Genomic DNA, 72,089 nt, shown 5'->3' on the forward strand with positions numbered 1-72,089 from the left:
TTTCATGATATCTAATTTATTTTAATTTTTAAGAACTTTTGTCTTTCATTCTCAGAATAGTTTATAGGTTAAATTGCCCTTTCTTTTAGAAAATGGCTTTGATAGTTGATGATTGGTGGAGTGTGTGTGTGCATGCATGTGAGTGTGCTTGGCCAACTAGAATATTACACACATGCACACGTTTTATTATAAATAAAATTAGTAAACCATGAAATCCAAAATTCTAGGGAATGCTGCTCTATTTTGCCCAATGATAATCTGTTAAAGGAATCAGAGGTTTTTTTCTTTAATTTTTATATTCTGTAGTGAGAAAGGAAGACCAGCACTTAGAAAGTTGATTAATATCTAAATAATTTCTATGATCACCTGTGATTTGGAAATAGTTGAACTGAACAAGAAGTTAAGTTCAGTTTTAAAATTATGACATTAAGAAACCACAGTCGTAGGAGAAATTCTAAGGATTTTAATATTTTATGCTATAAAAATAAAGAAGAAAATATTTGAGTATCATGAAAATGGTACAAAAATACTGCCAATTTTTATGTTTGTTGCAAGTAATAATAACAACAATTGTGGGCTGCCCTTTATTTAGGAAGATTGGGGAAGTGTCTTGCAGTCATTGTCTCAGTGCTCACAGTAGCTCCTGAGAAGAAGAAAAGGTGGGAATTTCTTGCTAAGCCTGCTGTACAAAGAGGGGAATCAAGGTGAAGACAGTTGAAGAGACTTTGCCCAGGGCACAGACCAAGACCAGAGCTCAGAATTGGGTCATCTGTCTCCAAGTCCCATCCTGAGGTAAGTCTATTAATTCAATAAAAATCAATGTGGGAGAGCTATGAAAATCATTTCAACCTGTATTTTACTTAAATTTAAAGATTTACTTTTCATTTCTGTTAAGGCATTGGCATTAATTTTATCATGAAATTCAATAGAAAGTTTAAGTCTTCTTTACAATTAAGTATAGCGTGTTTGCAGCCCTTTGATTCTTTCCTTCCTTTTAAGCCACTTCTCCAAAATGTGGTGTTTACCTTCAAAACAGGGGGCTTTGGAAGGGTACAGCTATGGATTGTGATCACAGCTCTGGAATGTATTATATTTGAAGTTGGGTGAATTATATAACTTCTCTGACTCTCAGTTGTCTCTTTGGTGAAAATTAGTGTAATTGTGTGAAAGATGCTGAGCACAGGTGCTCAAAAAGGTGGCTCATGACCTTCACTGATCATGTTAAAATAAGGCAATCTCAGAATTGCAGGTCAGAATTGATGAAAGAAGAGAAGAAAGGGAGACAAATCAAAGGTTCTCTCCTTTTTAATTGGGGAAACAAGTGCTGAATGGAGAAAACAATCATCTATCTTGAAGAAACGAAATATGAGACAAAAAATAAATCAGGAAAGATGAGAAATTCAACTTCAGAATCCAGGGTGTATCTACTAATTTGAGCTTCAGTCCACTTCAGTCCATGGCAGAAATTTCACAGGTAGGAATTTTAGTGAAATTGATAGTATGGAAATGTTCTATTTTCTTCTATCTTATTTTCATTTTCAGTCTCCTATCCTACTTCCAACCTCCCAATTTCTGGTTCCAATACACTTCTTATTTTACCTCATAGTTCTCTAATATCATCTTCCTCACCTCCATAAATACTGCTCCCATTCTTTTTGCTCAATGAAAAACGAGTATTAATGGCATCAACCATTAGCTGACAACATCAATGATTTCAAAATAAACTCATCAGGTGTGAGATTTCATTATTTAAAATAACTATTTATTTTGAAACTTTTAAATCTACAGAAAGGTTGCACAAGTGATGAAATGCATCACCAACTTTTGCCACATTTGATTTACACCTTTCTATTTCTTTCTCTCTCTCTTTCTGTCTCTTTCTCTCTCTTTCTATTAGAGTCTATTTCTCATGTTAAAAATATTCAGTGAATCCTGATCAGAGAGAAACTGTGATTTTATTTTTATTCTTTCATGTTAATGATGATAATACTCCCTGCAATAGATTTAGGAATGAAGCGTACCCCTCACCTTCTCCCTCCACACTCCAATTTCCTGTGACTCCCAGGTTCTCAGAAAGAGAAGCTTAAATCTCATTGAAATACTTCATAATGAAATGTGAAAGAAGTCTAATCACCTGAGAGAGTATTTGCACTTAATAAGATTAGACTCTTAATCAACTTAAACCTGTAATTGCGGATAAGATGTGGGTTTTGTTAGATGACATATTTGAGTGACAAACTCCTGGTGATCCTTGCCTTCTCCAGTCCAAAATTATGTCCTCTGGGTCTTTCCCACATGGAATATCCATTTTAACTGCACACTAATATTCCCCGAATCCCCAACTTATCCTTGAGAGTAGCTTTTTGTCTTCATGTGGCAAATCAAAAATGGAACATGGACTTTAAAAATCAGAACTGACACAGGAAATCCATTTTGTGTGTGGTTCTTGTGTCTAAATGCCTACGTAATACAGTCATCTTTTTGGGATAAATTATGGTTTGGAGAGATAGGCAAATATTTGCAATAGCAAGTCACTAATCTAGGTATGAAGAGGGCCCCGTGTATTTCATTAAAGGAAGGCATGCCCGTGTTCCCATTTCCCACAAGCAGTTTGGTTAAATGACCCTTCATGTGAACCAGAGTTTGGGCTTCCTCTCAGACATGCCGACTTGGGCCTCCTAGCCCAGCTGTAAACATCTAAAGAGGTTGCACTGCAGAATGATCCTACATATCTGATGAACCACAGGATGTCAACAAGGCACACCCATTGTCCCACATTTGGCAGGCTCTAAAAAAAGAATGCAGCAAGAGCTTGTAGCAAGCCAAACCAACCCTGACCAGAGTAATAGGCTCTTCCAAATGGGTGCGGCCAAGTGGATCACATTGAAAAAGAACAGGCCCTAGGTTAAATCTGTATTAAAGAAAAGCAAGGGCTTAACTGTCACAAAGAATGAAAAAGGAGCTGTGGACCCTTTCATCCTCACCAGGGTTTGAGAGGGTGTTGACGGAACAATATTGTTCCAGCCTCAATCTTTCTCCTTGAATTGAGAATCTTAAGAGTAAAGGGAGGTGGTTTAAACTCATGCTGGTCATACCACACCTCCACATTCAGGATAGGGCGAGGTTCTTAAGTTGTAGCTTCATGAGAAAGGCCCCAATGACTTTTTAATTTGGACTCAGAAAAAAGGAAAGGTCATGTCTCTTAACTACCATTCACTGTAATATAAAAGGGAAATAGAAATACATTCATCTTCTATTTTTATTCTCTTTATCTGTGGCTGTTTATCCTCTTGTCACACACACATGCACACACATTCAACACACAGACTGATACGAAGGAATGGGTGTAAGATTATATGAGCATTATAGATACAAGTTAACACACAGGTAAACATCATGTTATTCCACCTCACATATGCAGAGTAAAGAAGAAACACATATCACACAGTAATTAAGAAAAAAGTTCTTGCTCCAAAAGTTTTGTCTAATCTGAATGTGGACTGGGAGCAAAAGAAGTGTATGTATCCATGGTCTTGAAGAGTTTTCTGAACCATCAAAAAAGATTTGAATTTGTGTTCTTATAGTTTGAGCTCTGAATCTAATTAATTGTGTCCTGAAAACTTAAAATTGATAAATCTAGGCGAGTACTTCTGCTAAAGTACTTCTGCTAAATCCGAGCTAAATTGTCCATCTTTGTCAGTGGTCTTACCCTGTTCTTTGTCATGCCCGACCTACATCAAAAGGCAATCTTGCATTATTCCCTATCATCATATTTCCCATTTCATTAATCAGGAAATTTTGATACTTGTTTCTATCAAATATCCTTCGAGCCATTTCTCTTTCCATTTAAAGTCCCATCAGCCAGTTCAGACACACAACTTCAACCTTGACAGAAGCATTTAGCTGGGCTTCTCTTCCTCAGTTTCCCAAAGTTCAGATCCTTACTCATTTCTCAGATCACAATAATTGTGTTTAATCCACTTATTTGAAATATGTTAATGATGTATTGAGAAATCATTTGTCACTGAATATTTTACATGACACCTAGTCCAACACCTTTTGCCTGGTGTGTTAGACCATTCTTGCATTGCTGTAAAGAAATACCTTAGGCTGGGTAATTTATAAAGAAAAGAGGTTTAATTGGTTTACAGTGCTATGGGCTGTACAGGAAGCATGGTGCCAGCACCTGCTCTACTTCCAAGGAGGCCACAGGGAGCTTTTACTCAAGGCAGAAGGCAAAGTGGGAGTGGATATGTCACATGGTGAGAGTGGGAGAAAGAGAGAAAAGGAGGAAGGGATGCCACACATTTTTAAACAACCAGATCTCATGAGAATTCCCTCACTATCTAAGGACAGCACCAAGGGGATGGTGCTAAACCATTCATGGGAAATCTACACTCCTGATCCAATCACCTCCCATCAGGCCTCACCTCAAACATTGGGGATTACATTTCAACATGACATTTGCGGGGACAAACATCCAAATTACACCCCTGGTTTTCAAGGCCCTTCTTGTTCGTTTGCAGCATAATAATGCAAACACTTCCCCCACTAGTGTGTGGCACATACAACACGCATTGTGGTTGTAGTCTAGGTTTGTTCAACAACTCCTAGGCATAAAATGGTCATTTCTGCCTAACAGCCTATGGTCCACTTTTCTTGCAACAATATGTAATCTCCCACTGCCTTCATAAATGCTTGCCAGTTTTTCAGCCCAGATAAAATCTGTGTTCTGGAAAGCCTTCTAAGACTTCACCAGCTCTCATTTATGTGCTTCTCTGCTAACATTTTTACCAATAGTAATCTCAGTCAAACAAATTACACACAGACAAACATGCACATATTACCTTCAAATGTTCACTGTAGTTTCAGAATGGGTTTGTCTGACCATTAGAGATGGGAAATTATTTCAGAGAAATAACAATGTCATATAAACATATTTCCCTGCAAACACTCTAAAGCAGTAAGCACAATATATACAGCACGCAGCATTTAGTGAATGCTTATTTTGGAATGAATTAGGATTGATTATAAACAATAATATTTATTTTTAAAAAATCACATCACCTTAACCAAACTATGTCAAACCTAACTTTGCTCTGGACAAATATGGTTTTTATTTATATATGTAATAATACTGAAAAAATAATATCAGTTTTCATTGCAATTTGGAGTTTTCTAAGAGCTTTCTTGTGGAGTAGAATACTTTTTCCACATAAGAGCACTGTAAGGTGAATGTTATTGATGTCAGTGATGGCCTATCTGGAGCAGCCACTGCCATGATGCCACTTGCAGTGGGGAAGGCATGGTCAGGGCTGCGGGAGCTGGGATCAGGCAGGAGCCTCACCCTTCTAGGCGCAGTTGCAGCCACTCAGCTGCAGCTGCAGATCTGGGAATCTCTGCACTCTCAGGGGCCTGGAAGACCCCCTTCCCTGCCAGCTTGGAAGTGCCTGCTCCCACTGCCTGGCCTCTCCCCACTCCTGATGCCTCCTCCTATTGTGAAGCAAAGTTGAAGCTGAACCTGGGTGCTGTTGCAACTCGGCTGTGTGTATGCATGTTTGGGGCAGCTCTGACATGCCAGCCCCCTGCCACCTTGGCCCCCTCTGAACTTTGGGTACAAATGGGCATGGAAGGTAGGCCGAGCAGGGGGGTAAGGGCAGCTTGGCATGGGCCTGCAGGCACCTGGGTGCTGTGGACTGCAGGTTGATGGCAGCAGGAGGCAGACAGTCTTCTGGGCAGAAAGGGGTGGGTCCCCAGGAAAGACCCACCTTCAGGCCTAGGATGGCCTGAAGCCTAGGGGTCAGGCTGCCAGTTCTGCTGATGGAGTGAGAATTTATGGTGCTCTTTCCGGGCCCACCCATGGTCACCCATGGACCAATCAGCACACATGTCCTCCTCTCTGAAGCCCATTAAAACCTTGGACTCAGCCAGACTCCAGCAGATGTCTGGACAACCTGCCTGTGGAAAGGAGCTACCTGCTTCCAGTTTCGTGAGAGCTGTGCTGCTGCTCAATAAAGCACCTCTTTGCCTTGATCACCCTCCAGTTGTCTATGTACCTCATTCTTCCTGGATGCAGACCCACTGAATGGTGGGACTGAAAGAGCTGTAACACAAACGGAGCTGAAACATGCCCCCTTGCTTGCCACATTGTGGGTAATGAGATGGAGAGAAGAGAGAAGGAGTGAAGAGCTGTTGCCCTTTGGGGAGCTCAGACCTAGAAGCTCCCTGAGCTAGGGCTGTGACACCCTCTTTGGGGCCCTGCAGTTCCTTATGTTTCCAAGCTTCCGGGCACCACCATGTTCCCCAATGCCCACAGTGGAAGATGCTAGTAGTATGCCTGGTCCAGCCACAGCCTCTCAGGGAGCCAGCACCCATGCCAGCACCTGGAGCTGCCCACACCACTGCAGCTGGCATGCCTGGCTTTGCTCAGTGGCTGGACCCCATGCTTGCTCACTCACACACCCCTCACTGCTCCATGCCTGGCTCATTCTTGGCAGGTGTGGAATCGGGGCTGGTAGTGTGAGCGGAGTTCAGCCTGCCAGGCCAAGTTGCCGGAATGAGCCCAGCAAGCCCAACCAAAACTCAGGCAAAGGTGCCACTAGCCACAGAGGTTTCTGGCTGGTGAAGCAACACCCAAGAATCCTGTGACATTGTCATCATTTTAGAGAAGAGGAAACTGTTTCAGAGAATGTGATTTGGTCAAGATCACACTCTAACTCTCACCTAACCCTTACCCTAGTCTTGACACTGTTCCTGATATAACCCAAGCTCAAATCGTAACATTAGGTTTAAATCTCACCCTGACCTAATGCCAGATCTCATCCCCAATTTAACTCAGATCCTAGCTTAACTCTAAACTTAACCCTAAACCTAGCCCTAGCTCTGGCCCTAACCCTAAACATAGCTCTAGTTTCAGTTCTAACCTAACTTTAACCCTAACAGTAATCCTATCCTAGTTCTAAACATACCCTTAACCCTTAATTACAGTCCTAATCCTAGTCCTGGCCTTAACACCACTCATATGCCTAACCCATGGCCCTAAGCTTACCCTCAAAGTCACATAACTAATGTATAACTTAAATCAAGAAAGTCTGCAAAGAGAAACATGGACAAAAGAGGGGAGCTGGTTCACATATTTCAGTGCCAGAAATATTTGAAAAGTAAGCATCACTCTTTTCTCAATAGATGTCTGACTTGCAAAAAGAGAAAATTCAAGTGGAGAATTCTTTTTCGTAAGTAAATATGTTTATATATGTTCTCAATAGGTTTTCTGGGTGTCTGTGACACAAATTAAAATTAACTTTTTCTCACATTTAGGGGTCTGAGGTTTGACTGCAACTAAATTGGGCAAAGTGAATTTAGAATCAGCAGTTCCTACTCGCTGTGAAAAAGATTAATGAAAAATTGACCAGAAACTTCAGATGGACATTGTAGTAGGTTGAATGGTGACTCCCAAAATATATGTCCATGTCAAAATCTGGAATTTGTGAATGTTACCTTATTTTGAAAAAATAATCTTTGTAAATGTAATTAAGTTAACAATCTTGAGATGAGATCATCCCAAATCCAATGACAGTTCTCCTAATAAGAAATAATAGGAGAAGGCAATGTGACCACATGAATAGAGATTGGAGTGAAGCAGCCAGAGGAGGTGAGAAACAGAATCCTCCCTGAAGCTTCTGGAGAGAGGCATTAAAAACAGAAAGCATAAAATATGATGGTGAACCTAAGAAAATACATTTAACTTAGCAATGAATACATAGAAAATAAACATACTTGTAAAAAGAAAACTATTCTCAGGTTACATTAAAAATCAGAATTGTATCAAAGCACTTTAAATAAAAGGCATTTAAAATAGTGTGACAGATAAATTAATAGTAAAATGATGGACAAAGACATAGTAGAAAAGGACAAGGAAAAAGAAAAGCAAGAGTAATAGTATCCAAGAAGGTTGAATTCATGTGACAAGGATAGCCATTCAAAAATGAAAGTGGCATAAATTACAATGAATATATGCCATGAATTTTTTTTTAGCCAAATCACATAGCCCAAAAAATCTGAAGGAAAAACTACTCCCCAAAAAAGGAAAATACATTCTTAGAAAATACTGGCTGAGGTTTTTACCTACCTCATTCAGAGCAAAACATATCAACTGTGCAAAAATAGTACAGATATTTAAGATATAAGGATATTAATAACAAGTTCAATGAAGTATATGCAATTATATAACCAGAAAATCAAAAAGACATCTTCTTTTCATGTGTCCATAAATTACTTACAAAATTCTACCTTGTATTAAGCCACAACAATTCTCAGTGACATTCTGTGCTCCTAATGTAATAAATCTAGAAATTTATTTAAATAAAGAGAAAACAACCTTACCAGAAAAATGTTAAGAAAATTTTCTCCTTAACTTTTGGGTCAAAATTAATATCAGAAATTAAACTACAACACACTTAGAAAAATAAGGGTTGGAAAAATCTATGCATCAAAACGAAATGGGTATGGTTAAAGCAGTCTTCAGGAAAGGAAAACTATTAGTCTTAATTCCTAAAGATTACCTAGTACTTTGGGAGGTCGAGGCAGGTAAATCACCTGAGGTCAGGGGTTTGAGACCAGCCTGGCCAACATGGCGAAACCCCGTCTCTACTAAAAATACAAAAATTAGCCGGACATGGTGGCACATGCCTGTAATCCCAGCTATTAGGGGGACTGTGGGAGGATCACTCGAACCTGGGAGGTGGAGTTTGCAGTGAGCTGAGATTGTGCCACTACACTCCAGCCTGGGCAACAGAGCAAGACTCTGTCAAAAAAAAAAAAAAAAAAGATTACCTAGTTCTGTACAAATTTAGCTCACTAAACCAGAAAGAATAAAAATGAAATACTCAATAACTCAGCATCGAACCCAAGAAACTAAGAAACAAAAAAGGAGAGCAAAGAAACAAAACAAAACAAAACACAAATTTACCAATATGAAGAAATCTAAGATTGGATTCCTTGAAAAAACTAGTTAAGTAAACTATTAACCAAATGTATTAGAAAAAAAGAAGTATAAATATGTAAAATTAGGAAAAGACTGAGAAATAACCATGGATATAGAAAAAAATCACAAGCACACTAGAGAATACTTTTCTCAATTTTATGGGAATACATTTAAAACATGGGTGAAATGCATGATTTTCTAGAAAAAATAATGATAACTTTGGAAAAGAGGGCCAATTTCTTTGGAAGAAATTGACATACTTGACAAAAAACTTACTACCTACTCTTCTTTTCTTCTCCTCAAAAGTACTACGCTCATATGATTTTACTTATAAACATATAAATTCTCTTAAACCTTTCAGAAATATGATTTCAAAGATAATTAAACAGTTTTAGACCTTAGAGAGAAAAACTTTCAAATTACTATTATGACACCAAATGTAACATAGAGAAAGCTAGTGTCACATTAAAGAAACTACAAAAACTGTGCACAATGAATTTATAAATATCAATGTTGACAATGTTGATATACCAATATACTATTAGCAAGTAAAATCCAGTAGCACTTTAAAAGAATGATAAAATTCTAGTAAGATGGCACATTAAAGTCACAGATATTTACTAGAAACGTTATTCAGAATTTTCCTGCATGCATAATAATACATGTAATGTTGAGTTTTGAATTGTGAATCATATATGTTCTCATTTTGTTTGTATAATTGCATATGCATGAGAAATGGAGAAGTATACACAAGAAATAGTTATCACTGGAGTATATGCTAAAGCTGAGGTTTGAAAGGAAGAATTGGCTATCATATTTTATTAAATTTAATTACCAACTACTATAAGATATATTAGTATTCAGTGTAGTCCTAAGAATAAATATTTATATTATAATGCACCATGAATTTCTACATCTTCATTATTATTATTATTCTTTTATTTCAGAAATAATAAAATATGAAAAAAGTTTATTAGGATTGGTGAAAATTAGTATTATTTTATCCTTTTGTTATTTCTTGAAGTTTTTACAAATATATTTATTTCATCAATAAATAACTAAACAGCAATTTCACTAATACTACGGGAAGAACAGTAAATCGTTATAGGGCCTCCTCAAATTGTATACCTTAGGAGTAAGTACTTTTATTTCCTCAAATATGGTTTTGAAGAAGAAACTGGTAAAAAGATCTTGAACCTCCCTTATATTTATATTAGTTCTGAAGCATTTTAAAATCTGGTGACCTCTTACAGGAGTCTCCTGTTCTTCTGTACTTTTCAGGACTGTATGAAACTCTCTTCCTTCCATATCAACTAAACCTCAGTTCAGAATGACAGAACAGGGAGATTGAAAATTAGAAGAATCGGGTAGGCAGTAGCCAAATCCTGCTAAAGGTCATCAGAAGAATTGAGCTTTCTCTCAGAAGAAGGTTTTAAGTAGTGACTGTCATGATTGGATTTTCATTACAAAATCCATATTAGTGGGTAGATAGCATTTTGGTTTTTGTGTAAAAAATCAATTAGAAGAAAGGAAAATAGAGGTAAGGGACTTGAAATCAAGTTTCCAGTCTCAATTTGCGTATGTTCAGATTATCTCTTGAGCAGGACAAATTTTACAAAAAGTTCAAGTAGGAAATCCACTCTTTCTTATTCTCATAAATTTAAGGGATTCTGAGAAGCGAGGGCCCTAAACTTGGCTTCCATTTCTAACAGTGCTGGGCTTTGATATTCTGACATCAAAGCATTTTGTAACCTTAAGGATTCACGTTATATGAAAATTAAAATAACACTAAGATCTTTTGCCTTGGGAAAGTGGATTAATCAAATATTTCCTAAATTTCTTAAGAGATTATCTAAAAGAGCATTAAGACACTCAAGTTATGATGCAAAGTAGGTGTTCAATTAATCGTTAAATGAATGAATAAAGGAAAAAATGAAGAAAATAAAAGGATAAATTAAAAGTAATATTTTGGAGTTGGGTGGTGTTGGCAGTACAGCAGTTGCCTCTGACAGAGAGAGAAAGTGAGAACATCTGAGCTTAAATGCCTATCTTGTCACAGATTTGCTCTGGACAAGTCTTGCTGAATAAGAATACCTTCTATCCAGCACATATCAGGAGTATCCCAAAAAATAAAAATAAATTAACTAAATAAAAAAATGAAGCAGAAGAGTTTAGTGGATATTGGTGTAGATATACAATGGGAAAGCTGTTCAATTCAAAAATAGGGCAGTCACAGATGAAACCCTAGATTTTCTACTTCTCCCCTTTTGCAACACCTCTCCCAACTCTTGCTCCTGTAATTTTTATTTTTGTATTACTTTGCCCTAGATTTGCCTTCAGGGTCTGGGTTTAACCTGGAGGAAAGCGGGAGAAGAAATAAAGCCTTAAGAAATATTCCTTACTAAACACAGGAACTGCTCCACATTGCCTAGGACGCAAGGCTCCCCATGAATTCAGGCTCTATTTTTGAAAGTCAAAAGGATTGCAGGCAGGCAGGTTTACTTTAGATAAGCATCTGGATTTGGGGATGGTTATCTGAAGCCCTGCCTGTCATTACATTTCACAGCAATGAAAGAACATCCACTCATAGGTTCTAAATCAATGAAGAAGATTCAATGAAGCTTTCGACCTGTTTTCTTGCCCAAGTCACTGTAATATTTTCTAGATTTTCACTTTGCCTGTCCAAGGGTGTGGGTATCAGTGTGTGATCAGTACTTCCCATCCTGTTTGTAGATACATTGCTTCATACCCAGACAAGGACCTCTTAATTAATCCTTAAAATATAGGTCAGGATGAAAAGGTGTCTTTGCTGTTTCTCACAAAGGGGGTTTTAATGGTGAGAGTTCTAGATGCTGAGAAGCTAAAATAACAAAAGGAATTATTTGGAAAAGAAGGTGAGAATCACGAGGTATCATTGCAAGACTGGCACATCTCTTAAATTGAAGGATAACTACCAGGAAAAGCATTCAGAGATAATAAGATAGCATTAGAATGAATATAGTCAGAATAAATTAGCTACAAATGTAAATGGCTTCTGAATTAATTCCAGTTCAGTTGTGCCTTCAGAAAGGTGTTAGATAAAACTGTGACCATAAAATGGGGCTTCAGAGTAGCTTCTAAGAGGCAGGTAAAGTTTGGTTTCCCAGGTATTCTCAGTTAGAGAAAATTAATCAAGTTTATGACATATATACACCTTTAAGTATGAATGCTATATATGTCAATAAAGAGTCAAAATCTGTAAAATATTTAAAGTGTATTAATATGAGTGACCAATGGCCTATGACAAAGCCCTCAGGAGATCCTGGGAACATGTGTACAAGGTAGTAGGGGAACAGCCTAGTTTTATACATTTTATGGAGACATGAGACATCAAAGAAATACATGTAAGATATACAGTGGTTTGGTCCAGAAAGGCAGGACAACTCAAAGTGGTAGTGGTTGGGGGCGGGGGCAGTGGGCTCCCAGGTTATAGGTAGATTTAAAAATTTTCTGATTGGAAATTGGTTGAAAGAGTTATTATCAATGGAAAGGAATGTCTGGGTTATAATAAGGGGTTATGGAGCCCAAAGTTTTATCATGCAGATGAAGCTTCCAGGTAACAGGCTTCAAAAAGAATGATTGTAAATGTTCCTTATCAGACCTAAGGTCTGTATAGATGTTAAATGCTGGTTGGCTTTTCCTGAATTCCAAAAGTGAGTAGAGTATAATGAGGTAGGTCTGACCCTCCCTTCCTGTCACAGCCTGAACCAGTATTTTAGGTTAAATTTGGAGTGCCCTGGGTGAGAGGAGGCATCTGCTCAGATGGTTGGGGGACCTTAGAATCTTACTTTTAGTTTACATATGTCAATAAAAATAAACAAAACCTGCAATGTATTTATTTGGGGCACCTATAGAAAGTCATCACTACACTTCTCCAAACAGCATTCCATTTTACTTACCACTCAATGCCTACTGCTCGTATTGCACTCCTGAATATTTTCTCCCCTAAAATTAGGTTTTAGAGTATCCTCTGGGTAATGTACATTCATAGAATTATGGCAAGAATCTTTGTGCAAGATCAGTGAAGAAAGAAAGGTGGGTCGTGGAACACTGTTAGACTTCATTGTTGTTACATATTGAGGAGCCAGGGCATGATGAAAAAGCTACCGCCAATATAATAAATATGAAGACAATGATATATTATGCTTGCTTGCAGTGGGTGCCTGCAGAGCTGTTGAGAACTGATATTATCTCTTTTGCTAGAAGGGTGGGGATATTATGCCCATTATGTGTGGGTAGGATACGGACAGCTATAGAAAAACACTCTGCAGCAGATAAGATCTAGAAATCCTTTTTTCATTGCTCCTGAAATCCTTTTACCCACCCCATGTGTCCCTGGAGATATCTAGTTTGGTGGATTTCTCCTTGTGAGTTATGACTAATTTCTTTCAACAGTTGTCTCTCCATTGTCCTGGTAATATGAAACCATATCTTGCTTCTTCACTGTTTTCTTTGTTCTTCTAGACTCTAATCACGTTTCCAATACTAGTATAAAGGCCAAATCAAGGCCAGATGGTCCAGAGCAGAATTTTTTAATTCAAATGGATCTGCGAGTGAGTTTCATCAACTCATTCTAAGAACCTCTGAAATTCTATGCAAATATTCTGTGTATACACGCTTGTGCATTTTCTTGAAAGCAGTTCTCTAGTATTTATCATCACTTTTCAGATGTTTATCCCTCACCCTGACCCATAGTTTAAGGACTACAAGCACAGATTCTCTTTGGCAGAATTTAGGCAATGTATTACATTGCCTTTTTATACATATAAACATGCCTCCTATCTCTAAAGCCAATACATTCTTCAAAGAGACAGAGTTTTTTGTGGTTCCAAATAAGAATACCCATTTCCCTTACTGATCCTCGTCCTCTTTAGCGGCAAGTATACCCAACCCCTAGCTGTAATGAGTAGCTAAATTGGTAACTATCAATTTAGGGCTGTGCCTTATCCAGATAATTATCCTTCATCTAACTGTGAGACATTTTTTTGCACAGGGACGGGAGTATCCCATAGCTAATGACTACTGACCAGAAGTACCAGAAGCTTGCTTCAATTCTTAAAGGAGGCATCGAGTCTATGGAGTAATACCTCAGAGCTTCCTTTCAGATCAGATTGAAGCTCAGTTTTAGCTGAGACCACATACTGGCTTAGCAGCTTCTTCTGCCCCCTCCACTTTCTTCATTTCCCTTTTCCTGAGAGCACTTGAATGTCTGTCTCAGGCTCTATTTTTGTGGAACCCAATCTAAAACAATAGTCCGCACTTATAAGCCCTTCAGCTAGTTTATGGTGTGTTTGTCTGACAGAGTTAATGGTCTCATTAAGGTCATAATGTGAGATCATTAATTTCAAATTAGCTCTATAATTAAAGTAAAAACTTTAATACTCAAATGTTTTATTGGCCTATTAAAAAATATAAATAACATTTTGGACTTATATAAGACATTTTTCATAAATGGTGAGTGACAATTGCTATTATGACCAATGTTAAATGAAAATAATTTATTTGACTTGTCTTATAAACCAAAAATGGAGTTATGATCTATCTACTTTTTGTCTATCACATTTACTACTTGACCTTTCCTCTTTCTGCCATTTTTCACTGATACAAGTATTTCAAACCACGTTCTTGGATGAAAGTTCAGCTTTCAAATTTGTAGGGCAATCTAGTTTCTGGAAGTGCACTACAATTTTGAAAACAGGCAAATTATCTTGTCAATGTCATGGCTTGGTTTATTCCTTAGGTGTGAGCCAACATGTAATGTATTTCCTAATCACTTGTTCATGTGGCATAGGTTCTTGACAATAATAAAATAACTATCATTTCATGAGTTCTTCAACTATGCCAGGCCCTGTGCATGAATTATCTCATTTAGCGATAAAAACATCCCTGTACTATAGGTACAAGTATCTCCATTCTACAAATGAGGACCTAAGATATGTTAATAAATTTGCATATGTGTATGTGATAATTGAAACAAAAATTGTAATATCATCTAGTATGCAACAGTTATATTTAAAAATGAGGAGGAGAATGGGATCTAAATAGAAGTTAGTTTCAAAACTTCACAGAAAATGGTAAAGCTTTGATATCAGTAGCATTTGATAAGTTATATACACATATTGTAACACTGAGAGAAATCCCTGATAAGACACACAAAACTCAAAACCACTATATATAATTTGTGATAAAATCCTAAAAACAGTTCAAGTAAATCAAAGGAAGGCAAGAAAAGAGAAACAGAAACAACAAACATGTAATGCCAGCACTTTGGGATACTGAGGCAGGTGGATTGCTTGAGCCCAGGAGTTCAAGACCAACCTGGACAACATGGGGAAACCCTCTTTCTACAAAAAAATACAAAAATTAGCCAGGCATGTTGGCATGCAAGTGTAGTCCCAACTACTTAGGAGGCTGAGGTGGGAAGATCGCTTCAGCCTGGGAGGCAGAAGTGGCAGGGAGCCAAGATCACGCCACTGCACTCCAGCCAGGGTGACAGAATGAAGCTCTGTCTCAAAACAAAAGCCTGGATGCAGTGGATCATGTCTGTAATTGCAGCAATTTGGGAGGCTGAGGTGGGCAGATTACTTGAGATCAGGAGTTCGAGACCAGCCTGGCCAACATGGTGAAACCCCCATCTCTACCCCAAAATACAAAAATTAACCAGTCTTTGTGGCATGACCTGCAATCCCAGCTTCTCAGGGAGGCTGAGATGGGAGAATCCCTTGAACCCAGAAGGTGGAGGTTGCAGTGAGTGGAGAACCACTGCACTCCAGCCTGGATGACAGAGCGAGACCTTGTCAAATAAAACCAAAAAACAAAAAACCATCATACAGAAGAAATAGACAGAAAACAAATTATAAAGCAAAATAATAGGCTTAAGCTTAGCATTAAGTATAAGTGGTCTTAATATAATTATGAGGCAGAGATTGGCTGATTAGATAAAAAACATGAACCAACTATATGATGTTTATAAGAAACTCTCTTAAACTTCAACAACATAAGTGTACTTAAGATAAAAGCATGGGAACGTTATATCATGATGATAATCATTTTTAAAAGAGAAAGTGGCTATATTAATATCAGATAAGGTAGATTTTAGAACAAAGAAAGATTTCAAGTCAGTAGTTGAATCCTATCTCAGAAACTAGAAAAAGAAGAGCAAAATAAACCCAAGTAGGCATAAGGAAGAGAATAACGCAGATAAGAGCAGAACACATAGAAATAGAAAACAAAACAAAAAAATAGGAAAAAAATCAATAAAACAAAAGGCTGTTTGTTTTTAAAAAAATTATAAAATTGGTAAACTTCAGCAACAGTGACAAAAGTAAAAAGAGGGAACACACAAACCACCAAAATTAAAAATAAAACGGAGGATGCCACTACAGATCCTGCAGCCAGCAACAGGATATTACGGACTTCACACTCAAAGTCAACAGCATGGAATAAATAGACAAACTTCTCAAAAACCACAAACTACTGAAGCCTAATTAAGAAGAAATGGATAATGGGAATGATACCATAATGATTCAAGAAATTAAAGTTGTAGTTTAAAAGCTTCTGAATAATATCTCTTGGCCTAGATCGTCTCACTGGAGAACTACACCAAACATTTAAAGAAGAATTCATGTACCAAGTGTATACAATCTCTTCCAGAAAATTGAATATACTCCACCTGATTTTATGAAGCCAATATTACTTGAACATGAAAACAAGAAAAAAATGATCAAATGAAAAAAAGAAAACTACAGACAAATATCCCTCAATGAATTTAAACAAAAATCCTCAATCGAATTAATATGCGATTCTACAGGGCAGTTCTACAGGGCAAGGTTGCATGCCTATATTCTCAACTTCTTGGGAGGCTGAGGCAGGGGAATTGCTTGAGCCAATGATTTCTAAGATGTAGTGTGCCATGCCAGTCAGATGTCCACACTGTTTTTCATCAGTGTGGTGACCTCCCATGAGCAGGAGACCACCAGGTTGCTCAAAGAGGGGTGAACCATCCCAGGTCAGAAATGAAGCAGGTCAAAACACTCATACTGATCCATAGTGGGATCACACCTGTGAATAGTCACTGCATTCCAGCCTGGACAACATAATGATAACCTGTGTCAAAAAAAAAAAAAGTAAAGAAAGTCTAATCTAACAGTACATAAAAGACTTATAAATCATGACTAAGTGTGATTTATTATTTGAAATTCAATCACTGTATCCACCACATAACCACACTAAATGTTTTAAAGTCACATGATTATAACAACTGATGCAGAAGAAACATTTGAATACACTTGAAATCTCATTTGCATTAAAACCAAAAATTCTCAGTATATTAGGTCGACCACTATGTAGGTCGAGTGTGGTGGCTCAAGCCTGTAATCTCAGCATTTTGGGAGGCCAAGGCAGGAAGATCACTTGAGTCCAGGGGTTTGAGACAAGCCTGGGCAACATGGCGATACCCTGTCTCTCAATAAACACAAAAATTAGCTGGTTGTGCTGGCACATGCCTGTAGTCCTAGCTACTTGAGAAGCTGAGGTGGGAGGATCACTTTAGCCCAGGAGGTCAAAGCTGCAGTGAGCTGAGATAGCGCCACTGCACTCCAGCCTGGATGACAGAGCTAGACCATCTCAATAAATAAATAAATAAATAAATAAATAAATATCACTATGTAGATATAGTAATCAATACAATATGCTATTGGTAAAGAGGTACACACATAGACAAGTAAAAGGAGATTCCAGAAATATAACCACATAAATATGACAAACTGATTTTTGACAGAGGAGGAAAAGAAATTCTTTGGAGAAAAGAGTTTTTTTTCCGTAAAATGTACTGTAGCAATTGAACATACATAAGCATTTAAAAAAATCTCAATTTAAACCTCACACTTTATACAACAATCAAAAATAAACTTAAAGTGTGCTAAACACTTAAATTTAAAACCAAAAACTATAAATCTTCTGGGAAAAAACCGATGAGAAAATCTTTAGATTTAGGACTGGGATAGAGTTCTTAGAATGGACATAAAAATAATGACTTATAAAAGGAAAAATTAATAAATTGGATCTCATCAAATTCAAGATTTTTCTTCTGTGAAAGACTGTCTTTGAAAAACTAGAGATGAAGAGAACATATTTGCAAATTATGTATTCAACAAAGGGCTACTATCTGGAATATATAATGAATGCTCAAAATCAGCCTCAAAAACAGAATATCTTGAACAGACATTTCACCAAAAAGAATATACAGATGTCAAAGAAGCACATGAAAAGATGTGGAACATTATTAGCCATTAGAGAAATGCAAACTGGAACCACAGTGAAGATACCACTACACACCTATTCGAATGAATAAAACGTTTAAAACAGTGATAATACCAACAGATGGTAAGCATGTAGGGAAACTGGATCACTCATATTGCCATCAGGAATGTAAAATGGTATGGCTGCTCTTGCAAAGGTCATGGCAGGTGCTTACAAAACTAAACATGCACTTACCATACGATCCAGCAATTGTGTTCTTGGTCACTTATCTCAGAGAAATTAAAACTCATGTTGACACAAAGACCCGTATATAAATATTCATAGTAGTTTTATTTATAACAGCCCAAAATGAAAACAGCACAAGTATTTTTCAACTAATGAACAGCTGGGAAAATCTATGCTGCATACATAGCAGGGAATACTGCCCAAGAAAAAAATATCAAACTACTGATATACACAATGGTTTGGATAGATGACCAGTGAATTATACTGAATGAAAAAGCTGATCTCAAAATGTTACATACTGACTGTATTATTCCATTGATATAGCATTCTTGTAATTACAAAATTATAAAAATGAAGAACACATTAGCAAAAGCTAGGCTTTAGAGACAGGAGGGTTTGATGAGAGGGAGGTGGATGTGACTCTCAATGGTTAATAAGAGAGATTCTTCTGGTAATGGGATTTTTTCTTTCTTTCTTTCTTTTCTTTCTTTGTCTTCCTTTCTTCCTTCCTTCCTTTCTTTCCTTTCTCTTCTTTCTTTCTTTCTTTTCTTTCTTTCTTTCTCTTTCTTTCTTTCTTTCTTTCTTTCTTTCTTTCTTTCTTTCTTTCTGTCCGTCTTTCTTTCTGTCTTCCTTTCTTCCTTCCTTCCTTTCTTTCTTTCTCTCCCTTCTTTTTTTTTGCATCTTGCTCTGCCACCCAGGCTAGAGTGCAGTGGTGTGATCTTGGCTCACTGCAGCCTCTGCCCCACCAGGTTCAAGCAACCTTCACGCCTCAGCCTCCTGAGTAGCTGGGATTACAGGCATGTGTCACCATGCCCAGCTAATTTTTGTATTTTTAGTAGAGACGGGGTTTCGTCATGATGACCAGGCTGGTCTCAAACTCCTGGTCTCAACCGATCTACCTGCCTCAGTCTCCCAAAGTGCTGGGATTAGAGGGTGAGCCACCATGCCTGGCCAGATCTCTGGATTATTTCCTTTCTTTCTTCTTTTTTTTTTTTTTTCTGAGATGGAGTTTCGCTCTTGTCGCCCATGCTGGAGTGCAATGGCGCAATCTCAGCTCACCGCAACCTCCACCTCCCGGGTTAAAGCAATTCTCCTGCCTCAGCCTCCCAAGTAAGTGGGATTACAGGCACCTGCCACCACATCTGGCTAATTCTCTGTATTATTTCTTACAACTACATGTCAATCTAAAATTATCTCCAAGAAAAAAGTTAACTTAAAATAGTGAAATGCATAATTCTCAAATATATATTTAACTTGCATCAAATATTTTATACAATTCATTATAATGAAGGAACCAGTAAGATATTAGATGGATTCAAAGAAGAATTTGAAGAACACACATATGAGTCATACAGGCAGTTATGAATGACTAAGTTTTCTACTGAATATTACCCTCTTATAGGTCAATAACATGTAATTTTTGGTGTAATCTTTATTACAGGACCAAAAATCAGAAATCAATTATATCCCAATGGGGAGAAACTTCGTATGTTCAAGAATAATTTGCTTTCTTATTATTTTTCTGCAGGCTGTCTTCTACTCCTATATAATTGTGAAATATTAGGTTGGTGCAAAAGTAATTGCAGTTTTGGGGATTACTTTGTTGGCAAAAACTGCAATTACTTTTCCAACCTAATAGCTTGGTCCATAGAGAGCTACAGTCAGAGTGTTCCCACAGAGTTTGCTAGTCAACACTCAGCATTGTGTGGAAAGTACACCCTATTACTGCTATTGCTTATTTTCAAATTTGGGGAAAATTTTCTTACACATGTATAGAGCACTTCTGGCATGCTGTCAGAGAAAGAGTCATAATAGTGAAATGACTTAATGGAAGCAAAAAAGATGCTATTTCTTACAGATTCATGATTAAGTTTTCCTCAGTAATTACCTCATTTCTTTGCTGATCTTAGATATCATGAAAGAGGACTCTAAGAATTATCAAAAGAAGGACAGTGTACCTTGCCATTTCCTATAAGAATGAGGAAATGGCAAAGTTATACTATTGTCTCTTCATCTCACTGTTGTTTTGGTGATATCTTATTATAAAAAGTCACAATATCAGTTTAGATGGTTTAGTGGGAGCCTGCAACATATTTTTTCAAAAGTAATAATAGAGAAAGAACATTCACTACTTACTTTTTTAAGCACTATTCTGAATGTTTCACATTTATTAACCCTCATGTTAGGTGCTATGATTAACCCCATTTTCAAATCAGGAAACCTAGACAGAGAGACACTAAATACTTTCCTAAGGTAATACAGCTAGTAAGTGGTAGAGTGAGAATTTTAATCTAGGAAGTTCGAATCTATATTCTGTGCGTACAAATGCTGTGCTACAGCTTCAAGTTCTCAAGAGATTGTACCTCATTTATCTCTCCCACTCTTAGTAAAGTTTTCTTGAAATAGAAATCCACAAATCTGACCCATGGTTGTTCCCCTGAAAATACTTTTACTAGGTTCATTCAGCCATAGGTACGTTACACTAGTATTTAAGAATCTTAATATGAAATGACAATTCGAATGAGTTAATACAGGACACATTAAACAAAAATCCATAATTTGCACCTATATTATTATTTCTTTTAGATGGTGCAAAATATACTATATATACACATAGCAATGTAGCTACTACACTGGAGATTTTTCAGTAACATGCAAATTATGAATATAAAGTGGACTTGTTTGAAATGTGTTTCACAATGTCGAGTGAATAAAATGTAAACCAGAAAAAAAATACCTGCAAATTAAAGTCAAATGCTTTTGGCACTTAATGAGTGTTAATCAGCAATGGTAGTAATTTCCGTACATTATTTCATGTCACATAACTTGTGCATGGAATATTGGCTTTTTGCCCTCATTGTCTTTGGAATGTGGAAACTATCAGAAATCACTGCTCGTGCAGGGAAAACCTACCATGATGTTTTAGGAATTTCAGGAGGCTATGAATAACATAGGTTGAGTAAGGAAATGAATAACCATGTGACTCTTTATAGTTTTTGTTTTTCTGAGTTTGAAGTTACAGGCTTGGCATGTTATCACTCTCATAGCATTTTTTTTTGTGACTAAAAACTGTTTACTTAGTAGTCACAGGCAGGTGGGGGATACTTCTAGTTGTTTTTTCTTGCTGAAAGGAAATATAGGAATGCTATAATATAGTGATCTCTTAATGATAGAGAAGTTCACCAAACACTTATCTGATGCACACATCTTTTGAAGTCCAGATTCAAAATATTTGGATAACATAGTCCATCAATCAGAACTTTTTATTTCAGCTTACTTGGCTGGCAATGCCTTAATACCTCAAGTCACACAACTGAGATCTACTGGAAATGAATTTCTACCCAACTTTGTCTGGTTACAGACCTCTGCTTACCAGTGTCTGTCTTCATTACCAAAGTAAAGACTTTGTCATATGTGAAATAGCCCAAAAAGCAGGACTCAGACTTCCTCTCTACGGTAATTCTTAGCTCAGTCTTGGAGAGTCCTGAGCTGAGACTAGGTTTTGCAATGTGACCTACCTTGACCTAGCAGGAGGCCAGGCCATAGCTGCTTCTGTCATTGCCACATAAGCCCTTTCTACCTTCTTAGCCATAGTCCCAGTTACTTCTAGTAAATATCAAATGCAGGAAAACCAAAGAAGCAGAAATACAGGAGTAATTAAGTAAACATATGCCTTTAAAATACATTTTTAAAAATGTTATCTAAGCATTGAGAATTCTGAGTTCTCAACTTGGAGCAAAGCCCAAAGAAAGGAATCAAACCCTTGGCTTTATTATATCTTAATTCTTACTGCCTTGAGGTGACAAAAAGATGAATCGTAATGTAGTAGACTCTGTTAGTGTCTTATCAAGATTCCATTTACCTTCCAGTGCACCCATCTCCCAGCTCTTCTACGAGTTCACTGTTCATGGCTCACAGCTGCCTTCTCTTCTCAAAACCTCCCCTTGGTCAGTGGGAGCCATGCTACCCAGCAATGTCTGAGGAGTTATACTCTCATGCGTGACAATGCCTGATAGCCAAAGGGTGAATGATGAGAGGGCACCAAAAACTCTCCACTTGTAACAAACCCTGCAGGCTATTCACGTTTCAAAGTCCTCCAAGGAATCAGGCTGAGGCTAGACTTCATCTGGAACACCTATCTGGATAGCTGTTGCTTTTTTCCTTTATTTCTCTCATGCCCTTACAGGTTTCCTCCGAGAGAAAATCTTTAGTAAATTATTTTCATATACTCATGCATGTGCTTGCACACACACACACACACACACAAATATGCCAGCCTCTGCTTCTAGGGAACTTGACCAAAACCAATACTCTGAGAGCTATCAAGGAATAACAGTAGGCAGGGGATAAGTCTTCATGTAGAGGGAGAGAGTTGAAGAAAGGAAACGAAGTTGTATTTAACAAACAAAAGGATAAGTGAAGTTACTTCTTGTCCAGCTCACGGAATCCAGAATGCTCTTAATTTTTGAATAGATGTATTTAATTTTCTTCAATGAGAAGTTAAATGCCTTTGATAGCATATTGTCACTGGAAATATATATTTTAAAATTTGTGAGCTACAAAATAATTTATCCAATTAGAAGCCTTTCAAAAGTAGGCATCATGGATATGCGTGGTAGGAAGGAAGCTTAGCAGTTCCTTACAGGTAGGCCTCAAGACATTTCTAAGAATTGGGTGTCTTCTCTTTTCACAAATTTTGAGATAAGAACATTTATAACAAATTCAGCGACTTATTTTGATAATGAGTCTCAAAGTCTGAAAATTATTCATTTTAACCTAATACAATTGCTTGCCATCCAGTTTAAATTTCCTTTCCCTCTTCTGCCCTGTGTAGACTTGAGGAATTGCTACATTGCAATGTTCCCCTTACTTTTACCAGAAGGGTTCTTCTTCCTTTACTTTTTGGGAAGAAAGAAAATGAGGGTTCTTATTTCTCTAATGTAGGGGCAGGGCTCTCTTGAGCATCTCTGTGGTTACAAAGTCATAGATATTCTAGATAAAATATGCTCCTATAATATGTGAGCTTGAATGGCAGAAAATAAATAAGGATCTAGAATCAAGGAGGGAATTCAAGTTAAGATGGCAAAACACAGGCTGATGAGTGGGTAACCTGGGACAGTTGTGGGTAATGGGGTAGCCAAATCAAGAAGCCAAAATGAATTAAGCCTTTAATCACTTTCTGCTATGGTATAAACAAGAAGCCAAAAACAGAGAAAGCACTGACTCCCCTGTTCCCTTTTGCTCCATGGGGCAGTGCACCGGTGAAGGGTCAGGTGGGTCTCCTGGGGCTCCTGGGGATCGTCTCACTGCAGTATTAGGGACCCTGAGGTTGCAGAGAGGGTGAGGAGGAAGGGCTAGGGGTTGGAAAGTCCTGGGCACTGAGGCAGAGGGGGGAAATGTCTCCAGGGTTGCCCCCTCCTCTTCCTATAAGGAGGTCTTGGTGCCTGCAGAAGACCTCAGCTCAAAGCCTCTGATAAGGAGCCTAGGAATGAAGCCTCCGAGTCCTTGACTGAAACTCCTTCACAGCCCCACACACGGGCCCTGCTCTGGGTCTGCTGGGGGGAGGGCAGCCTTCCTTTGGGGCAGCCAGGTAAAACCTGTGTCATTACCTATGTTTGGACCTGAAAAATCACACATAGTTCTTTTAACCAGAAGCCAGACTCCTCAAATCCCCTAAGGACAGGTAATTTGTTATTTTTAGTTTTGCACGTGTTAAAAGGCATAGGACCGGAGTTAACAGGGAGCTAATAGCCTTGCATTAAGCTAGGACCCTAGACGAGCTTTCTCTTCAGTTAAAACAAAAAAAAGGAGTAAATTAACGTATTAACATTAGCCATTAGTCCATAGAAGAGAAAAATAAAAGTGTATTTTTGTCATTATATATTTAGGGTCTTGCCCTGTTGCCCAGGCTGGAGTGCAATGGTACAATCATTGCTCACTATAGCCTCAAACTCCTAAGTGCAAGAGATCCTCCTGCCTTAGTCTCCAGAGTAGCTGGGACTAGAGGCACGGATCTTGATATGGAACAAAATCTCTCATGAGAAATGCAGGGCCCAGGGCTTTCTATGTCCCTCTGTGTGTCTGGATTCCAATTTATATCATATATGTGATAGGAGAATACCCCAAAGCTACTCAAGGCCTGACAAAGAACCTGATGGGCGCTTTTTAACAACCTATTCAGAGCACAGAGTACATGAGATTTCTACACAAAACACTAAATAACCAATATGAGGTGAAAGAGTTGATAATAAAAAAATTAACAAATGACACAAAGAAACAATTCATTGTAAGGGATAGTCATGTGAATAGTTAGTCATATAACCAATACACATTTAGACACGTAGTGGTAAAACCGCACATGCAAGACAAAGAAAAACATAAGAATTCATAGAGAATCGGCAAATTTTCTAGGAAGGAATAAAAATTAAACTGGCAGGAAGTTTTTCATCAAGACTAAGAGAGACCAAGAAACAGTGAAAAAATATGTTCCATGGATATTTGAAAATAGCCAGCAGAGAGGAAGAAACCACACTTGTGTTTTTTTAAGACCAACAAACAAAATCAATAGCGTTTCTGTGCACCAGTCCAAACCAGTTAGAAAGTAGTATGCATTTTATAAAAATTCTGTTCACCACTGGAGCAAAAACCAGAAGGTATCAACGATTAAAAAGAATAAAACCTGTGTATAAAGAAAATTATTAAACTTTATTGTAAGTCACTAAAGAAAACCTTACTATAGTGAGGGAGATGCCATGTTTGTGGGTGGAAAGATGGATGCAATTTCAATAGAATAATCTATAGATAAAATATATTTCCAATAAAAGTCACAAGATGATTGAAATATTTTCTCATGGACCTTTACAAACAGATCCTAAAATCTTATAGAATAAAATAGGGTTTAAGACTTTTCTAAATCTGAAAAAGAATAAAAGGAGTAACTATATCACCAGATAGGCACACCAGTGATATAGTTATCAGGACAGTGAGATACTGGTACGGTCAATAGACAAATGTGGTGCTCTCATGCACATTAGGTTAATGACAGGGTGGAGAGCTTAGAGACAGGCCCACATGTATATTAATATTTTCTCTGTACGGAAGTGGTATTGCAAATCATTGTGGACAGAATCAACTAAAAATAATTACTATATTACTCCAAATGATATAAAAACATACATTTCAGATTCTAAATGCGAACAACAAAAAACTTTAAAACTTTTAGGAGACTATAAGAAAATCCCTTGATGGACACAGAGCAAAGTTTAATGTCATAAACAAGACAAAATTCAAGACCCACGAAGGAAGTGAATGATAAATTGACTACCCTAAAATGAATAAAATCTATGTTAAAAAAAAACACCATGAACAAAGTTAAAATCCACACCACAGATTGGCAGAAGATATTAACAATGAATGCAGCCAGTAAAAGCCTGGTAGCCAAAATACTTAAGGCATGCCTCCAAAACAATGAGAAAAAAATAAATAATCTGATAGAAAATGGGCAAGAGATAAATGGGAAAGTCTGAGAAGGAGAAAAGAATATGCCATTAAACATGGAAAATGCTACTTAATTTCACTATTACAGAGAAATAGAAATTGGCATCATACTGAGATCTATATAGCCATCTGTTTTATATAAATTAAAATACATTAAAAAGACAGAAGTCTGATAATTTCAAAAGGAGGTGAGGATGAAGGGAAATGTACATTACTTAAGCTAAAAATATTAGCTGAAACTGAAAGTCACAATTGCAGCAGCTTAATACAATAAAAATTCATTTATTGTTCATGTCCTAGTCCAGTGGACATGTCGTACTGCCTCTGATGAGGTCATTCAGGAAACCTGGTTTCTCTCATCTTGAAGCTCAGCTTTCTTTATGGCCCTCGGAGAACTCTCCATTCAGTTGATAGATGGGTAAATAAACCATGGGGAAGATTCACTTATTGGTCACTGTAACTTAAGGACCACACATCTCTTCTACTCGCCTGTCACCAGTATCGTCTTTTGGTAACACCTAGCTGCAAGGAAGACTAGGAAACTGAGTCCAGCTTTATCATCAGAAGAAAAAAATAGGACTTAGTAAATATGTCATAATCTCTTGCCACACAATAAGACACTTGTACATTACTGGTGAGACTGTACATTAGTACAGCCATTTTGGAGGGCAATTTTTAGTAAAGTATACCTACAAGAAATTTTGAAAATTAAATATATCAGTGTAAGTACATTTGAAAATGTAAATTAAATTAATATAAGATAGTAAATGATACATAAAGTGCAAAACCATGCATGCAGAATTTAAATTTTACAGAACAATATTTTTCATTGCCCGTGAGTATATGTATGTGACAATAGCATAAAAACATGTATAGAATGTTATGTACTGACTTCAAGGTAATGGAGGTGACAACGTGCTAGCAGTCCTCGCTCGCTCTCGGCGCCTCCTTGGCCTCGGTGTGGTGTCCACTCTGGCGGCGCTTGAGGAGCCCCACAGCCCACGGCTGCACTGGAGGAGCCGCTCCCTCTCTGGGCTGGCCGAGGCCAGGGCTGGCTCCCTCTGCTGGCGGGAGATGTGGAGGGAGAGGCGCAGGCAGGAACCTGAGCTGCGCACGGCTCTCGGGGGCCAGCGCCAGTTCCGGGTGGGCGCCGGGCTCGGCAGCCCGCACTCGGAGCAGCCCCGGGCGGTAAGGGGCTTAGCACCCGGGCCAGCAGCTGTGGAGGGGGCACCGGGTCCCCCAGCACTGCCAGCCTGCCCGCGCCATGCTCAAATTTTCACAGGGCCTCAGACGCCTCCCCGCGGGGCAGGGCTCAGCACCTGCAGCCCGCCATGCCCGAGCCGCCCCTTGGTGGGCTCCCCCACGGCCTGAGCCTCCCTGACCGCGGCTGCCCCCTGCTCCACGGCACCCTGTCCCATCCACCGCCCAAGGGCTGAGGAGTGCAGGCGCACAGTGGGGGACTGGCGGGCAGCCCTTCCTGCGGCCCCTGTGAAAGGGGCCGGGCGGAGACCAAACAACACCGGTCGCGGTCAAGAGATCTTTATTGGAGGTATCGAGCGGCACCACGCAAGGAGAAGGAAGAGAAGAGAGAGAGGGCTGCTGGTGTGCTGGGTTTTTATATCCCTTGGGCCTAAATGGATTGGGCTGGGGCGGGCCCAAGGGAAGGCGGGAGATGCTTCTTTCTGATTGGCCCTCCTTTGGCGGGTTCAGACAGTGCCCAGTGAAGGAGGGGAGAAGAACCCGGAACCGGCCTCATCTTAAGGTACGGCGCCATTTTAAGGTACCCCATGTTACCTAACATTCCTCCCTTTTTGTTTTCTTAAATGGGGGAAAATGGGCGTCATGGTTCATCTGGCTGCTTCCTGCTGAGTGGGGGCGCTGTGGGGAGGGGGCACAGGGAGAACTGTCAGAGTTGTGCATGGGGTAATGTTCCTTGTAGGTATAGATCCTCCAGTGCCGTGAGCCAGTTGAGGGTAGTGATGGGTTGGCAACGAGCCAGCTGTCGGCACGGAGATCATTGAGAAATTTGTGGAATCGGTTGGCGGTTGTCATGACTGGCTTGGGTTAGCAGGTTGTGAGCCCGTCTGTGGAATCTGTCCCGTCCTCGCTGGTGGCTAAAAGTTGGTAGTTTCTGAGGAGAAGCTGGTCAAATGTTTGGTTAGATATGGAAGAGAAACTTAATGAGGCAGGGGAGTAGTGCGCAGAAAGAGAGGATACCCATTAGGGGGCCTAAAAAGGGAAGGAGCCAAGCTAAGAGGGGAGTTTTGAGGGTTTCCCAAAGGGAGGGAGTAGTGCTAGCATTCATTAGTTTATGTTTTTTCTGATGTAGGTTTTAATGCTGGTTTCGATTACTTGGGACTCATTAATGTAATAACAACAGTTCTCCTGTAAGAAGATGCAAGTACCGCCTTTTTCGGCTGTGAGTAGGTCGATGGCGCGGCGGTTTTGAAGGGTGACACCAGCTAGAGATGTGATTTGTCATTGGAGGGCAGCTAGAGACTGAGCCGTTTCCTTAATGGCCATCTGCATCTGGGTTTGGAAATCTGAAAATTGGGATACGCTGTATCCTAAAGAGGTGGCTCCTAGTCCTGTACCTATGAGAGAGGTTGTTAGAGAGATTCAATGGGGGGTGGTAGCTGGTGTTGTCTGAGGTTGGCAAGGAGGGGGACATGGGAGATTACAAAGCCGGTGGTCGGCGGGGAGGAGTTGCTTGTGTTTATGGAGAACCACCGCAGCAAGAGGGAGTTTGTTGATGTTTGCGCATAAGAAACAATCGGAAGTAGGGACCTGAGAGGTGTTGTGTTAATTTCGGCTAGAACCTGTTGGGAGTCAGTTTTTAGGGTACAGGTGATGGTTATAGTTTGTGCTGGGTAAGACCAGGCGTTGCTTGGGTATATTCCCCCTGTGGCTGCCTGGCCCCAGATTGCGTTGGCTGGGTCGGTGATGTGAATTGCTCAAGATGAGGCATTGTTTTGAATATATGAATGGGGTCTCTCTGTCTGGTTTTTTTGGTGATTTAATTCATAACACAGCTGGTCCAGGGACACCCATAGTTTTGGGGCCATTCAGTTTTACAGGCGCTGTGGGATTGTTGGTGTGGAAAGCAATGGCAAAGTGGAACATGTGGAAATAAGGGTCCTAACCGCTATTTATTATGGTGAGTTTAGGGAGGGGAAGGTTTACTGAGGATGCATCGATGGAGCATCGGGTGTAACTGATGACATTGGTGTGTGACCTCCGGTTAGCGTTGTAGGTTTCTTTGAGGGTGAACAGGTAGTAGGGTTGTTAATTAATAGTTAATTAATTCATATTGCTGAGTAATACTGCACTGTACGTAAGCTGTCAAACTACTTTTATTTTTATTTTTTATTTATTTATTTTATTTTTTTTGAGACGGAGTCTCACTCTGTCACCCAGGCTGGAGTGCAGTGGCATGATCTGGGCTCACTGCAAGCTCTGCCTCCCGGGTTCACGTGATTCTCCTGCCTCAAACTCCCGAATAGCTGGGAGTGCAGGTGCCCGCCATCATGCCCGGCTAATTTTTTTGTATTTTTTAGTAGAGACGGGGTTTCACCGTGTTAGCCAGGATGGTCTCAATCTCCTGACCTCGTGATCCACCCGCCTCAGGCTCCCAAAGTGCTGGGATTACAGGCGTGAGCCACCGCGCCCAGCCCAAACTACCTTTTAAAGGAATTGTTTCATTTTGCTTTCTGTCCAGCAATGAAGGAAAATTCCTTTCTTTCATTTCCTCACTAATGCTTTTTATGGACAATTTCATCCCTGCCCCCAGCCCCCGCCCATTTTAGCCATTGTAGTAAGTATGTAATGGTATCCAATTGTTGTTTTAATTTGCATTTCCCTAATGATATTTGATGTTGAACATAGTTTCATATATTATTTACCATCTGTATATCTTCTTCAGCAAGGTAGCTGTTCAGATCTTTTGCCCAATTTTTAAAAAATTGAGTTGTTTTATTTTTTCTTTGCTGAATTTTCAGTGTTATTTGTATATTCTGGAGCAAATCTTTATCAGATAAGTGCTTTGCAAATTTTTTTTTCACAATCTGTGGCTCCTGTTTTCAATATTTTAACAGTATCTTTCATAGATTACGAGTTTTACTTTTAAAAAAGTCTAACATCATTGTTTACGGATTGTGTTTTGTTACATATAAAAACATATCACCAGACTGGGTGTGGTGGCTCACGTGTGTAATCCCAGCACTTCAGAAGTCTGAGGTGGGTGGATCACTTAAGGTCAGGAGCTTGAGACCAGCCTGGCCAACATGGTGAAAACCCGTCTCTACTAAAAATACAAAAATTAGCTGGGCATGGTGGCACATACCTGTAATCCCAGCTACTTGGGAGGCTGAGACACGAGAATCGCTTGAACCCAAAAGGTAGAGGTTGCAGTGAGCCAAGATCGCACCACTGCGCTCCAGTTGGGGCGACAGAACATGACTCTGTCTCAAAACAAACAAACAAACACACAAAAAATAAAACATCACCAAACACAAAGTCACAGATTTACTACTATGTTTTCCTTCCAGAAGTTTTATCATTTTGTATTTTACATGCATGTCTTTGTCTTTGATTCACTGTGAGTTAATTTTTTTCTAAAATGTGGCATCTGTATCTAGGTTCATTTTTTGACATAAATTTTAGCACAGTTTTTGAGGACTATTCTTTATCCACTGAATTGTCTGGACTTTGTCAAACATTAGTTGGCTATATATGCACAAGTCTGTTTTTGGTCTCTGTATTCTATTTCATTCATCAATATTTTCATCCTTTTGCCAATATGACACCGGCTTAAGTAGAGAGTAGCTTTATAGTAAATCTTGATGTTGGGTAGTGTGAGTCCTCCAAATTTGTTCTCAGTATTCTGTAGACTAGTTTAAATCCTTTGTTTTTCCAAATAAATTTTAGAATCAGTTTCATCTTATTATAGCCGTCTTAGTGAGTGTGAAGTGGTATCTCATTATTGCTTTGATTTACATTTCACTAATGATTAATAATGTTGAGCACTTTTCATGCCCATTTTAGAGATTTGTGTATTCTCTTTAGAAAGATATCTATTAATAGCTTTTGCCCATTTTGAAAAATTGATATATTCCTCTCTTTAGTATCAAGTTTTATGAGTTATTTATATATTGTGAATATAGGTCCATTATCAGATATGTGATTTGCAAATTAATTTTATGTTCTGATGTTATTTCAAATAGTATTTTTTTCTGAAATTTCAAGTTCTAATTAGTGATTGCTGGCATGTAGAAATGGAATTGACTTTTTAATATGAATCATTTCTGCTGTGATCTTGCTCTACTGATAAATTCTGGAAGTTTTTTGTTTGTAAATTTTGGCAGATTTTCTACACAGACAAAATTTTTATCTATGAATACAGTTTTGTTTCTTCCTTTTCAATATCTATACCTTTAATTTCTTTTCCTAATATTATCACACTAAGACTTCTGCTATGTTGTTGAACAGGAGTGGTGAGAGAGGACATCCTTGTCTCACTCTCAACCTTAATTAATGCGGAACTATTCAGTCTCTCACCATTAAGTATGATATTCACTATAGATGTTTTATATATACTTTTTTAAGTTAAAGATGATCCCTTCTATTCCTAATGTGTTGAGTGTTTTTGTCATTAATGGGTGTTGAAATTTGTCAGAAGTTTTTTTCTAAACCTATAGCTGTGATTATATGTTTTTTCTTATTCAGTGTACTAATATGTTATGTTGCATTGAATGATTTATGAATGTTGAAGCAACTTTGGATTTCTCAAATGAATTACATTTGGTCTTACTATGTAATCCTTTTTATATGTTGCTGGATTCAATTTGCTAATATTTGTTCAGAAATTTTCTGTTTATGTTCAAGGAGACATGTTGGTCTGTAGTTTTCTTTCTTTGCAATGACTCCATCTGGTATTGGTATTAAAATAAGGCTGGCTTCATAAAATGTGTTAGGACACATTTTGAGAATACATAAATGCCCCCTAAAATGTATTTTATGTATCCTTAAAATGTGTCCCTTTGCATTTGTTTTCCAAAAGAGATAGCAAAACACTGGTGTTATTTCTTTCTCAACTTTTAAGTGGAATTCATTAGTGAAGCAACTGGGCTTGGTGTTTAATTATTGGGGCAGTTTATAACAACTAAGTAAATTCTTTAATAGATACAGGGTTATTGAGATTATCTATTTCTCTTTGAGTGAGTTTTTGTAATTTGTGTTTCCTAGAGTTGGGTTTACTTAATCTAAGTTATCAAATCTGTGGGCATAGACTTTTGCATATTTCTTTATTATCTTTTAATGTCCATGGAGTTAGTAATCCCATTGGTAATTTGAGTGTGTTAAAATTTATACATCTGCCCATGTCTTATCAATTTTGTTGATTGTTTTAAAGAACCAGCTTTTGGTTTTACTCAATGTCTCTATTTTTTTCCTAATCTCAATTCTGATTTTTATCATTCATTTTATTCTAAATTCTTTAGCTTTAAATTTTCTTCCCTTCTCTGTATTCCTAATGTGGAAGCTTATGTTATACATTTTAAGATTGTTCTCCTAGCAGTCATTAGTGGAAATCTTTTTAAATATGTTACATAATTTCTTATAAATACTGCTTTAGTTGCATCCTACGAATTTTGATGTTATATTTTCATTTGTATTTAATTCACATTTTCAATTTTCTCATGAGACTTTTTAATTCAAGTGTTATTTAAAAGGGTGGTGTTTAATATCTACATATTTTGAGTTTTTTCCAGCTTTCTGTTATTAATTTCTAATTTAATTCCATATCACCTAAGAGTTCTTTTTATATGACTTTTATTCATTTAAATTTGTTACGTGTTTTTGCGTGGCCAGAATGTGGCCTCTTTTAGTGAAAGTTCCATGTGTGCATGAGAAGAATGTGTATTCTGCTGTTGTGAGATGAAATATTCCATAGATGTCAATTAGAGCAAGTTGATTGATATTGCTGTTCAAATCATCTGTATCCTTATTGATTTTTACCTACCTGATCTATCAGTTAGTGACATAAAGATACTGAAATCTCCAACTATGATATTGGATTTATCTCTTTATCCTTTCAATTATATGATGTTTTGCCTCACAGATTTTGCCACTCTATGGTTAGGTACATAATTGTTTAGGGTAGTTTTGTTTTTTCAGAGCATTGGCCCTTTGTCATTATGCAAACCCTTTATCTCTGATAATCTGTTATGTTCTGAAGTCTGCTTTGTTGGAAATTAAAATAGCCAATCCACCTTTCTTTTGATTTGTTTTAGGATAGTATATATTTCTTATTCTTTTACTTTTAACCTACCTGAGTCTGTATTTAAAGAAAGTTTCCTGTAGACAGCATAAAGTTGTATTTTTGTAATTAATCTGACAGTCTCTGCCTTTTAACAGATTTATTTGGATTATTCTTATTTAAAGTGATCATTGATACTATTGACTTAAAATGTAACATGTTTATAACAACTTTTTATTCAACTTAGTTGTTCCTTTTTTTCTTTTATTTTTTCTATTCTTCCTTGAGCTTCCTATATGATTTAATCTTTATTTTTTTCTCTTGGTTATACATTGTTAAAATTTTTAAATCATTTTAGTGGCTTTCCCTGGGTTTACAATGTACATTTTTAAAACAACCCATGTTCACTTTCAAATAGGACTGTATTGCTTTAGATGTTGTGCAGGTATTTTATAAGAGACTAATCCTAATTCCTCCCTCCCATCCCTTGTGACATTGCTGTCACTTAATTCACTTATCTCTATGTTCCTGTATATGTAAACATATATATGTATGTATGTTCCTAGCCAATTCATTCAAGATATTCCTTTTTTAAATCGACTTTCTGCAATTTGAATATAGTATTTCTAGGGTTTTTTTTCACTAAATATTTACCTTTGTGGTGTTCTATGATCTTGAATTTGTAGTGTGATGTCTGTCATTAATTTTGTAAAGTTCTTGGGCATTACTAATTCACATATTTCTTTTGTCCTTTTCTCTTTTTTTACCTTTTGGTATTTTAAGTATATGTACATTATACTTTTGATATTATTCCATAGTTCTTGGATATTCTATGCTGTGTCTTTGACATTCTATTTTTTTCTATTTGTATCATATTTTGGAATGCTTCTATTCATTGATTTATCCCTCAACTGTGTTGAGTCTAGTAATGAACCTGCCAAAGTCATTCTTTATTAGTAATACTATGTTTTTTTTTATTTTTTAGCATATCAATTTGATTTTTTCTTGGCACTTTAATTTCTCTAAATAAAACCAGACATTACCCATATGACTTTGCATAATGTTTACCTTTTCTATTAGAATCCTGAACATATAATCATAGTTATTTGAATACCATGTCTGGTAATTTCAACACCTGTTTCATATCTTAATCTGATTCTGATGGGTTTTTTTTGTTTCTTTGATGTTTCTTATTTTTTTGTCACCAGACAGCATATCTCACACTCCATCACTTAACAATGTATAACTGATCACTAATCAATATTATCTCTGTAAACCAATGAGAATTCCTTACAGAACTTTGTATAAAACACTCCCTATCCTGTTTTTTTTTTTTTCTTTTTTTGCTTTTAAAATCTGGTTGTAAAAAACGCCAAATGGAGCTTATATCCAAGGTTGCTTGGGCCTGAGTCTTCCAGGCAACCATCCTTATTTTGGCTCAAGTAAACTCTTTAAAAAATCACTTTTTGTGTTTCAGCCTCTTCCTTTTAGGTCAACCTATTTCTGGGATGCACAGTTTGACTTTTTAGTTTTTCCTCTTACATGAAACAAAAAGGATCGTGCTAGGGCAAAATTCCATACCCCAAATAGGATAATGTCTTAGAATTGTCATCTGGCAAATTCCATACCCTTGGAGATTAGGCTTTTGTTAGGTGGAAGACTCTGGTAGGCTTTTAAACCTAAAATTTAAACCTAAATTTTAAACTAAAACTAAAACTAGGTTTAGTTAATGATGATATACTCATAGTGCTTCATCTGCTTTAACAAATGTTCTCATTAATGCAATATGTTAATCAGAGAAATCTGTAGGGGAAAAGAAAATATATGGGAACCCTCTATACTATCTGTTCAATGTGTTTGCAAACCTGAGACTATGCTTGAAAATGCAGTCTATTAATTTAACACACACACACACACACACACACACACACACACCCTTTATGGAATTCAGAGGAGTATTTTAAAAGAAATATATGGCCTTAAAATTTTATTGTCAAAATAATGAAGGCTAAGCATTCATTATGTAAGTATGTAACTTAAGAAATTAGAAAAAAACAATAGAATAAATCCTTAAATAGGAAAAAGAACATAATAAACATAAGAGCAAAAAAGTATGAAAGAAACATGCAATATGCCCATTTTTTAAAGATTAATGAAATACACAAAACTCTAAGAAAATGAGCAGTGAAAAGAAAAAGCACAAGTCAACAAAATTTTGAATTATATAGCATAAATGAAAAGAGAAGAGCAGGATTGAACCAACAATTTCATCAAAGTTGCTGAAAATTTAGAGGAGCTGAGTCAATTTCTATGAAAAATATACCTTTCAGAAATTGACTCAAAAGTCAAGAAAAAAACCCTTGATCTAAACGTAGTATAGAAATGCAAGCCACTAAAAAATTCTTTGCCCATGATGCCACCCTCCATAGCCCAGCAGTAAATGTGATGATATATACACAAACATCAGTTTTAAATAGTTATGCAGGTAATAATACTTACACAGGCATGATCCAAAATTGACAAATTGAATCTCATAAAAATAAAAAAAATTTGCCATGTTGAGAACTCTGTTAAGAGAATGAAAAGATAAGCTATGGACTGTGAGAAAATATTTGCAAAGCACATATCTGACTAAGAGTTTGAATCAACAGTATATAAATGACTCATAAACCATATCAATAAGAAATTCAAATATGAAATGGACAGAAAACATGAGCAGTTATTTCACAAAGAGGAAATACAGAGGAAATACAGTGCATGAAAAATATTCAACTCTATTGATCACTAGGGAAATACAAATTTAAACCATAATAATATATTAATATGTTACACACATATCAGAATAAATAAAAATACAGTACAAACACAAAATACTTTCAAGGATGTGGAAAAAAATAGATTGCTTTTACATTGCTGGTATAAATGTAAAATGAGAATCTGGAAATTAATTTGGCATTTTATTTAAAAACTAAAAATGTACTTTGTCTACATCCTAGAAATCCACTCTCAGGCATTTATCCTAGAGAATGAAAACCAATGTTCACACATACATGCACATACATACCCCTGTACATGAATATTCTTACCGTCTTTATGAAGAAAATTTGGGTTACAGTTTTTTGGCTTTAAATGTAATAGTCAAAAAACTGTAACCCAAATATTCTTCAAGGGTGAATAGTTAAACTGAAGCGTATCTATACCGTGGAATGATACTCTGTAAGAAACAAATTCTTATTACACACACAACTTGGAAGGATCTTTAGGGAGTTATGTTAAGTGAGAAAAGCCAATCAAAAAAGTTTACAGAATGTATCATCCAATGTATCTATGATTGTTAAAATAATGTTATTATATGGCTAGAAAACAAATTAGTAGTTTACAGAGGAAAAGGTTTTTGGGGGAAGAGGTATAGTTGGCTCTAAATGGTAGCATGTGGTAAAAAATCAGTTCTGCACCTTGATTGTAGTGGTAGTTACACAAAGCTATACATGTAATAAAATTGCATAGAGCTGCACACACATATGTCATGTGCATATAAATGATTGTGTATCTGGTAAAATTTTTAAAAAGGTCATGGATTGTACTAAAATCAGGTCTATGTTTTTGATATTGTAGTATAGTTATACACAATACCAACAATGGAGGAGAGACAGGCAGAGCGCATGGGACCTCCACGGATGTACTTGTGTGAATGTGTCTGTCTATATCGATACCTACCTATATCTTCTGGTTGGTCTATAATAATATCAAAATAGAAAGCTTAAAAATAATATATCTCTTGTAACAAGAAAATATGACAAATATATTTTGAAGTAATTAAAATACACTAAATCTGGAGCTTCAGAATACTCTGGTAACATAATGTATGGAATTTTCATTTTAATTAAATCATAACTAATTTTCAAAAATATTTACAGATATAAAATGTATTTTTTATATTATATGACACCATATAATATGTTGTACACCACCATCTTAACAAAATTACTATTTTGGAATGTGGTCATTCAGGTAATGACAGATAGGTGTTGAATGTTTCTACCATCATTTGTTACCAACAATTTTCTATGAAAATGATTTTTAACTAACACATTTGATTTTCATTGATACTATTAATTTTTGCTTGCGTCATCATTTTTTACTATCCTTCCAATGATTTCTCCACTATTTAATATTTATTAAATCATTACAAGCAATTATTTCTTAGTTGACAGTTCTTGAAATTCATTTTTAAATTTCCCATAAGTCATTGTTCATATTGCCACATGTAGAAAGTTATGGTAAATGTGCCTATACAAGTTAAGTATATATTTGAATTTTTGTACTTTAATGTAATTACATGAATTCAAAACTCTAAGTGTTAAGAAACACATGTTCATTTTGAAAGGTCTTGATATGAGTATGTATTTCATATTCAAGTACCTTTTATTTATTTTATATTAAATGATAGTCATACTAATTTTTAGTGATCCTCACATGACACTCTAAAAAGTATTTTGTATGTTTTATGTCACTTAATCATCTCATAATCCTGTGATCCAGGTACAACTCACATATATAAAGTAACTGAGGCAAAGAGGATAGTAACTTTTTTTAAGTATCATAGTAAGTAGAGGAAAAATCTTTTTAAGGAAAAGTGTCTAATGCTTTCTATGTATGATGTTCATTTTGGCATACTAGAGATATAGTAGGGGCATAGGAAGAAAATAAAACAAAACAAAATAGATAAAACATTGCCCCTGTGGAGCTTACATCTTAAAGAAAATTTTTTTTGAGGTATTAAAATATTTTCTTCCTCATTGATGCAAGTCGTTTCTGTAATTCATTTGTTCTCAAAACTAATAATGTGTCTGTGTGCTACTAAGAAGTAGTAACCATAATTTTACTTGAAGGCAGAGACAAATGTTCCTCCCTGAAGCAGAGTCAATAATGTGATATTCTTTTGGGCCATCATCTCTGCCTTATCCCACATCACAAATTATCCTACTCAAAAAAGTCAGAAAATATCACTTCTTACAAATGAATAATTACTATAACTTTAAATCCACAATTTAAACTGTGCTCTTCGAGTCAGCCTGGGGCTGATCGAGTTGTGGCCCTCCAGCATTCAGCACCATGGCCAGAGCACAAAGTTGGAAAAGTAAAACAGAAAATAGTCTGGGGGGAAAACCATGCACAGGGGGCCACAGGAAATAAGTTTTTCCTTTTTTCTACTTAATGTAAGCATCCTGAAATGAAAGATGTTGCCCAGATTATTTAAATGCAACTGACTGTGTGATACCAGGCCCTGCATGCCTGAATAAATGATGGTCTGGCAAGTTTCCCTTTTCTCTCTTTTGGCACATGCCATTGTTCCCACCGTTTATTTGTAAAAATATAGGCTGTTTTTGTTTGGTTTTTTTTTTTTTTTGAGGGGAAGATATCTCTGTATTAACTTTCAAGGATTATCCTGCTTTATATTCTGATCGCTATCTATAGCACGTATTTCACAAGGTAGAATTTTCAATTAAAGAAATTCATCTTGTCTTGTTTGTACAAGTCAAAGTGATAAAGAACAGACTTTAGGTAATATAAAACAAATGCTGATTTACTAATTCAAGTGTTAAATGTGTTCTCCAAGTGAACTGTTTATTTATTTGCTATATAACTCTGCATTTCTTTCAGATAATACAATATGATATTAAATTTGGCAGCCAAAGGGTCCATACAAGATGAACTAAATCATGGTTGGTGTAAAATACTGCTTATTTTTCACTGCCTACTTCTCTTCTTCAGGAAGCAAGGCCAGTCTCTTCAGATAGTGGAATCTGTTCTCCTTTAATTTTTGTTTATGTTGTTTATAAAGGACTTATTTTACTGTTCATTTCTAAAGTGGGCATGCAACCTGGGCCTAGCCAGTCAGATCTACGGATGTCAGATCCAAGCTGGGCCAATTACATCAGCTTAGTGTTAACTGATGTATCTGTAGTGAAAGAAATTTTTGTTCCTTCAAAGATCATAGGTGCCAAGAATAATATATTGGCAATACTGAAGCCCATCTTTACTGCTACATGGAAGAGAGCTCATTTGAGGATGAAGAAAAGGAAAACAAATCAGAGAAAGACCAGATCTGCTAAATAAAGTTCTTCCTTTTATTTTTATTATTACTATTTTTAAAAATGTTATTTGCAATTTATGTGGGTATATAGTAGGTGTATATATTTATGGGGTATTTGAGATACTTTGATACAGGCATTCAATGTGTAATGATCACATCATGATAAATGGGGTATTCATCACCTTAAGTATTTTTCTTTGTGTTACAAATCATCCAATTACACTCTTGGTTATTTTAAAATGTAGGATTAAATCATTATTGATTATAGTCACCTAGTTGTGCAATCAATTGGTAGCTTTTTTTCGTTCTTTCTAACTACGTTTTTGTACCTATTAACTGTCTCCACTCCTACCCACACTACACCCCCTACTCGCACCCCAATACCCTTCCCAGCCTCTGGTAACCATCCTTCTACTCTCTGTGTTCATGTATTCAATTGTTTTGATTTTTAGATCACACAAATAAGTGAGAACATGCAATGTTTGTCTTTCTTCTCTCTGTGCCTGACTTAATATTTCATTTAACATAATGATCTCCAGTTCCATCCACGTTGTTGCACACGACTAGATCTCGTTTGTTATTGCTAGTTAGTACTCCATTGTGTATGTGCACTACATTTTCTTTATCTGTTCATCTGCTGATGGACCCTTAGGTTGCTTCCAAATCTTAGCAATTGTGATCAGTGCTGCACCAAACGTAGGAGTTCACATATCTCTTCAATGTACTGATTTCCTTTTTTTTGGGTATATACCAAGCAGTGGGATTGCTGAATCACATGGTAGTTCTATTATAAGTTTTCTGAAAAACCTCCAAAATGTTACCCATAGTGGTTGTACTAATTTACATCCCCACTAACAGCATGCAAGGGTTCTCTTTTCTCTACATCTCGCCAGCACTTGTTACTGCCTGTCTTTTGGATAAAAGCCATTTTAACTGGGGTGAGATATCTCATTGTAGTTTGGGGATTTGCATTTATCCTATGATTAATAATGTTGAGCGCCTTTCCATAGGCCTGCTTGCCACTTATATGTCATCTTTGGAGAAATATCTATTTAGGTATTTTGCCCATTTTCAAATTGGATTGTTAGATTTTTTCCTTGTAGAGTTGTTTGAGCTCCTGATGTATTCTGGTTATTAATCCCTTGTCAGATGAGTAGGTTGCAATTATTTTCTCCTATTCTGTGGCTTGTCTCTTTACTTTGTTGATTGTATCCTTTGCTGCACAGAAGCTTTTTAACTTGATCTGATCCCATTTGTCCATTTTTACTTTGGCTGCCTGTGCTTGTGGTGTATTACTCAAGAAATTTTTGCCGAGACCAATGTCCTGTGGAGTTTTCCCAATGTTTATTCATAGTAGTTTCATAGGTTGAGGCCTCAAATTTAAGTCTTTGATCCATTTTGATTTGATTTTTTGTGTGTAGGGCAAGAGATAGGGGTCTAGTTTCATCATTCTGCATACAGATATTCAATTTCCCCATCACAATTTATTGAAGAGACTATTCTTTCCCTACCATATGCTCTTGGAAACTTTGTCAAAAATAAGTTCACTGTCGGTAGATGAGTTTGTTTCTGAGTTCTCTATTCTGTTCCATTGACCTATGTGTCTGTTTCTATGCCAGTACTATGATGGTTTAGTTACTATAGCTCTGTTAGTATAATTTGAAGTCAGATAATGTGATTTCTTCAGTTGTGTTCTTTTTGCTTAGGATAGCATTGGCTATTCTGAATCTTTTGTGGTTCCATATAACTGTTTGGATTATGTTTTCTATTTCTGTGAAGAATGTTAATGGTATTTTGATAGAGATTGCATTGAATCGGTAGATTGCTTTGGGTAGTATAAACATTTTAATAATGTTGATTCTTCCAGTACATGAACATGGAATATTTTTCTGTTTATTTGTGCCTCTTCAGTATCTTTCATCAGTGTTTTATGGTTTTCACTGTAGAGATTCTTCACTTCTTTGGTTATATTAATTCCTAGTATTTAATTTTGTTTGTGGCTATTGTAAATGGGATTATTTTTACATTTATTTTTCAGATTGTTTATTATTGGTTTATAGAAATGCTACTGATTCATGTATTTTGATTTTGTATCCTTCAACTTTAGTGCATTTATCAGTTCCAGTAGTTTATTGGGAGTGTCTTTAGGTTTTTTTTTAAAAAAAGGATCATATTATCTGCAACCAAGAATAAACTGACTTCTGCCTTTGCAATTTGGATGCACATTATTTTTTTTCTCTTGCCTGATTGCTTTGGCTAGGACTCCTAGTGCTATGTCAAATAACAGTGGTGACAGTGGACATCCTTGTCATTGTCCATATCTTAAAGGAAAGGCTTCATTTTTTTCCCCATTCAGTATGATAGTAGCTGTGAGTCTTTTGTATATGGTTTTTTTATGTTGAGGTTTGTTTCTTTTATGCCCAGTTTTTTGAGTTTTCTTTAATCATAAAGGGATGTTGCACTTTATAAAATGGTTCTTATGGATCAATTGAAATGATCATATGGTTTTGGCCTTCATTCTGTTGTATCACATTGATTGATTTGTTTATGTTAAACCATCCTTGCACCCCTGGGATAAATCCCACTTGGTCATGATGAATGATCTTTTTAATGTATTGTTCAATTTGGTTTGCTAGTATTTTGTTAAGGGTTTATGCATTAATATTCATTAGAGATTTTGAAGAGTTTTCTTAGTTTTCTTTTTTTTTTTTGGTTCTGACTTCTTTATTTTTTTTTTATTTTTATTTTTATTATACTTTAGGTTTTAGGGTACATGTGCACAATGTGCAGGTTTGTTACATATGTATCCATGTGCCATGTTGATTTCCTGCACCCATTAGCTCGTCATTTAGCATTAGGTATATCTCCTAATGCTGTCCCCGCCCCCCCACCCCCCACCCCACAACAGTACCCGGAATGTGATGTTCCCCTTCCTGTGTCCATGAGTTCTCATTGTTCAGTTCCCACCTATGAGTGAGAACATGCGGTGTCTCAAAAGAAGACATTTATGCAGCCAGAAAACACATGAAGAAATGCTCATCATCACTGGCCATCAGAGAAATGCAAATCAAAACCACAGTGAGATACCATCTCACATCAGTTAGAATGGCCATCATTAAAAAATCAGGAAACAACAGGTGCTGGAGAGGATGTGGAGACATAGGAACACTTTTACACTGTTGGTGGGACTGTAAACTAGTTCAACCATTGTGGAAGTCAGTGTGGCGATTCCTCAGGGATCTAGAACTAGAAATACCATTTGACCCAGCCATCCCATTACTGGGTATATACCCAAAGGAGTATAAATCATGCTGCTATAAAGACACATGCACACGTATGTTTATTGCGGCACTATTCACAATAGCAAAGACTTGGAACCAACCCAAATGTCCAACAACAATAGACTGGATTAAGAAAATGTGGCACATATACACCATGGAATACTATGCAGCCATAAAAAATGATGAGTTCGTGTCCTTTGTAGGGACATGGATGAAACTGGAAAACATCATTCTCAGTAAACTATCGCAAGGAGTTTTCTTAGTTTTCTAAGTAAACTATAGTTTTAAGATTTAACTATAGTTTTATAGCCTATAATTTTCTTTTTTGATGTGTCTTTTTCTGGTTTTGGTATCAGGGTAATCCTGGCTTCATAGAATGAGTTTAGAAGTATTTCCTCCTTATCTAATTTTTGGAATAGTTTGAGGGGGATTAGTATTAATTCTTCTTTAAGTGTTTGGTAGAATTCAGCAGTGAAGCCATCTGATTCTGGGCTTTTTGTTACTGGAAGACCCTTTATTATGGCTTCAATCTTGTTACTTGTTATTTGTCTGTTCAGGTTTTGAATTTCTTCATTTTTCAATCTTGTTCGGTTGTATATGTCTAGAAATTCACCCACTTTCTCTAGATTTTGAAACATATTGGGATATAGTTGCTTATAGTAGCCACTGGTGATCCTTTGAAATCCTTCAGTATCAGTAATAATGTCTCTTTTCAGCTCTGATTTTTGAAAAATAAGTGTCTCCTTTTTTCTTAGTCTAGCGAAAGGTTTGTCAATTTTAATTACCTTTTATAAAAAACAGATTTTCATTTTGTTGATTTTTTGTAATGTTTTGTTTCAATTTCATTTATTTCTGCTCTGATCTTTATTATTTCTTTTCTTCTAGTAATTTTGGGGTTGATTTGCTTTTGCATTTATAGTTCTTCAAGATGCATCACAATGTTACTTATTTGATGTTTTTCTTTTTAATGTAGGCACTTATTGCTTTAAATTTCCCTCTTACTATTGCTTTTGAGGTATCCCATAGGTTTTGGTATGTTGTGTTTTCATTTGTTTCAATAAATTTTTAAATTTCCTTGGTAATTTTTTCATTGACCCACTTGTCATTCAGTAGCATAGTTTTTTAATTTCTATTGTATCATTTCCAAAATTCCTCTTGTTATTAATTTCTAGTTTTATTCTATTGTGGTCAGAATTATATTATTTCTTTTTTTAGTGTTTTAAGACTTGTTTTGTGGTCTAATATATGGACTTTCCTTGAGAATGATTTATGTGCTGAGGAGAATAATGTGTATTTGACAGCTGTTGGATAAAATGTTCTGTAAATACCTATTAGGTCCATTTGTTCGATTCTGCAGATTAAGTCTGATTTTTATATGGATTTTCTGTCTGAAAGATCTGTCCAAAGCTGAAAGTGGCATGTTGAAGCCTCCAGCTATTATTGTAGGCAGGTCTACATCTCTCTTTAGCTCTAATAATGTTTGCTTTATATACCTGGGTGCTCAGCATTGAGATGCACATTTACAATGCGTATCTAAATTGCTAAATTGACCCCTTTATCATTATATAATTACATCCTTTGTCTCTTCTGATAGTTTTTGTCTTGAAATCTACTTTGTTTGATATAAGTATAGCTATTCCGGGTCTTTTTTGGTTTCCATTGACATGGAGTATCTTTTTCCATCCCTTTATTTTCAGTCTATATGTATATATTAATATATAGGTGAAATGTGTTTCCTTTAGGCAAAAGATCATTGGGTCTTACTTTTTTATCCACTCAGCCACTCTTTATATTTTGAATGGAGAGTTTAATCTGTTTACATTCAATATTGTTATTGATAAGTAAGTGCTTACTCCTGGCATTTTGTTGTTTTCTGGTTGTCTTTTGGTCTTCTCTTTCTCATTTCTTTCTGTCTTTTTTTAATTGAAGGTGATTGTCCCTTGTGGTATAACTTACTTTCTTGCTTTTATTTTTTTTGTGTATTCGCTGAATGTTTTTTGATTTGAGGTTACCATGAGGCTTGCAAATACTATCTTAAAACCCATTATTTTAAAATAATGACCACTCAACACTGATTGCATAAACAAACCAATAAGCAAAAAGAAAACAAATGAAAACTCTACATTTTAACTTCATCCCCCTGCTTTTTAAGTTTTGTTGTTTCTTTTCATGTATTATGGTACTATGTCATGTAAGGTTGTAGTGATTATTTTTTATTGGTTCATCATTTATTTTTTCTACTTAAGATAACAGTACTTTACACCTCACAATTACAGTGCTATAATATACTGGTTTCTCTGTACTTAGTGTTACCAGTGCTTAGTATTACTATTGCCAGTGAGCTTTGTAACTTCAGATGATTTCTTCCTGATTATCAACATCTTTTTCTTTCAGATTAGAGAATTCCCTTTAGCATTTCTTTTGGAACAGGTTCAGTGTTGATGAAATCCCTCAGTTTTTGTTTGCCTGGGAAGGTCTTTATTTCTACTTCATGCTTGAAGGATATTTTCACCAGATTTACTTTCTAGGTTAAAAGTTTTTTCCCTTCATCACTTTAAATATGTCATACCACTCTCTCCTGGCCTATGAGGTTTCCACTGAAAAGTCTGTTGCCAGATGTATTGAGGTTCTATTGTGTGTTGTTTCTTTTTTCTTGCTGCTTTTAGAATCCTTTTCAAAATTTTGATCTTTGGACATTTAATTATTAAATGCCTTGAGGTAGTCTTGTTTGGGTTAAACTTTCTAGGTGTTCTATAAACTTCTCTTACTTGGATTTTGATATCTTTCTCTAGATTTGGAAAGATCTCTGTTATTATCCATTTGTATAAAATTTCTACCCCTATCTTTCTATTCCTCCTCTTTAAGGCCAATAACTCTTGGGTTTTCCCTTTTGTGGCTATTTTCTAGATCCTGTAGGTATGCTTTGTTGTGTTTTCTTCTTTTGTCTCCTCTGACTTTGTGTTTTTAAATACCCTGTCTTCAAACTCACTATTTCTTCTACTTGATCAATTCAGCCATTGAGTCTGATGCATTCTTCTGTATGGCAATTGCATTTTTTAATTCCAGAATTTCTGCTTGAGTTTTTAAAATTATTTTGATATCTTAGTTAAATTTATCGATAGGATTCTGAATTGCTTCTCTGTGTTATCTTGAATTTATTGGAATTCCCTTAAAATGGCTATTTTGAACTCTCTGTCTGAAGTGTCACATAGCTCTTTTTCTCCAGGGTTGGTATTTAGTTCATTTGGTGACGTCATGTTTTTCTGGATAGTGTAGAAGCTTTTGAATATTTATGGGTGTCTGAGCCTTGAAGAGTCAGGTATTTATTGTAGCCTTTGCAGTCAAGGCTTGTTTGGGCTTGCCTTTCTTGGGAAGGCTTTCTAGGTATTAAAAGGAACGTGGGTCTTGTATTAGTTCGTTCTCACACTGCTATAAAGAAATACCTGAGACTGGTAATTTATGAAGAAAAGAGGTTTAATTGACTCACAGTTCCACAGACTTAACTGGAAGCATGGCTAGGAGGCCTCAGGAAACTCACAATGGCAGAAGGCAAAGGGGAAGCAAGCACGTCTTACCGTAGTGGAGCAGGAGAGTGAAGGGGGAAGTGAACATCCAGATCTTATGAAAACTCACTCACCTTCAGGAGAACAGCAAAGGGGGATTGAATAATGCCCCCATTATTCAATCACCTCCCACTGGGCCCCTCCCCCAACATGTAGGATTACAATCAGAGATGAGATTTGGGTGGTGACACAGAACCAAACCACATTAAGCCCCAAGATCATAAATATTGTGCTTCTTACAGACTTGTATAGGTACCACCTTGGTTGTCTTGGATAAGATCTGGAAGAATTCCGTGCATTACCAGGTAGAGACTCTTATTCTTTTCCCTTACTTTCTCACAAATAAACAGAGTCTTTCTCTGTTTCACCTGAAACTGAGGGTAGGGTGACAAAAGCACCTTTTTGGCCACCACCACTGGGACTTCAGTGGATCAGACCTGAAGCCAGCAAAGCACTGGGTCTCACGCAAGGTCCTCTATAAACACTACCTGGCTATTGCCTATGTTCCCTGAAGGCCATAGGGCTCTACAATCAGCAGGAGGCTGGGTGGGGGGGAAGCCTGCCAGGTTTGTGTCCTTCTCTTTAGGGTGACATCTTTCCCTAAGCCCTGGGGAGATCTAAAGATGCTGTATGGAATCCAGTGATTGGAGTCAAAAACATAAGACATCTACCTGATTTTCTTTTCTACTGCAGCTGAGCTGACCTTCAAACCACAATAGACAGTCAGTCCTTCCCACTCTTTTTTCCCCTTTCCATAGGTAGAGGTGCCTTTTCTGGTGGCCACCACTATCACTGGACCACAGGGAGCTCTGCCAACCTACCACTGATGTTTAATTAAAGGCCAATGGCTCTTCAGTCAGCTTGTGGTGAATGCTGCCAGACCTGGGACTCACCCTTCAGGGCAGTGGGCTCCCCAGCTTAGATCCAGAAATGTTGTCCAAGAACTTAGTGCCAGACTCAGGGAACCTAAGCTCCTGCTTGGTCCTCTTTCCTACTATGAATAAGCTGATATATAAGGTGCAAGACTGAGTCGCCTTTATTTTTCCCTCTGCTTTTCTTAAGCAGAGTGAGTGGCTTTCATCATAGCCATCACAGATGTGGATGTACTGGGTTTCACCTGAAGACAGCTTATCTCTGAGTCTCACCCAAGACCCATGGCATTCTACCTGGGCATCCCTGTTGGTAATTCAGGTCCTGAGGGACCTTTAGTCAGCATATTATGAATCCTTCCAGGACTGGGTCCTTGCCTTCAAGGCAGCAGATTCCCTTTTGGCCCATGGTGTGCCTTCAAATGTCATCCAGGAGCTAGGGCTTAAAATGGGGGCCTCATGACTCTGCCCGTTGCCCTATCCTATTGTGGCTGAGCTGGTATATAAGATGCAAGCCAAAGTCCTCTTTACTATTTGCTCTCCTCTCCTCAAGCAGGAAGGAGTCATTTTTGTTGCTGTGAGCTACCTCAGCTGGTGTCTCCCTATGACCAGACATTACCCATCTGGCAGCATATATACATATATATATATATATATATATGTATATATATTTCTGGTTTAAGGTTACCGCTGGATTTGCAAATACTATCTTGTAACTCATTATTTTAAGCTGATAACAATTTAACACTGTTTGCATAAACAAACGAAAGCAAAAAGAAAACTAATAAAGACACTATATTTTAACTTTGTTGCCCCACATTTTACTTTTTGTTGTTTCTACTTATATCTTACTGTACTGTACTGTCTATGTCTTCAAAATTTGTTGTGGTTATTATTTTTTATTGGTTCACTGTTTAGTCTTTCTACTTAAGATAAGTTTACACACCATAGTTAGAGTGTTACAATATTCTATGTTTTTCTGTGTACTTAATGTTGCCAGTGAGTTTTGCAGCTTCAGATTATTTCTTATTGATCATTAACATCCCTATCTTTCTGATTAAATTATTCTCTTTAGCATTTCTCGTGGGACAGGTCTGGTCTTGGTAAAATCCCTAAGCTTCTGTTTGCCTGGGAAAGTCTTTATTTCTCCCTTATTTTTTGAGGAATATTTTTAAGGCCAGTGACTCTTAAATTTGCCCTTTTGAGGTTAGGTGTGTTTCATTGTTTTCATTTTTTTTTTCATTTGTGTCCTCTGACTGTATATTTTCAAATAGCCTGTCTTTAAGCTCACTAATTCTTTCTTCTGCTTGATCAATTCTGCCATTAAGTCTCTGATGCATTCTTCTGTATGCCAATTGCATTTTTCAAAAACTCTAGAATTTCTGCTGAATTCTTTTTAATTATTTAAATCCCTTAGTTAAATTTATCTGATAAGATTATAAATTCCTTTTCTGTGTTATCTTTTTGTTTGTTTTTTTGAGACAGTTTCGCTCTGTCACCAGGCTGGGGTGCAGTGGCATGATCTCGGCTCACTGCAACTTCTGCTTCTGGGGTTCAAGCAATTCTCCTGCCTCAGCCTCCAAGTAGCTGGGATTACAGGCACCTGCCACCATGCCCAGCTAATTTTTGTATTTTCAGTAGAGACAGGGTTTCACCATGTTGGCCAGGATGGTCTTGATCTCCTGATCTCATGATCTGCCCACCTCAGCCTCCCAAAGTGCTGGGATTACAGGCGTGAGCCACCACGCTTGACCCTCTCTGTTATCTTACATTTGTTTCAGTTTCCTCAAAACAGATATTTTGAATTCTCTGTCTGAAAGGTTACATGTCTCCATTTCTCCAAGACTGGTCCCTGATGGCTCATTTGGTTCATTTTCTGAGCTCATGATTTTCTGGATGGTGGTGATGTTTGTAGATGTTTGTTGGTGTCTGGTCTTGAAAAGTTAGGCATGTATTGTAGTCTTCTTAGTCTGGGCTTCCAAGCATCCTTCTTGAGAATGCTTTCTAAATATTCAAAAGGACTTGGGTGTTTGACCTGAGGTCTATTTGCTTTAGGGGGCACCCCAAGCCCACTAACACTGTGCTTCTTGCAGACATGTGGATATACCACCTTAATGGTGTTGGAGATCTGGAAGAATTTTCTGGATTGCTAGGCAAAAACACTTGTTCCCTTGCCTTACATTCTCCCAAATGAACAGAGTCTGTCTGTCTCTCTCTCTGTTCTGAGCCACCTGGAGCTGTTGGTGGTGTGACACAAGCCACCACGATTGAGACTACAGTGAGTCATACCTGAAGCCAGCACAGTACTGGGTCTCATCCAAAGCCTGTTATATACACTCCCTGGCTATGGCCTATGTTAACTCAAGTCCCTGGGTCTCCATAATCAGAAAGAGTCAAAGTCAGCCAGGCCTGTGTCCTTCCTTTCAGGATGGTAAGTTCTCCCAGGCCCTGGACATGTACAAAAGCCAGGGACTAGAGTTAAACATCTTAGAACTCTACCTGGTGTTTGATTGTACTGTGGATGAACTGCCACTCAAACCACAAGATACTTTTCTTTCCATTCTTTACTTCCCTTTTGAAAGTCAGAAGCACCTCACCCCTTGGCCGCCACAACCACAGGCCTATGGGGAGTACATCTAGACTACCACTGCTGTTTGTTTAGTGCCCAAGGGCTCTTCAGTCCACTTGTGGTGAATGCTGCTTGGCCTGGGACTCACCCTTCAGCACAGTGGGCTCCCCTCTGGCTGACAGCAGGTCCAGAAATGCCACCCAAAAGCCAAGTCTGGAATTGAAGACCCCAAGAGCCTGCTTGGTGCTCTACCCTCCTGTGGCCAAGCTAGTATCTAAGACGCAAGACAAAATCCCCATTTGCTTATCTCAAGTGGAAGAAGTCTTGCTCATAGCCATCACAGTTGGAAAAGTGCCACATCTCACCTGAAGCCAGCAAGCCTCAGAATCTCGCCAAAGGCCCTTGATACAGTACTTCGGTATCGCTGCTGGTTATTCAGGGCCCAAGGGCACTTCAGTTAGCACGTGATAAATCCTGCCAGTACTTCACCCTTGCCTTCAAGGCATCGGGTCCCCTTCTGGCCCAGGATGTGTCTAGAAATGTAGTCTGGGAGCCAGGGCCTGGGTGGTGACCAGTGCCCTGTACTGCTGTGGCTGAGCTGGTGTCTGAGATGCAAAACAGAGCCCTCCCAACTCTTCCCTCTACTCACTCATGTGGAGGGAAGGGGTATCTTTTGGAGCCTCTAGCTGTGCACCTGCGGTTAAGTGTGGGGTGGCATCAGCACTCCTTTAGCAGATCTGGTTGATGTCTCAGTAGGTCACGTGCCCCCACCCCCTAGTCTACTCTCTCTGGCTCCAGTTAAGCACTATGACTTGCCTAAGAGTTGCAGTCCTTGAGGCTTAGACTGCCTTGCAGTTTATAGCCCCAGAGCTCTTTAGTTCACAGTGGCAAGGCTTGCAGAAAGAGTTCCGGCCACTGGGATTGGTGAGTCCCCTTTGGCTAGGGCTCATTTAAATGCTCCTTTCATGGGTGGGCATCAGCTGAGTTTGGTCCTGTTTTATTTTCTTTTATAATAGGACAGCTCTAAGTTCAATGCCTTGCAAATGCTGTGACCTCCCTCTCCTCAGTGCACCACAACACTCTCTGCACCACACCATTGTTGCCATGGGGATAGGGGAGGGGGGGCATCAGCAATTCAGACTTTTTCTACTGCTTCAGTGCCTCTCTCAGGAACTTGAAGTTAAAACCAGTGCTATGAGTGCTTTTTGTGTGTAGATAGTTGCCAAATTGGTGTCCTTGCAGGGCAGATATCACTGGAGCCTTCTATTTTGCCATCTTTCTCCATCCTTTCCTCCCAATTCTATTAAGCTCTCTGTCTTATTTGATAGCTAGTCATCTTGTTGCCCTTCATTTTGTGAGAATGGACTTGTTATTTTAAATTATCAATTTTCTGATGATGTTGGTTATCTTATTTAGACTTTTGATTAAATGCACTAACAAAAATATTCCAAAAAAAATTGTCTTTTTATCCAAGCAGGGTGGCTTATGACAGTAATTCCAGCACTTTGTGCGGCTGAAGCAGAAGGATTGCTTGAGCTCAGGAGTTCAAGACCAGCCTGAGCAAGATAGGAACACTTTGTCTGTACGAAAAATTAAAAAAAAAAAAAAAAAACAAAAAACTTGGTGATACACATCTGTAGTCCCAGCTATTTGGGAGGCTGAAGCAAGGGGATTGCTTGTGCCCAGGAGGTTGAGGCTGCAGTGAGCTATGATAGCACTACTGCAACCCAGTGTGGGTGACAGAGTGAGATCCTGTAGCCAAAAAAAAAAAAAAAAAAAAGTCTTATTTATTCTTTTACATCATTGGTTTATGTTCTGATTAGCTTCTCTACCAAGCCTTAATTGCCATGCTGGGTGCCTTTCCAGGTAGATTTTGCATTTTTAAAGTACTTGGGACTTTAGTCAAGTGTAAGCGATGAATGCCAGTCACTCTGAATAGGCAGAGAGTGAGAAGAAATTATAGGTTGCTGAAAATTACTTATCTGTTCACGGTATGTTTTCTTATTTTCAAGGATTTTTACATATTTTCTATTTCTAAATAACCCAAGTTTATTTTAGTGAGAATAAAATAAAGAAGGATTAAGCAAAAGCACCCACTCCATGATTCTTGACACCAAGTTATTTGAAATCATTTTTACTCCTGTATCCTTTAAGAAACAAAGTTTATTGAAGTAAAAAGAGAAAAAATAAAGCCCTGTATTCAAAATACACTACAAGTTCCAGGTTTGCAGTTTTCAATCTCTCTCCCTCCTTTTCATTTATTTTACACATAAACAGCATTGATAAATGTGGACACACTGAACTCTTTATTAATAACTCATCTCATTCTTTTTCTCTGAGTGTCATAAGGTTTAGTTTTCTAATAAAGAAAGGGAGTAATAAGAATAAAAAGGAGTAAAGAATTTGCAAACTAACCAAATTTGAAATTATAACTGATAGTCAATGTTTTTTTCTCCAATCACTTCAGCACAGATATACAAGCATGCTCAGAAAACCCAGAGAAATCTCTGCGCACTCAGCAGGGGAACACTTCAGTGTGTGATCCAGATGGATCTGCAGGGGCAAGCCATTAATTGTCCAAGTGGTTTCATAATTTTCTACTGTTTTGAAATCAACTGGACCTCATATCTCTGCCTTCAGTTCCATCTCCAAAATGTTCCCTTGGTAGGAATCCTACAAATGGATCCTTTTATTTTAATTTTTTACCTTTCTGTAATAATTCAGTCAGGTTTTACTAGACCAGACAAGCAGGAGATGAGTTTTCCATAACCTTTTTTTCTTGCCAGGAAATCTCCAGGCTTGGTTACATTTCTGTCATTTGGTGCTAATTCCACAGCTTCTGTTTTTGATTTCAGTTGGACGAATTGCTTCAGTGTCAGGTCCATGACCTCAGTGAGCTCATGGGGCTCCCTCAAATATGACCAGGACATAGATTTGTAACTTGTTTGGCACATCGTTTCCAAAATACTCATGTCCAAGCTTCCATGTTCCCCCAGGTGTAAGCCACTCTGAGGTAACCTATTATCCAAATTCGCAGATTGTTTATGAATCCATTTTTTCCCCCAATGTACTTACTACTCAGTGGACCTGCTAGGAAATCCAATATTAGAGACTAGAATAACAGACTTTGGATTCAGAGCTCCTGAGTTTGAACTCCGACTCTACCATTTACTAGCAAAGTGATGCTGGGAAAAATATTTAATATTTTTCATAACACTTAATGATTCAACAATCTGTGTTTCTAACTCCTATCAATAAAAGCTGAAAAAACTTAGTCTAGATTTCAAAGCCATCTGAAATATGACTCCATTAGATAGTTCTTCACCAAAAGCTGGCTTTCTCCCTATGTTATAAATTCCACTCAATTATATCACCCATTACTTCTAAAATGCTATTTATTCCTTCTCTTTTCTGCTCATATAAATACTTAGCCTATGTTCCAATACAAACTGTACTTCCTTTATGATGTCCTCCAAGACTACTGGACCTCATATTTATATCCCTTTTCTCTAAACACTTAGGTTGTTTATAATCAGTGCTTCATTACATTATCTAGTACAGAATTTTCTACATTTTTTTTAAATTTTAACACATTTATCTAGGAGAGAATAAAAGCTGATGCTTAATTAAGTTGTGAAATACTGGATTAAATGTAATTAAACATATTACTTAACATCAAGATTTTTTGCAAAATATTCTTAATATATAATTTATTTGCAAAATAGGCTAATGTATAAAATACTTCCTAAAATTATTATTAGATAGTACATTTTAGAAAACGAAGCTAGCACTATTGATCAGCAGAACACTTTTTGGAGCACGGTATTCTAGCTTAATTTATTTCTTAAATTGTAATATCAATTTTCCTAAAGTATCCATTTCTTGAGGGTCTGCATAGCTACATTATGCTTAGAAAAATGAATTACCATTGTTAGGTAGTTATTAGAGACATGTGGAAAACACTGCAGATTCTGTCAACAAAAACGAAAATCACCAAGTGAAGAAAGAAATTAAAAGGTAGAAATTAAATGTATGTCTTCTTTTTTTTTTTTTTTTTTTTTGAGAGAAAGTCTCGCCCTGTCACCCAGAGTGGAGTGCAATGGCACGATCTTGGCTCACTGCAACTTCTGCATCCCAGATCCAAGTGATTCTCCTGCCTCAGCCTCCTGAGTAGCTGGGACTATAGGCATGTGCCACCACACTCCATTAATTTTTGTATTTTTAGTAGAGACAGGGTTTCACCATTTTGGTCATGTTGGTCTCAAACTCCTGAGCTCACAATCTGCCCGCCTCGGCCTCCCAAAGGGCTGGGATTACAGGCGTGAGCCACGGTGCATGGCTGAAAGTATGTCTACTTTGTGATTTTCATTTTCAGTTTCTTTATAATCTCCAGTGGGGTTTAAACTCCATTTCCCCACTCAGTCATTAGCATTGATACATTCCATATTTATCAGAAGAACAAGGGAAGGAGAACCCTTATGAGTGATATAGATTAAAGGATTTATTGCCAGGTCCACCCCACAGACCCTGGCCAAACAATGGCTGAAAGGAGTATGGAGATACAGGTATGCAGTGCAAGAGCAGCTAGGGGACTGCTGAAGAGTGAGCAGCCTCAATAAGCTGGAGCTGCTTGCTTTTATTTAGTACAGACATAATGCTGAAAGCCTGGAGCCAACACAATCTGTGGGTAATTAACATTATTGTTCCCCCTTTCTGGGGTCAAAACTTCTGGTTAACATAGGTAAACAAGCCTATTTACACTAAATTCCACTACACTTCCTTGTATCTACTCCTTGCCCTCTGCCTCAGGGTAAGAGAACAGCTGCCTTCAGCTTATTCTCCCCCAAAGCTATACACAGCCTTCTGACCTTTCAGAAGGCCTGCTCATACCACAGTAGCTTCTCCCACCACTCTGAGCTCCTACAATTTATTATAAGCATGATATCTCACACAATTATGGAATCTGGCAAAAAAGTCTAAGAAAGGCTATTGCCTACGTATCTGGTGGTGGGCACAAAGTTGCACTAGGTTAGGGCTAGTGGAAAGAAACCTGGGCATGAAGTAGGAAAGAATGAATACAAATTCGAGCCAGAGAATAAGGACACAAAGCAGACATTTGTTCAAATAATAGGACAAACCAGAACCCACAGGGACAAACTGGGAGCACATGTCTACCAGTGCCTCTAACCTTGTCAGTGCAGCAGCTGGCACCATTTGTCTCCCAGTTGAGTTCCTGACTCAGAACTCAAGAGACCTCAATAGGAAAGACTCAGCATGGGCTGGAGAAGCTATTGGCTCATACTAGCAAGGTGAATATCCATTGCCCTACAAAGAACTTCCAAATATGTGTAAATTTTTCTTATGGCCAACACCAATTTGTAACCATCTAGGGCACAACATTCTGGAAAATAAAGTTCTTATTTAGCTAGATTGACACAGTGAAAAACACGACATCATAGAGTCACAAGGATGAGAAAAGATATAGTCAATTATCTTTCTTTTCCTAGCCTATAGAGGAGAAAACGGAAACTCAAGGAGGTTGTATTTTGTTCAAAAATTATAGTTAACTAGGGTTGGAGTGGAAAGATGAGTTGATAGTTCTGATTCCCAGTCTGTTACTCTCTCCTGCTGTTTATTTAGGAATTGCAATGGTCTAGAATAGGTTTTATAAATTAATATACTCCTACAGCTTCTGAGGACTTCACTTAGTGGGACATAGTTTTATATGACCAGATGTATCTATATCTTTTCCTGTGGCCATTGCCTTCATTTCTCTTTTCAGCAAACACACGAATATTACAAATGAGTAGTCCAGGGTCTGTTTTATTACTCGTAAGGTAAGCATTTCTACCATACCTAAATTTCTAGTCTAGGGTTTCTCAGTCTGGGAACTCTTGACATTTGAAGTTGGATAATGGTTTGTCATGTATGTGAATGGGGGATAGGGACTGTCCTGTATACCACAAGATGTTTAGCAACACCAGTGGCCTCTACCCACTAATACTAGGAGTTCCCCCTCAGTTATGATAATACAAAATGTCTGTAGACACTGATAAATATTCCCTTGGGGTGAGGAAACAAGAACAAGTTTTCCCTTGTTAAGAATTACTAGTGTAGCAATTATTTTATTTAGAAAAACCAAACCAATCTTTTCAAGCACTATCTGTATGTTGAAACAATATATTTTCAAGCTATAAAAAAGATTCCATTCTCTGAATCCTACACTAGACCCTTTCCAACTACTTCCATTGTGAAGCTATTTTTATTCCTGCTGAGAATTCAACCTATTCTGCAGTAAGAGTATACAAAGCAAGCAGTGATATCCCCATGAAATTATTCTGTGCATTTCTTATATAAAATTATTTATTTAGATAATATCCTGGAAAATTTAATGATAAAGTTGAGAGGTAGGATCAGATGTCATCCAAAATAAAGACCTGCTTAGAACATTACCTGTCTCTTATTTTACAAGGTGTACTGAGGCCTCTTTCAGAGCCCGCATACCCTCACATGCATAAAGCCACAGCTGTGGCACATCAAATTGCATGTACTCTAGGGCGATCTTGATACAAGATCAACTAATACTATAGTAATAGGACCCAAGATATTTTCTCTTTCTAGCTGCAGTTTTCTATCTTTTCAGTAACGTATACAATAATAAAGAGATGTCATTAAAAATAAACTTGTTTTTTTCAGTCAATATAAGGCCCTGGATGCACTGTTTATCTTTATCCTCCAAAAACACAAGAACTAAAAAAGAATTGATGAAGATGTAAAATTTCTTTGGTAGCTTTTTAAAACCTTCCCCTTTGCAGACTCCACTGGTATTTTTAGTTTTTAATATGATCATCTTATATTTAATATCTGCCAATGACTCCCCACTAACCCTTCAAGTTGGGGAAGGGCTTCCATGCCATGAGCTAGAAGACACTACTTGGTTTGGACTACCTATATCTTGACCTCATTTTCCATCACTCTCTCTTTTGAGAACTATATTTTGGCTAAACAGATCTTTCTGTTCCTCAGAATCTAACAACCTTATTACCTCTGTTTCTGCTCTTCCTTCTGCCTGGAAAGATATCTTTTCTTCTTTTCAAAGTTAGTTCCCCCTAATACTCAAGTCTGCTGAAAATTAAAATTTCCAGGATCCCCCTGATAAATTCTGATTAGTTGGTCTGAGGTAAGGCCCCAAAAATTGCATTTTAATAAGAACCTGTGGCAGTGTTGAGGTGGACAGTGCACTCTACACATTGAAGAGTCCTAATTTCAAATTCTTAAATAGTGCAGTTGCAGTCCTTATAAGCAGTTGAGACTTCCCCATTTCCATAGAAATAAGTTCTGGAGAAGACATTGTCCTGAGGTCTTAGCTGTAGCGAGAAAGAAGTAGCAAACCCACAGCAAAATTCCACCTAGTCAGCATTTTATATTTTGTGACATCAGCTGCTTTCATGAAAAATGCCTGACATTTTGTGTTGACCAAACTCTCATCTCTTCCTATAAAAACTAAGTTGTGATTCCCTAAAACTTTTTTGTAAAACTATATTTGATGCATCTTTGGATTTAAGGAAAGTAGGTCTTTTTACCCTTATAAAATTTTGGCCTATTCATTTTCTATTGGTTCAACTTCTACTTTGTGCTTGATAGTGTGATTAAATGTCTCCTCTCAGTGAAACCTATTATATGCCTCCCAGGACAAGTTTAAAACTTCTTTATTTGTTTGCCTATAATTTATTTAAAACTCTATTCAGCTTTCACTCTAGTGGTGAGGACTTCCATGTAAACTCTAACTGAGCCCTCCTGTCTTTCTTTATCCACTTGCCTTGATTTATATGTCATAAAAGCTGAGAGCACTATGTGACATTATATTTGTATTTTATCCATTTATTTACAGTCTTTTCTCCCACTCCTATTATAATATAAACTCCAAGAAGAGGGGAGACTTTGTTGTTGCTTATTGCTGTATCCCCAGAATAGTGCCTAGAACGTAGTAGGAGCTCAATACATATTAATAATAATAAAATCTTTTCTTTAGCACTTTGTTTTGAAATTTTTCTGTTCATATATCTTATTTCTTCTGAAGAATTTTAGATTCCATTAACGCTATCACAATCTGGAATAGTGCTTGGCGTATAAAATTATAGAATACATCCTTATTGGAAAATTCAATGTTTCTTTTTTAAAAAATTGTTATATTGCAATTAACAGATTATTTCATGTGAATGAAGTTGGTTGAGATGGGGCAGAGGTCTCAAGGGACACTTTTACAAAAGTCTGTCTTCTAAGATGTGACCAATGTGGTATCCCAGGGTGTAGCTGGAAGATTCATTTTTCCTTTCCATATATTTGAACACAAAATAGATTACTATTAATAATTACTGACAACATAGTGGTTGAAATGAGGCCATAAAACATTAACTTCTATTACAAAGGGCTTTTGTGTTAAACAAAACAAAAGAATTCTGAAAAGAGCATCAAGGGGAAATATGTCACTGTGTGGCTGCTCTGCTTTATAGTTAAAGCTTTACCTGATGTAGTGGTTCTCAAGCTTTTTTAGATTGTGGACTGTTTGGAAAGGAGAGCTCTTTCCCTTCACCTATTCTTAAGCTCACCATGTTAAGTTCTCTGAGGTATGGGACCCATGACCACTTCAATCTAGCCTTCACTTCAAACCAAGAGAGATTACTAATATAGAGAACCCTGAGATTGGCCCTGGTTTTTCATTCCAACTGGTATGGATGATGGTAAAGGAGGTAATGTAAGCTTAGAGAGAAATCAGAAATTTGTAAATGCATGACATTTGTAATTGCATGAAATTTGGAGGTAATGGACAGAATCATTTTAATCATTTTGTATTGATAGGAGCTACAGAAATTAACAAGCAGCAGCTCACGCCTGTAATCCCAACACTTTGGGAGGCTGAGGTGGATGGATTGCTTGAGCCCAGGAGTTGGAAAGCAGTCTGGGAAACACAGCAAAACCCGGTCTCTACAAAAAATGCAATAAAAAATTAGCTAGGCATGGTAGCACGCACCTGTAGTCCCAGCTACTTGGGAGGCTGAGGTGGGAGGATCATCTGAACCCGGGGAAGTCAAGGCTGCAGTGAACTATGATCACGCCACTGCATTCCAGCCTGGGCATCACAGTGAGACCCTGTCTCAAAATTTTTTTAAAAATTAAAAGAAAAGAAAAAAAGAAATTAACAAGACACTTCCTACTCACCATCTCCCTGGTTGAAATCCTAGCATAGATCTCCTACTGCTAGAACAAGGCCGGCTATTGGTCCTTCTGAGTGTACCTCTCTTTGCAGATATAGTCAGCCTGACCTCACACTGCCGTGCTCATCATATCAATGTTTACTCCTTCTACTCTTTTCCCAGTTCAGACTCTGGAACCAAAGTCTATAAATGTATATTTCAAACTTGCATTTCCATTTACTCATTGTAAGTGAGACTATAAATCTTATTTACTTAACTGATGCCAACATTGGTTTCTGTATTTTAAATTGAAGTTTGTTCTAAGAATCAAATAAAAGAAATATAAATGAGTAAGTCTGGCACATATTTGGCCTTCTTTTTTTCCATCTATATTATGATCTCCATTATTATGAAAATCTCTATATCAATTGATTGTTTAATCTTTTTTTTCTTTTTAGACACTTAGGTTGTCATATATGCAAGTGAGGGTGAAAAAGAGTGCCTATAACTCCAAACCTACTTCATTTCCTATAAGCTTACATATCACACACATATACATATATGTAGAGACACACATATATACACACATATATATATACATATGTGTGTCCATATGTATCCTTTGTTTTATATATATAATTTATTATATACCTATATAAAATTCAAGAGAGTCCTATTGTTAGCACTCTTTATTTCACATACTGTCCCACCTGATGCAATGGCACTTGCAACAGTGGATTAGTTTGGCAAAATAAAAGCAAATTCAAGTGTATTTTCCTAGTTCCCCTATACTCTCACTAAGTAAATTTCTCAATTGGTAAGTTAAGATTGTCCAAGCTGTGAAAAGAAACTTGAGATTTATTGTTGCCCATTTTGGTACATGTGAAGTAATTTTTTACTGCTACTGTCATCAAAATCAAGGAAGGTTTTGGAGTTTGTCTGGGATAGAAACTATTCTTACCGTGGGGAGGAAGTACACAGTGTACTTTATGTAAAGTCTATTGCTTCAATTCTCATGCTCTGTCTTCTGCCAGGAAATGAGGTAGTTTGCCGTTGAGAGGCTTGAGGAGAGCCTCAATGTGACAAATGATCTGATTTCCAGTAAACGTAAACAAAATATGACAATGTCTAATCTAAGCTTCTAGGAGAAGCTTCAGATGAATATACTAGAAAAAATAACCCTAACAATGGTGACAATTCAAGGGTATTTCAACTAAATTCTAGATTTTTCTTACTCTCTTTCTTTGCATTTCAATTCTCTAGTGACATGATGGGTAATTTGTATCACATGTACACCAAGAACTATATGAATGTCTGCAATGCCCTCTGGCCAGTATTCAATGCTAAACAATGATGTAATATATATCATAATTTCAGTGTTATTGTCTCATGGAATGAAACACCTGTTTAGTAAAAAAACCGAAATAACAGGGCTACTGAATGTTTTGTTTGCTTGTTTTTTCTGAAACAGCTTGGTAGCTTAACGAAGCATGCATATGAAGAAATCACAGAACTTCTTAAGTATTCACCCATGTAATTTATATATGAAAAGAGTAATTCTTGAATAACTTTTAAATAACAGCCACAGACTGCAGCAAGACTTCTAGCTGGGTATAGTACCTCCACAATATCAATACACCAGCAAATAATCTTTTGCATACACTTCCTAATTTACATGATCCTTGTTTAATTCCTCTTGCCTATTAGATTTTTAACTCCAGAGATTTCAAAAAAGAAAGTTTGTAGCTAACAATAGCTCAATAAATTACAGATTTCTGTAGTTGGAAATAGAAGAAAAATGGTTCAGATGCACTTAAATCAATGGGAGGATCAGCAGCAAGCATTTTGTAACACTCCACAAATAAAACAGAAAAATTGGTACTCTTTATGGCAAATTATTAGTGATGGTCTTGCTCATGAACTTTACTCTTTTGCTAAATTGGGACTCTATGTGGGCGTGCGGGTGACTCGACGTTGCCCAATATTTTACTTGGCTGCTCAGTTCTCTAGTGCTCTGGTTGCGAGAAGATTCTTCCCTGTGACGGAAACAGAGTGCTGCAGATCAATGAAAGCGCCCTTTCTGGTATACTGTAGCTACCACTCCTCTGTTATGTTAAGGATGAATGGAACCTGACACACTGTTTCTCAATCTCAGGAGAGTCATATTGCCAAACAGTTGAAAGGTGCAAGGAACGGCTGTGTAGAAGAAAAGAATGGAGTGGCTGTTTAGTCAAATAGCAACTCTTAGGTGACTATTCCTGTTGGGCTCCTAAAAGCTGTTTCTCTCTGGTCTTGTTATTGAATGTGAATGTGGGTCACGGAAGCAATGCCATCTCCCATTCACACAGCTCAAAGCCAAAGTCCAGTTCCTTGTTTGTCTTCCATATAAACAGGACAAATTGCTTTCTCTGCATGGTGTAATTTCATTGAAACTTTATATTCTGTTAGGTAAAGGACTCTTATTTTTCCTTCCTATTCATTCAGCAAGCACTTCATGTCATTTCAGGCACCATCTGGTAACAAGTAGTATGAGGGGAAATGAACTGTGCAATAAATATGGCTTACATTTATTGAGAGCTTCTTATGAGCCAGGCATTTCTGAGCTCTTCACATGTATTAACTCATTTAATATACCTATGAGATAGGTATATTATTATGCTTATTTTACAAATGAGAAGAGTTAGGCAGAGAGGGATTAGCCAGTAGTGGAGCTGAGAGTTGAACCCTGACTCTAACCATAGATGCTATGTTGTTAATTATAGAATGGCAGTTTGCTTTAATTCTAGGGGTTAAGAGTTTATATTCTTATAGCAGTAGGAAACTAATGATTAAAATCTTGTATTTATTGATCTGGCTGTTGTTTATAAGACTACACACTTTGTAACAATTTAATAATCTGTACATTTATGATATGTGCACTTGTAAGTATGGCTTCAATGCATAATTTAAAATTGAAAAATAATAATCATGGATGCAAAGCTGTGGCAATGTAGAGCAGCCTGTGTGCGTGAATGCTGGAGGCAAAGCGTTAACATGATGGCTGTAAGAGCTGTAATCAAGAATGTCTATGTGCATGGTCCTAATCAGTGTTATCACTGTGAAACCAGACATGCTGGAAAATCTATCCATTAGTATGCATGTTTTACTATCAAACCCATAGTGTCATTCTTTCTAGGAAGAAGCAAAAGAAAGCTTACATTAACTATTACATATTAAGAGACCAATCATATGATTCAAGTTTAAAAATTTGGTATGAACTTTCACTTAAATCTATACCTCTCTCCAATACTTCCTTTGCTCTATTGAAGTGCCTGTGCTTAGAAGTAGTAAGGCAGTTAATATTTGGCTTTAACCCACAAAACTAGGAGATAAAGATTCCAGAGGGATCAATGATAAGTGTAAGCCTTTTACTCCCAAGAAGAATCTAATATCAGCATAATCTTTAAAGAAATTATTCTTAGCCTTGGTTTTCCAGAATCTGGTAGAGTAGTGGCCCAATTCTACTCTCAGCCTTGCAACTCTTGGACCAATACTTAACACATTTTCTACCATGAACTTAATAGTAATAACTAATTCTGACAATGATCAACATTTGTTGAAAGTATACTTTATACTTGGGCTTAACTAGGTGCTTATATCTATTATCTCATTTAATATTTGTGTAAACTCTTGAGGTGAGTATTTATAATAATGTTGTGTGTCAACTTGACTGGGCCATTGTGTGCCCAGATATTTGGTCAAACATTTTTCTCAGTGTGTCTCTGTAGGTGTTTTTGGATAAGACTAACATTTTAATCAGACTGAGTAATGTGATTGGCCTCCTAATGTAAATGGCCTGTATCCACACAGTTGAAGGCTGGAATAGAGCAAAAATCTGACCTGATCATAAATAAGTAGGCACTCCTCCTGCCTGACTGATTGAGCTGGGACAATAGTTTTATTGTTGTTTTTGTTTGTTTGTTTTCCTGTCTTCTGACTCAAATTGTAACATCAACTACTCCTGGGTTTCAAGTCTGCAGGCTTTTGAGCTGGAACTTACACCATCAGATCTCCTGGGTTTGAAGCCTGTAGATTGAGACTGAAACTGACACCATCAGCTCTCCTGGTTCTCAGGTCTGTGGGCTGAAATGATATCATTGGCTTCCCCAGGTCAACAGCTTGCTGACTGCAGTTCTCGAGACTTCTCAGGCTTCACAATCATGTGAGCCAATTCCTAAATATGTATGTATATATATAATTAGGAATATATATATATATATACATAAATCTAATGTATGTGTATGTGTGTGTGCATAATCGCCTATTATTTTATTTCCCTGGAAAAGCCTAATCCAGATTTTAGTACCTAGAATGGTTCTACAGGAACAGAATTTTAGGCATGAGTTTTCTGAATTGGTTCTGGAATTCCTGGAAATGGCTCTCTTATCTGATTAGGTTTAAAGGCAGTAATAACACTATTCCTAGGAGTTAAGAGAACACAGATAGTCCATGGCCCTGAAATGGCAAAAGGGATAAACAAAATATCACCATTGGGTACTCCTTACCAACCATTTATAAGAATCGAGGACTTGGGGAATTGTGTCTATGATGCTTTTGAATATTCTTGGCAAACTAATGAATAGGTTGACATGATTCTCCTAATAATGTTGCTGGAAAAAGTGGGAAAAATAAAGAATTAGCTTAGGAATTTGAGTTTCAAGCTTAAATGCTACATAAATGATCTGACAGCTTTTATATCTGCCCCAATGGAGACCTTGGTCTCCTACAGCTGTAGGGTTGAGATGCAGAAAACTAAAATCAGGCCTTCATCTTGAATTACAGTGCAAATAGACCCAGACTTGTAGTTGCGCACTGTTGAAGTGAGGGCACTGATTGAGAAAGAATGACATGGATAGGGAAGGAAAGCTGAAATGGGGCTATGTGGGAAGATCCTCATGAAATTGGGAACATTGAGCCACTAAATTTTTCTTGCCAGCAGAAGAGACCTCTTCCTCCCTATTGGGAATGTGTCTTCTGCACTCTCATCTAAGGGGATTAACTATGATTGTCTGAGAAAATAACAATGACATCCCCTGAAAAAGTTGCCATAAAAGTAAGTCCATGCTGTTCTCCTAAGAACCCACACTTTTAGCCTAAGAATGCATTTTGGAAAAAAAATAACAATAATTAATATAAAAAGAAAAGGTAAAGAACCCACTGTCTTTGTTTCTGTATCTATACCAGACTGAAGGTCTGGTAGGTCTCTAAAGGCAGGTACAATATGTTACACACAAAGAGGTATACTACACTCAAAATATCCACTTGGTTTTCTAAATATGTAGAAAGAAATCTGGGGAACGTGGGTAGGAATAGATATTAAAGGTATGGGATAATAGTAGAAGAACCATAAAGTTGCATCAGACAAAATTTATGGATGTGGGTCTACAAGAGGTGGCTGACAGTAATGCCAGACCTGCCTGGGTTTACTGTGGAGGAGGGGATTCAAAGGCCCAGGGAGATTAGAATGTCACAGTGCATTTGTCATTTAAAACCAACTTGCTCACACTGGGAAGATACAGAAGACATACTTTTCACCAATACTGTGAGAAATAAATTTGTAATGGAAAACCTAACATGATTTAAGTGCTCTGTGACTGTTCTTCTCTATAGGCCATACTCTGCAATGGGAACTGTTGTCAGTAAATTGGAAAACCTAAATACAATGTGAGTAATTGGATCCTGGGGTGCCAGGGGTCAAGTGGTGGCACTCAGCAGCCCAAGTCAAGGTAGAAGTAGTTACAAGGACAGCAGAGATGAAGCAGCAATCAGAATAGTCTGACTTCTGCAGACCTCTGGTGTTGGCTAATTTACCATGGGTGGTCCTTGAAGTGAAATAAGTAGGAAGCATACTAAATTCTTATTTGATCTGTATAAGCAGAAAATTTCTAGGTTAGGTTACCAAAAGTCTAACCTGAATCATGAAAACACAAAGACATGGCCCCCCCTCGATCAATTCCCAGACTTGAGCCAGTTTAAAGACCAGAATCTCTTGAATAAAGAGGAATCTAGGTCCACTTAATGGAAAGATCTGTGTACACTGCCAGAATTTATACTGTTATTCCTTCTCCCAGCCCTCCTCAAAGTAACCTATGGTCTTTAATAGAGTAATTATATACTGGGAAAAAGGAAATAACCAGACCTTTCAATGACTACAAGATACTGGTTATGAACTAACATTAATCCTAAGAGACCTCAAAATTAACTATGGTTCATCAGTCAAGGTACAGACTTAGAGGGATCAGATGATCAGTGGAGTTTTAGCTTAGGTCTATTTCACAGTAGCTCAGTGCATCTCTGAACCTATTCTGTGATTATTTCCTCAGTTATGGAATGCATTATTGCTGTAGATCTACTCAATAGTTGTCTTAATCCCCACTTTGGTTCCATTACCTATGGAGTGAGGGCTATTAGGATGAGAAAGTCCAATTAGAAAGCACTAGGATGGTCTCTACTTAGGAAAATAGTAAACCAATAGCAATACTGCATACCTGGAAGAATGGCAGAGATTAGTGCCACCATCAGGATCAGAAAGATGCAGGGGTGGTTATTCCCACCACCTTTCCATTTGACTTGTCTGTGCAGAAGACAGATGGATCTGGGAGAATGATAATGAGTTATGATTCTCATGTTTGACCAGATGATGACTACAGTTGAAGCTGCTGTACCACATGTAGTTTCATTACTTGAATAAAATAATACATCCCCTGGTAGCTGACATGTAGCTATTTATCTTACAAGTTCCTTTTTCTCCATTTCTTTCAACAAGGACTATCAGAGGCAGTTTACTGTCAGCTGTCAAGGCTAGAAATACACCTTCACTGTCCTATCTCAGGTGTATATTAACTCTCTAGCCCTAGGTTATAATTTAGTTTGCAAGGATCTTGATCGCCTTCTCCCTCCAAAAGATATCACACTGGTCCATTACACTGATGACATTATGCTGACTGGACCTAGTGAGCAAAAAGTAGCAACTATTCTAGACTTATTGGTAAGATATTTGCATGTCAGAGGGTGGGAAATAAATCCCACAGAAGTTCAGGATTGAACATAATGAAATTTCTAAGGGTCCAGTGATATGTGGAATCTCAAGATATTCCTTTTAAGGTGAAGGATACATTGTTGCATCAGGATTGTATTACAACCAAAAAAAAAGAAAAAGGCATAATGCCTAGTGAGCTTCTTTGGATTGTGGGAGCAACACATTCCTTATTTGGGTGTTTTGTTCTGGTACATTTACTGAATGGCTCGAGATATTGCTAGTTTTTTTGTGGGGCCCAACTGTTATGCAAACTGCTATAGGTCCCAGCTGCTTTGCAAACTGCTCTGCCACTTGGGCCATATTATTCAGCAGATCCAATTGTTCTTGAAATGTTGCTGGCAGATAGGAATGCTATTTGGAGCTTTGGCAGGACCTGATAGGTGAGTCACAGCTCAGGTGCTTAGTCTGTGTCTGTTGCCTCATGGGAGTTTCCTACAGTCAATCGACAGAGGAGGAGAAAACTCAGGTCTGGTTTACATATGCTTCTTCACTGTATGCAGAAAACACCTGAAAGTAGACAGTTACAGCACTACAGCCACTTTCTAGGACATTCCTGAATGACATAGGTGAAGAGAACTTCTCCAAGGGGGTAGAACCATAGACTTGCATCTGATTGTTCACTTTTCTGGAAGGAGAAATGGTCTGATATGTGATTACATACTGAGTCATGGTCTGTGACTTATGGTTGGCTGGATGGTCAGGAAATTGAAAAAAAAGATTGATAAATTAATAACAAAAAAAATTGGGGAAGAACTTTCTGGATAAACACATCTAAATGGGAAAAATCATAGAGGTATTTGTACCCCATGTGAATGCTTCAAAAAGGGACATCATCAGATGATGATTTTAATAATTACATTGACAAAATGATCCATCGTGTGGATACCAGACAATTTATTTCTCCAGACCCTTTCATGACCCAATGAGCTCATAAAAATGTGGTTATGGTGTCAGAAATGGAGGTGATGCATGAGGTCAGCAAAATCGACTTCCACTTACCAAGGCTGACCTGGCTACAGCCACCATTGGGTATTCAATTTGCTAGTAGCAAAGAACAACATTGCGTCTTCAATATGGCACTATTCTCCAGGGAATCAGCTGGCTACCTGGTGGCAAGTTGATTACATTAGAATGCTTCCATCATGGAAGGGGCAGTGTTTTGCATTTATTAGGATAGACACTTACTCTTGATACAAATTTCTCTTCCCTACATGCAATACTTCTGCCAAAACTATCATCTATGAATTTTCAGACCGTCTTTTTTCACTGATACACGGTCTTATTCCTCACGGCATTGCTTCTAACCAATACACTCACTTCACTGCAAATGAAGTGTGGCAATGGACCCATACTCATGGAATTCACTGGTTTTACCATGTTCCTCACCATCCTGAAGCAGCTGGATTGATAAATCTGTAGAATGGTCTTTTGAAGACTCAGTTACAGCACTAGGTACATGACAATACCTTGCTGGGCTGGGGCAAGTTCTCCAGAAGGCTATATATCTGGTCTCAATCAGCATCCAGTATATGGTGTGGTTTCTCCCATAGCCAGTATTCATGAGTCCAGGGTTGGAAATGGGAATGGCATCACTCACTATGACCCTTAATGACCCACTTGCAAAATTTTTGCTTCCTGTTTTCATGACTTTATGATCTGCGAGCCTAAAGGTTTTAGTTCCAAAGGGAGGAGACATTTCCACCAGAAGACAAAACAGTGACTCTGTTGAACTGGAAGTTAAGACTCCTGTCCAGGGACTTTGGTTTCCTGCTGCCTCTAAATCAACAGGCAAAGAAGGGAGTTACTCTGCTGGCTGAGATGATTGATCCTGACTACCAAGGAGAAACTGACTACACAATGGAGGTATGGAAGAATATTTCTGGAATATAGTAGATTCCTCTGGATGCCTCTTAATGTTACCATGCCCTATTATTAGAGTCAATGGGAAACTATAGCACTGAAATCAAGGCAGGATTATTAATGTCTCAGGCCCTTGAGGACACCCTTCATCTGGAGTTTGGGTAACTCCACCAGATAAAGAACTAGATGAAGGATTTTCTGAAGGCAAAGGAAATACAGAGTGGCTAGTAGAGGAAGGCTGTTATAAATGACAGCTATGACTGTGTGACCAATTACAGAAAGGAGGACTGTAATTGTTGAGCATATCCCTCTTACCTTGTTGTCAATACGTTGCATGTATTTATATGCATGTATGTCTATAAATATATATGTCTTTTCTCTCTTATTCTCTTACCATGTAACATAAGATGTATTCACTTTTATATCATAGTATTTAAATAGCATTTGAATATTAAATACATAGTATTTAAAAAATATTTTGCATTATAGTAATGCAAATATAAGTTATGGGATATCAAAGAGAAAAGTAAATACTCAAGCACTTTATCTCCTCTTCTGAAAAAGAGGCTGGTGTGTTTTTAGTTGTATGCAGAATTGCATCAGGTAGAATTATAACCTTGTTATTGTCTTTATTTGGATATTAGGTAGGTTTAAGGAGATGAATATAGGTACCCATTTGAGAAGGAATGGACTTATGTTTTTTCCAGCTTTACTGAGGTATAATCAACAAATAAAAACTGTCTATATTAAAGGTGTACAATGTGACATTTTGATATTAGTATGCATTGTAAAATGATTACCACAACTAATCTAATTAACATATTTATCATCTCATATAGTATATTAGTTCCTCTTGCTCTGCTATGCAGGAATACCTGAGACTGGGTAATTTATACAGAAAAGAGGTTTATTTGGCTCATAGTTTTCAGGCTGTACAAAAAGTGTGGAATAGGCATCTGCTTGGCTTGTGGTGAGGGCCTCAGAAAGCTTTTACTCATGGCAGAAGGTAAGGGGAGTCAGCATGTCACATGGTGAGAGAGGGTAGCAATAGGGAGAGGAGGAAGGTGCCAGGCTCTTTTCAATAATTAGATCTGCAGGTTACCTTCAGGATGGCACAAAGCCATGCATGTTGGATCCACCTCCATGACCCAAACCATCCCACCCACCAGGCCCCATCTCTGACCTTGCAGATCAAATTTCAACATGAGATTTGGAGGGAACAAATATGCAAAGTATATCACATGGTTGTTTTTTGTGTGTGTGGTAAAAACATTTAACACCTACTGTACTAAAAATCATAGTCATGATGCTATGCATTAGGTCTCCAGAATTTATTCATCTTGCATAACTGAAATTTTTTACCCTTTTTCAGACACCTCCTCATTTCTTCCATTCTCCAACCTCTGGCAACCACCAATCTATGCTCTGCTTCTATGAGTTTGACTCTTTTTGATTCCACATATAAGTGAGATTATTCAGTATTTGTCTTTCTGTATGGGCTTATTTCACTTAACATAATGTCCTCTAGGTTCATCCATGTTGTCACAAATGACAGAATTTCCTTCTTTTTAAAGGTTTAATAATATTCCATTTCATACATTACATATTATATGCATATTATATGTATGTATACAATGTTTTCTTTATCTGCATTTTCTTTATCCATTTATCTGTTGATGGAAAGTTAGGTTAGTTCTATATTTTGGCTCTTGTGAGTGATATTGCAATGAACATGGAAGTGCAGATATCTCTTTGAGATACTGATTTTATTTTCTTTAGATATATACCCAAAAGTGGGATTGCTGGATCATATGGTAGTTCTATTTTTAATTTTTTGAGCAACCTCCATACTATGTTACATAACGGCTAAACAATTGAAATTCCCACTGACAATGCACAAGCATTTTCTTTTCTCAACATTCTTGTCAACACGTGTTATCTTTTGTCTTTTTTTACTATAGCCATTATTTTCTTATTGATACAAAATATTTTACATATTTAAGGAGTACATGTGAATATTTGTTACATGCATATAATGTGCAATGATCAAGTCAGGGTGTTTGTGTTTTCCATCACTTGGAGTATTTATTATTTCTATATGTTGGTGGTATTTCAAGTCCTCTGTTCCAGCTACTTTGAAATACACAATACATTGTTGCTATCTGTAGTTACCATACTCTGGTATTGAATATTGGGGCTCATTTCTTCTAACTTGTATTTTTGTATCCACTAACCAACTCTTCATTCTCTCCTCCACCCACATACTCTTCCCAGCCTCTGGTGCTTATCAATCCATTATCTATCTCCATGAGATAAACTTTTTTAGCTCCCACCACATATGAGTGAGAACACGTGGCTTCTGCGTTTCTGTGCCTGGCCTATTTCACTTAATATAATGACCTCCAGTTTCATCCACATTGCTACAAATGACATGGTTTTATTCTTTTTTTGTCACGTGAATAGCATGCCATCATATCTATATACAACATTTTCTTTATCCGTTTGTCTGTTGATGGACACTTAACGTTGAGTCCACACTTTTGCTTTTGTGAATAGTGCTGCATAATTTCTCAATGTGGTTTTTCTTGCATTTTTTTGATGATTTGTGTTGTTGAGTATTTTTTCATATACCTCTTGGCCATTTGGATGTTTTCTTTTGAGAAATGTATATTCAGTTCCATTTAATATTTTCTTCTATGCTATAGGTTGTCTCTTGACTCTGTTTATTGTTTTTTTTGATATGCAATATCTTTATAGATTGATGTAGTTCCAGTTGTCTATTTCTGGTTTTGATGCATGTGCTTTGGGGGTCATAGCTAAAACTCATTACCTATACAAATGTCAAGAAGTCTTTTTCCCTGTTCTTTTTCTAGTAGTTTTACAGTTGCAAGCCTTATGGTTACATACTTAATTCATTTTGGGTTGGTTTTGTATAGGGTCTAATGTCATTGTTCTGCATGTAAATATATAGTTTTTCCAACACCATATATTGAAGAAACTATCATTTTCCTATTGTGTACATCTGTTACCTTTGCCAAATTCATTTGACTTTATAATCCATGAATGTACTTCCAGGCTTTCTGTTCTTTTCCATTGGTCCCTATGTCTGTTTTTAGGCTAGTATCATTTCGTTTTGATTACTATAGCTTTGTAGTGTATTTTGAAATCAGGTAGCATGATGGCTCCAGTTTTATTCTTCATTCTCAAAATTGCTTTGGCTAGTCTGGGTCTTTTGTGGTCCCATATGAATGTTAAGACATTATTTTCTACTTATGTGAAAAATCACTTTGGAATTTCATTAGGGATTGAACTGAATCTGTAGATTGTATTGTGTAAGATGCACATTTTAATAATATTAATTCTTCCAAACCAGGAACATGAGATCTCTTTATTTAATTGTGTCTTTTTCAATTTCTTACACCAGTGTCACAGTTTTCATTGTAAATCACTTTCACTTCCTTAGTTAAATATACTCCTAAGTATTTTTAAAATGATATTGTAAATAAAATAATTCTCTCAATTTTTTAAGATAGCTTGTTTATTGTATAAAAACTTTAGTGATTTTGGTATGTTGATTTCGTATCCTGCAACATTTGCGACACTACTAAATTTGTTTATTAGTTTTAACAGTTTTTCGGTGGAGTAGTCAGGGTTTTATATATGTAAGATCATGTCATCTGTAAACAAAGACAGTTTTATTTGTTCCTCTCTGATTTGGATGCCTTTTATTTCTTTTTCTTGATGAATAATTGCTCTGGCTAGGATTTCGAGTACTATGTTGAATAGAAGTGATGTGAGTAAGCACCATTGTCTTATTCCTTATTTTAGAGGAAAAGTTTTCAGCTTTTTACGGTTGACTATGATGTTATCAGTGGGCTTGGCATAGATGGCCTTTATTCTGATAAACTACATTATTCCTGTATTTAATAGGTTGAGAGTTTTATAATGAAAGGATGTTGAGTTTTGTCAAATGATTTTTCTGCATCTATCGATATTATTTATTATCATCCATTCTTATAATATGATGTATCACATCTGTTGATTTGCTTATATTCAAACATGCTTGCATTTTAGAGATAAAACCCACTTAATCATGATGTATAATCTCTTTTTAATGTGCCGGTGAATTTGCTTTGCTAATATTTTGTTGAGGATTTTTCCATCTAAGTTCATAAGGAATATTGACTTGTAAACATAAAATCTACCAAGACTGTATCATGAAGAATTAGAAAATATAGGAAGACCAATAATAAGTAAAGAGATTGATTCGCTAATCAAAAAGCTCTCCACAAACAAAAGCCCAGGATGTATATTCTAC

The sequence above is a fragment of the Hylobates moloch genome, unplaced genomic scaffold (genome assembly GCF_009828535.3).
Source record: "Hylobates moloch isolate HMO894 unplaced genomic scaffold, HMol_V3 SCAFFOLD_21, whole genome shotgun sequence".
Classification (NCBI taxonomy): Eukaryota; Metazoa; Chordata; class Mammalia; order Primates; family Hylobatidae; genus Hylobates; species Hylobates moloch.